The sequence below is a fragment of the Trichoplusia ni genome, chromosome 24 (genome assembly GCF_003590095.1).
Source record: "Trichoplusia ni isolate ovarian cell line Hi5 chromosome 24, tn1, whole genome shotgun sequence".
Taxonomy (NCBI): domain Eukaryota; kingdom Metazoa; phylum Arthropoda; class Insecta; order Lepidoptera; family Noctuidae; genus Trichoplusia; species Trichoplusia ni.
Genome location: NC_039501.1, coordinates 698,866 through 770,954, shown reverse-complemented (window position 1 = coordinate 770,954; position 72,089 = coordinate 698,866).

The following is a 72,089-nucleotide window of genomic DNA, read 5'->3' as shown; positions in this document are numbered from 1 at the left end:
AGCATAAAAATTAACCGTTAGAAGTGTAGTGTTGTGGGTAGGCCGGTATTTTTTATATATAAATAAATATAAATATAATATATCCTGGGACAACTCACACACGGTTATCTGATCCCAAGCTAAGCAGAGCTTGTGTTATGGTAACCAGACAACTGATAAACTTACTTATATATTTCTAAATACATACATATTATAGATAAATTACACCCAGACACCAGAACAAATGATCATGCTCATCACACAAACATTTGTCCTAAGCGGGAATAGAACCCACGACCTCCGGTATAGCAGAATATATGTATATATTACTTTCTTCGCAAAATTTATTTAAGATTTGTTCGCTGCACTCCTAGACCGTATGTCATCCAAATATCCTTAGTATTTGGATTAAATAACAGTAAAATGCTTGCCAACTGGTAATCTAAAGGGTTGCCAAGAGGCTGCGTTTGGGAGACATAATTAATGCCGAAATATGTTACCAACTCACTTACTTCTAGACTTGCTTGGTTAATTAAAAATACGTCTTACGATTTGTCGAAAGGCTTTATATTTGGCAAACCAGTTTTGAAGCTGTTTCTAGTACTGACAAAATCGTTTACCACCTAAACTTCAGTTGGTCCAAGATCTTGAATAAACGGACACTTACGAATATTAGAGTAAATAACTTAACTTTGTTCATTGGATAGACTAGTGGCAGACGAGTGGACAAACAGCGAAGCCTTAGTTAAAGGATTTCGGTTTTACCCTTTAGGTATAGGTAGTATTAGGTACCATTAAAATATAAAGGGGCGCAGATCTTCTGATCACTACACTTAGCTATAACTAGCTGTGGCCCGCGACTTCGTCCACGTGGTTAGGTTAGGTGAGCTTTTTCCACATTTTCCATTGTATCTTCGCTCCTATTAGTCGCAGCTTGATGTTATATAGCCTAAAGCCTTCCATGATAAATGGTCTATTCAACACAAAAAGAATTTTTGAAATCGAACTAGTAGTTCCTGAGATTAGCGCGTTCAAACAAACGTATAGATTTCAAACAATAAATATAAGATTTGAAACAACACTTATATAATTAGTAGTAAGTAACTTATTTTCTAAGGACTATCATCACAACGCAATAAACTCAATAACTTTAAGTTGAACTCCACAATCATGTCAAAAATGCACCAGAAAATTGTCCAAAGGCAGTAAGAAACAAATAAAGAACTTGCAATAAAATAATTGTAAATTCTTGAAAGTACTGTCTGCAAATAAAGCTGTTGTTTACGAGTCGTTCTTTCATAACGGGTTCCGTAACACTAAAAAGGTATCATTTTTCTACTTTGCTTGTTGTAAAACTAAAACTGAAGGTGGCTAAATTGGTTTGGCCTTCCTCAAATTTAAGTTGTGCTGGGCACAGGCCTCTCCCAGTATAAAGAAATGTTGAGCATTGATCACCACGCTAGCTCACTGCGGGTTGGCGATTTCAGACTTCAGTATTTAAAATCCTGGTTTCCTTATCAGTTTTCCTTTACCGATTGTCAAATTTATAACATTAATTAATTCATCATAATAAATCCTTCATAAATGATTGAAGATCTATAGACAGGATAAGAAAGCTTGAACAAATTAAACAAGAAAAATATATCACAAATGTTCGCGAACTTTATACACCCCAATATGTTGTTTCGTTGTTTCAATTCGTGAGAAACAGTCCGTTACCAAACAAAATAATAGATTGTAAAGGCATATGACACTTTAACAACAAAAAACAACACTTTTTACGAAATAATAGGTAATTAACAAAAACGTTCATCCAGTCCGAAGTTTAAAGATTAAAAACCTCCCTCTTTTTCGAATTCGGTTGTAAAGGGTCTCGTTGCCCACTCCTACGGAACCCAAATTACATAGCAAAATTCTTTAAAGTACTGACAACAAATAAAGAACGCAATAGTATAAGAGATAGAAAACAATTAAACTAGCTCAGCTCCTGGATGTGCCTGGATTATTTAATAATAAATCTGTATGTTTGTCGTATCGTAAAACTTTATTGTTCTGTTAAAGGGCGCTCTTTGTTCAAATGGATTAAATTTTAAGCCCTTCAGATTGAACAAAGGATGGCTACTGTTTTCTTGTTAGAGATAATAGGATGGAGTTACTTCTTTTAAAGATTATTTTATCTTGAAATAGTATTTTTGTTTGGGTTCAAAAATGAACTTTTAACATGATGTAACGTATCTAATAAAAATAATAAAATTGTACATCGATGTTAAGCAACGTCTATACCTACGGTATTAAATTTGAAAGGTGATAAATATTTTTGGGAACTTGTTTTTTTAGCTCATATGTACCTATGGCTTTATTTTTCTCTATCTATTGTGAATGCCTGAACCGATTTGGAAGAATGAAATTATGTATTACGATAGTCAATCGCGTGATAATTTCTAATTTATTTAGCAATATTTATAATCATGTTCACATAATTGTATACATTGTGTATTAATTATGGCTTCTATAAATACTATAGCAAAATTACAAATATGATACGAATTTGATTATTTTACTAAACATTGGTTTAATAGAAAAAAGCTCAATTTTATATTGTTTCCTTATAATTAAAAAACTATTCTCAAATGTTTTTTCCAACCATACGCAGTACTCATACAGGTGTGTTTAATAGTATGTGTCGAGGATATAACTCGATAATTTAGCGCAAGGATAGTACTTGCCTGGAACGGGTATCAAACCGTGACCACTCTCCTGTCGCCCATTCTTTTTTTACCAAGGTACCCATGTTACAAAACTATTTCTGAAGAGTTAGCGTTGACCGCATCGCTCAAATGTATGAGAAAGAAATTATCTCTTCGAAAACGTAATCTAGAATTATCAAATAAAATTGGGGTAATACAAATACTAATTAATTTAATACTTTCTCGATTTCATAAATATTCAAGTCATATGAGCAACACAAACTCCTTTAACAAGCATTAGTGAATAAAAAAGTCTTGTCTCACGCCAGGATCGAAGCCACGACTTGTCGCGCACAGGCATATTGAACTATATCACTCGGCTATCCGTTAAGAGAAAGAAAGAAAGAAACATTTATTTGTAAGAATGTAGTTGCATATTTTGTGTCCACCATCTAGTATTCACTATTCAGTGTTCAATCATCTATCCTTCCATTCCACCTATAGCTAAACTAGCTGTTGCCCGCGACTTCGTCCTCGTGGGTAGAAGATATAAGTTATGATTTATACCTGCCCTGTTTTAATCACATTTTCCATTGTATCTTAGCTCCTATTAATCGCAGCGTGATGGTTTATAGCCTAAAGCCTTCCTCGATGAATGGTCTATTCAATACAAAAAGAATTTTTTAATTTGAAAAAGTAGTTCCTGAGATTAGCGCGTTCAAACAAACAAACTCTTCAACTTTATATATTAGTGTAGATATAGATTATACAAACTCAAATCTATGTAACCTCCCATAGTATAACAATATAATCTTACCTAACGATGGTTTTAGTTTATTTCTTGGAAACCTTCCAATTAGGTTGCACCGGTCCTTATTAATTATCACGTTCACCAAGATATTGTAGCTCCGAAATTTGGGATATTGACTTATTACAGTACCAATATTTGTGAATTTAATACAGGGATAATGTAGTTATTGTTTTTTATAAGAATAGTATAATATTTAAATAGGGTATTTGACAAAAAAATATCTTTGGAGTCCGTCAGGCAGATTTCCAAACAAAGATGGTTTTTTTTATTTTATTATCTCATAAACAATAAATGAAGGAGATACGTCGATTTAAAATATCGTGTGACGTCACTAGCAACTCTAACAGCAACTTTAAGGCTTTTTATCCCTTACATTTTAATGATGTGATGAAATAAAAAAAGTATTCAATACATTTTGATAATCTGTTTGACGCACTCATTCTCTTCCGGAGTATGGTAACTAACATTTTTTTTTATAAGCCTACTTTAGATCTCACTGCTGGGCAAAGGCCTCTTCCTTTCTCTTCCACACCTCTCTATTGTTTGCAAGTAACATTGTGACAGAATAATTTTACAATAAGAGAAAGACGTCTAGAGATATTAATTTATTCATTTGAACATTCATAGTTAGAACTGATACCACTTAACAAGCAAAGATGGTTTTATTTATTCTTTTATCTCACAAACAATTAATGAAGGAGATAGCCATATATACATTTCCAAAAAAAAAACCATACTTTCCCACCGAAAATATCTTCCATCAAAACCAAAACTACTATCACACCTCTTTTTTCCCCGCCCTTTTTTCACCTCAGGTGTCAAACACCTCTTAAACACAGCTTGAGTTGTTAAGCTGCATTCAAGACAGCTAATATCAGTTCTGAAGCTCAAAGCTTCGAGTCCTCGATGCTATCAAAGTCTCAAGTAACAAATTATTACATGTATGTGTGTATGTGTGTATGGTTGTACGCAGGAGATAGTTTGTGGAGATTAGGTGGGTGTAGAGGTGGCGTTTTTGGGTGGTATTGTGCCTACGTTAAGGTCATTTAATCTTTACTGTGCCTGTCAGAGTTGGAGGCTCTCGTTGGGCGTCTAGGTCAAGGCTTTGATTCAGAGAGCGGTACTTCTTGGCACGGCGTGCATCGTGAGGAGGTTCCTCACGATGACAGTTAGACACTATTTTTTTATATTTTTAAAAAAATATTTTTTATAATAAAACAAAATTATATAAAATGTAGAAACAATATTCTAAATTTTATTTAATTTTTACCACCTGTAACTGTACCTACATTATGGATTGCAAAAAACAATTTGGATTTGATTTAGAATATTGTTTTAACAAAAAAAATGACAATGAACGCGACGTGTGAAGGGTTTTTGTGATCCGCAAATGCTTGTTCTGAGTCTGGAAGTCTGTTTGTGAAATAAACACGACACAAGTATTAAATTCCTTAAAACAGTAGTCGTTTTTTCTTTAAGATAAAATACTGAGACCAATTTGATAGAATTATAGGACAAAATACAGCTCTCATCTCAACCTATCGCCGTCCACTGCTGAACGTAGGCCTCCCCCAAAGAGCGCCAACCATCCCGGTCCTGGGCAGCCCGCATCCATCCGCTGCCAGCCACCTTCAAATCATCGGTCCATCGTGCCGCAGGGCGTCCTACACTGCGTTTGCCTAAACGTGGTCTCCACTCCAACACAAAATACAGCTATTTCATGTTAAATGAAAATAACATCATCAAAATCAGTGTGTTCAGTCCGAAGGTGACAAAGAGACAAAAACACACAAAATACAGACGAATTGAGAAACCAAATTTTGAAGTCGATTGAAAAGTTGATATTACAATAACTGTCAAATAGTGAAATGTATTGTTTTTTCTGTAAACCAAAACAGTGTTAAAAATGTGATAGCTGTTTGTTTTTACAAAGATCAGTTGATGGTGAGACATGGATGACGTGTTATTTAATACATCCTTTTTTATTTAAAATCAAACAAAGGAATTTTTTATCTTATATGAAATAAAACTGTACCTGCTTTGTCAATAAGTATGATTTAAAAACGTAGAGATTCATTAACGATTCATTAATGATATTCTTCTTCTTCTCGTTTCGCTCCTCATGTTTGTGGGTCTTATTTTAAATAAATAGTTAGTGGTAAAAATAGAAGTTGTCCCATGTTCAGACCTACCGTATATGCACACAAAACTTCATAAGAATCGGTCGAGCCGTTTCTAAGGAATTCAATTTCGTACACCATCACGGCGAAACCTAGATATTCTCACAGAAAAAAACCCGTCACATCTACTCTAATAATCTTTGGCCTGACTCTCCCTCAAACAAAACGGAATTCCGTTGCAGACGGCCGCTAGTTTAAGAGAATGGTGCATACTAGGCACAAAGGGGCGAGAATTAACCCCCACTGTTTGTGAAGCTACCTACACAGGTATATACGGCGCGTAAGTACCCCGCGTCTAGTCGGCGTGAGTATTAATTAGGTGTAGAGCGCATGTCTAATGGGATATATGATAAACTTTGTTAAATACTTGCAGTTGAAAACTGTGTGTGTAAATGGGGTGCTTGTCTAATTTTTATTTATTTATTTCATAACTAACTGTTGTCCACGACGCTGACCCCGTGGACCTCCAGGCTGTGACTCCAGTTTCCGTAGGAATGCCGAGATAAAATGTAAACTTGAAGCGTCGCGTACAAACATTTATGCGATCCACGAATGCTCCTTCTAAGTCTGCCGTTGTGCATATGACTTGAATGTTTCTATCCATATTCATCTTTATTTTGTTTCTATAATCTCTGTAACGTATCGAATTTAATAAAAAAACAATGTGTTGCAAATAAATACAAAAATTGCTTGATGTGGAGGCCATTTTTTTTTAAACAATAGTCTATTGGATAAGAATATAATTTATCTTAAAAAGTTTGAAAAATACTGAACTTAGTTTAATTACTACTTGTAAGTTAAGCGTGTATTGCGAGTGAGAATGCTTGTAGGTAGTTTAGTATTTCAGGCATGAAATAAAGTATCTTAAGACTCTTTCCCAGGTATTAAAATAAAGTTTCGTTTTGTCTGAATAGTTGAGAAGAAATGGCAAGAAAAGTTAGCCTTTTAGAATAATAACATTGCCCTATAGTTGCTTTAAAGACTTAAATAAATAAGGATGTATATGGGAATATCATTTTTTTTTAGAAAGTAGACAAGTGGTTTCTACAATAATAGTAAAAAAGCGCATTATTGAATCATGCAACGTAAAAAGAAAGTATACTTACTAAAGAAAAATCATTAATTTACGATTTACCGGTAAAGGATTTATAAGTTATGGTGATATAAAGAGACGTATCTTATAAAGACAATTATCGTGTCACACTGTTAGTTACCATACTCATCAAAAACTGCTTGAACGACTTACATAAAACACTAGCTGTTGCCCGCGACTTCGTCCGCGTGGTTAGAAGATATAAGTTGGATTTTTTGACGGAAGCCCTCAAAGATGAATAATTTTCCCTGTTTTTTCCACATTTTCCATTGTATTTTCGCTCCTATTAGTCGCAGCGTGGTATATAGCCTAAAACCTTCCTAGATGAATGGTCTATTCAACACAAAGAATTTTTCAATTTGGACCGGTGTTTCCTGAGATTAGCGCTTTCAAACAAACAAACAAACTCTTCAGCTTTATATATTAGTATAGATATAGATAAACTTCTACCATCAGTTTATCATACCTATAAGTGATATAGGCTGTAAAACCTTAAATGATTTACCTTAGTCAGTGTATTTAAAAATATAATCTTACGAAATAAATATCTATGTGTGTAAAACTTTCAACTGAAAAAACAAACAAAAAGGCAGACCCAGTAACATAAATTTATATGTATACTAATATATAAAGCTGAAGAGTTTGTTTGTTTGTTTGTTTGAACGCGCTAATCTCAGGAACTACTGGTCCAAATTGAAAAATTCATTTTGTGTTGAATAGACCATTCATCGAGAGAGGTTTTAGGCTATATATCATCACGCTGCGACTAATAGGAGCGAAGAAAAAGTCATAACTTATATCTTCTAACCACGCAGACGAAGTCGCGGGCAACAGCTAGTACTAATATATAAAGCTGAAGAGTTTGTTTGTTTGAACGCGCTAATCTCAGGAACTACTGGTCCAAAACGAAAAAATCTTTTTGTGTTGCATAGACCATTCATCGAGGAAGGCTTTAGGCTATAAACCATCACGCTGCGACTAATAGGAGCGAAGATACAATGGAAAATGTGAAAAAAACAGGTCAGTTATAAATCGTAACTTATATCTTCTACCCACGGGGACGAAGTCGCGGGCAACAGCCAGATTTAATATAAAATTAGTACCTAAATAACTACAAAAGTACACATTACATTCTTACCTAAACAGGACTAGAATCCCACACGATATCACCTAAGAATAACAGGAGTAATCTGTCGCTCGTCAACCGATCGCTAATGAGAATCGTGCTCATTAGCCGCCAACATGTCATAAGTACTTGTATACATATATGTTATATATGTAAATCCTTCACTTGTAGAGAATGGTTACATTGTAAACTATCAGCGATTTTCAATGATTTAAAACTATTTTGAGACCTTGCGAAATGATACTGTTATATTTTATTTTTAGGAGTGTAACTTTTAGAGTTTCTGGCCGGTTCTTCTCCATAACGATGACACTTTGGAACCGTGCAATTAAAGTCACTACTGTAACGTTTGCCTGGAGAACGGCCAATGGCCAATGGAAACGGAAATAAAAACTCTTTTTTTGTTTTGAATCTAGGTATTTTTGTGCTCGTGACTTGAATGTTTGCGAAAGCCCCTAGATACAAGGTTTTAAATCCTTAATGCGAGAGTAGTTTTTTTAATAATATTGAATACTGCTAGAAAAAGCCCCCGTTACAACTAGCTAACACCCTAGAAGTTCAAAATTTTGGCGTAGTGGTTAGTAAGCATGACTGCTAAACCGGAGGTCGTGGGTTCGATTCCCACACAGGACATTTATAAATTGGCATAAGTATTTGTTTTTTTTAATTTCTACTATTACTTTACAAGTTCTTTTTTTTCAATTTAATTAACCTTTTCACGACTGTGTCACCTTTTTTGTGGTTATATTAATTACTAAGTCCTAAAGAATTGAATCAAAATCTATTTAACCGCTTCATCTCCCAACATAGTCACTAACAAGTATCTAAGGGTTAATTCCAAGCCGTTTTATAGTTTATGAATAATAATTAACCGTTTAATGAGTATTCCAACTAACGCTACACACCACTAAAAGTGTTACATCGCAATATGTAGCAATTTGTATGGTAATATTACTTAGAAACTCTTAGATCTAATAAGAGGTTGAAACCTAGGCATAGGTTGAGCACACCTGCTTTTATCTAACTTGATTATAAAATACTGGGAAATATAATCTTTAGGCTGGTATTAAGTCGGACATCCTAGGAAGCGGTGGCTAGCGGCTAGACAATACTCAATACTCAATCATTTATTGCATGCCATATGTTACAGAGACTGTAGAAAATAAATAGCAGTTAGAGTTCAATATGGACCCTGTTGGGCACGCAAAAAATATAGGAGAGAGGAAGAGGGCAGAATCGAAACGCTTAGCACGAGGGCTGGTTCGATGAGGATAGAGGATCATGGAAGAAATTGGGAGAGGCTTTTAAGCTCTCTGATAAAAAATAGCAATATGGATAATTGTTGCAAAGGACGGAGAAAAATGGAAATCTTCAGACTAGGCCTATTTCGAACTTGCTAAAAATAATGACCCGTTTAGTTATAATCAGATTCAGTTAGGTTAAAATAAAGTTTTAATAGTTTACAGTTTAAATATCACACGCTGACCTCAAATAAATAAGGTATTTGTTATTATAATATTAAGCAATATTTGTTATCTCAGTTTAAAAGCTGAAAGTGTACAACTTAATTTTTCTTTCAAGTTTAATTTAAAAAGGTGAAGCAGTCAAAGGCTTGCTCAGACCAAAATAATATCTCAATTCATGTTTTGCTTATGATCACTGTCATTTTAAATTCGTTGAACAAATATTTCGAATTTAAAACAACATATATTTCTAAAAATAAACAACAATATAAACGAATAATTTATTCTTGACAAAAAAACAAAACAAATTCTTCACAAACACTACAATTTATGCAATATTTATCAAGCACCTTGCTTCTACGATGCCACCACAATCAATAAAAAACTCTATGCCGTTTACACAAAGTTCAAAATCCCTTACATAGCAACAAAGGTGCAGAGATGTGACATTTAGACCAGTTGACATGTGTTGACAATATGTCTGTCATCTGCATTCCTTGAATAATGACATTATAATATCAGCTTAATATTAACAAATTAAAATAAAAAAAGGAATTTAGGAAGTGGTATGTTGGTCTAGTGCTTAGTGGCCCTAACTGTTACACTGGAGGTCAAGGGTTCGATTCCCACCATTTAAAAAAATAGCTGACACTGAAAAATATCCCCTTCACAACTTCTAAACGGTTCGACCGATTTTATCAAACATATCTAAAAACACCGGCACATAATTCACCTTCGATACAAAACAAATTCAATAGAAATCGCTCAACCCATTCAGTAGCCATAATACCACAGCCAGACAAACACTTAAAACTTATAACACCCCGCCTTTTTGCATCATGGGCTAAAGAAACAGACATGAAAACGTAGTCTAACTACAATATCTTCAAACTAACCACTATTTTTCCCCTCAATATCGAACCTCAATCGACAATTAAAAACAACGCAAGTTAGTCCCAAATTGCATTCTCTTATCAAACATTTAACCAAGATCCCTCAGTTACTTGAAATAAATTGGATTTCTCCCATCCATTGTTACTCGCAAGTCGACCATACTTTTTTCACTTAAATTCATTTCGGACAGTATTTTTGTATGTCCTAGGCTTGTTATTTCAGGCAGGCAATTGTCGGATTTTTATGAAAAGGAAGTTAAGCATTGCTTTTAATGTATTTTTAATTTTGAGTACTTGGTAAATTGGTTTTTGAGATATTTTAAAATGAGTAGCTTTGGAGACTACGTGGTTTAGCCAAAGTCAGAGCGCTTTGCTTAAATAACTGTATAGTTTTGGTAAAAATAATAAGATTTGAGCTACCAAAATCTAAAAAAAATATCACAATTCTGATCAGCAGTGACGTGAATGTGATTTTATTTGTGTATTGCATGCTTAGGCATGCGAACGCGCAATATGAGCTGTTGGATTTTAAATATTTAAACATGTTTTTTATTAAGTCCAAGCACAAGTAATAAAACTCAAAAGACTATTGTTAGCAGGAAGATATGTAACATAAAAAACGGATTGAAAATGTATTAGTAATCGGTTTACATACCTACATAAAAAAACGAACAAATTAAGAACCTCATTTTTGAAGATAATCAAAAAGGTGTTCAAGTCGCATACATATTTCACACTTTGCCTCATTCTTACCAAAAGGCACATATTCCACTTCTATATTACATAACTAGCTGTTGCCCGCGACTTCGTCCACGTGGTTAGAATTTTTCCCGTTTTTTCTACTTTTTCCATTGTAACTTCGCTCCTATTAGTCGCAGCGTGGTGTTATATAGCCTATAGCCTTCCGTGATAAATAGTCTATTCAACACAAAAATATTTTTTCAAATCGAACCAGTAGTTCCTGAGATTAGCGCGTTCAAACAAACTCTTCAACTTTATATATTTGTATAGATGTACGGATTATATTTTTTTATAAACAAAAGCATGTTATGTACACCTTAAAAATAGTTCTAAAATTGCGAATAAACGCCACATTTTTCTCCAAAACGGCCTTGAGTTACACACCTGTAAGGACACATCGCAAGCTGATTATTATGACCCTAGTATTAAGAACACATCGCCAGCTGTCTTCTCGAAGTATTCATATCCTTCTTAATGTGATGTCCAGGTGATGTCTAGGAACTAATTACCGTTTTTGCCGCGTCTACGGTACTTTTCTTGGTGCGTAGTATGGTTTGAAATGGACGATGAAGCGGGGTACGCAATAGAGGTAGGATAATGTTTTAGTGAAAAATGTCACACAAGCTAATAAACTCAAACGTCAAAATATAATCACAATATTGAGATTTGATCACCACGCTATTTTGATTATAATAATATAGGTATTGTTTGAAATCCAGGTTATGACACGATGTTTTATTTTTCCCTTTGTGAATTTCTTAGATCAAGGAGAAAGTCCATTATATAGACTGCGGCGATAGTCGAGTGATATAATAGGTCATCATGTTACAGTCACAGCGCGTGACGTGTCGCGGGTTCGATCCCCGCGTAGTACAATTTATTTGTGAGATCCATGAATAATTGTTCTAAGTCTGGGTGTTTTTGTGCATGTGGCTCGTGTGTTTGTTAAAACACAGTCACATGGATTAAATACCATGACATACTATGAAAAAACATAGTCATGCCATTTTTACACATTTATATCCCCAAAATGGTCCAAGCAGCCATTTTGATATATTTTCTATTATACTATGGTGCTATATCGCTTAAAGCTCAAACATTGGTTGTCACACAGGCAGCTCGTTAAGATGCAGACTCCGCACGCGACCGCGACAGGTGCGCGGCGCGTGCGCACTTAAGGGGAAGCTTATCTTGCAAGATTCTTTTTATTAAAAAGTAACTTCGAGTTAAGTGGTTCATTTAAAATGATTATAAATAATCGTTGTGTTAAATTGTTGCAATGTTTTTAATATTTAGTCATTAAGATACGATAATCTTGACAGTGTCAACAGTGTTGAAAGGTAATTAATTGTAAGTTTTTGTTTATTGTAGAAATAATATTAGCGTGTACTTGTATTTTATCTAGCTAGCCTATCCTGCAGTTTTAATGCATATCTTAAGTGAACTTGCACTTTCCAGTACCTATAAAAGTATTATTTAAAGAGTTACACTTTAAAGTTTCTTGCTAATTCTTCTCTATAGAAATGGCATTTTGGAACCGCGCACTTTGAATCATTAGTTAGGTATTACAACGTTTCATAAGTGCCTATTTTATGCCGATTAGAAATAAAAAACATTTTGATTTTGATTGACTATAGATACTCAAACAGAAAATAGTTAATATTGATGTATTACTCACGCAACCATGTTAATAACTAAAAAGAGAAACCGATATAGAATGATAATACATGTTCCATGTCTGAATGAAAAAAAATAGTTTAACCAATTATTTCATCTTAATATTTTGTTGATAATTAAAATTTACCTATACTAATATATAAAGCTGAAGAGTTTGTTTGTTTCAACGCGCTAATCTCAGGAACTACTGGTCCAAATTGAAAAATTCTTTTTGTGTTGAATAGACCATTCATCGAGGAAGGCTTTAGGCTATGAACCATCATGCTGCGACTAAGCAAGGAGCAAGGAGCGAAGATACAATGGAAAATGTGAAAAAACAGAGCAGGTATAAATCATAATTTATATCTTTTACCCACGGGGACGAAGTCGCGGGCAACAGCTAGTATTAAATAAAGGTAGCTATGCCATAAACATTTATTTTTATCCAATAATCCTTAGATAAAATTCCCCTTAAGATACAGTAGTAGTGACAATTACAAAGCTCAACAGGTGATGAGAAAAGAATTAATATTTTTTATCTCTTTCACCCACCTGCCGCAAGGTGGCGCTAGCACCTGCGTCGTCATTCACGTTATTGTTCTGAATATGTGGCAAATGGGTAATGGGATGAAAAAAAATATTGTCCTATACGGTCACAATTAGCCTTGGTACTACAAAAAATTTTAGGGATAACGGAGCAAGGAGTGCACGGGTCCACGCAAATGAATCAAATAGATTCAGTTCACAAAGACACAAAGAAATTAAAAAAATAAAAATAGACAAAGTTAGTTGAATGTATTAGGAAAAAAAATCTAGATGGATTTAGTAAACCTTTGAATGGGCAATATAATGACACTCACTTCAATTCTTAGCAGAAAACTTTATGTATTGGTAGCACGGATAGCCGAATTTTCTTAACCCAGTATACGCGAAGTATTGCTCGTTCAATCCCCGAGAAGTACAAGCGATAGTATGAGTTACAAAAGATTCTTCTTAAATAAATAAATGCGCACATCACATACATTGTTCTGAACCCAAAGTAAGATGCTAAAGCACTTGTGTTATGGAATTCATACACAACGAAGGTACCACAAACACCCAGACCCGAGACAATGTAGAAAAGCGTTTTTTTTTACATTGTCCCGACCGGGGATCGAACCCGGGACCTCAGAGCTAGCGACACCTTGAAACCGGTGCGTACGCCACTCGAAAATGGAGGTCGTCAACGTTCTTAGTCTGGGTGTCTTTGTGCTTGTGACTTGAATGTTTGTGAAACTTTCGTTACTCAAGGATTAAGTTCCTTATCGCGAGAGTCAATGTTGTTAAAACGAATTTTTATAGGTATTGTAAGGGTTCCAATAATTGTAAGTTAATTTAATTTTCAACCAAATGATTCAAGCATTGTGCAGAAATGGTTTCCCAACAGTTAACTATGGTTTAACTCCCTAACTAGTTCACCCAAAACAAGTTAATTCGTAAGGAAATTGTTGTTTTGGGTTCAAACGCCTTTGAACTCAAGAAACAAACTGTGTGTCGAATTCACAATACGTTCACAGTTCGATGCCCAGGTGGTGACAATTGTCTATGGAAAGTTACAAAAGGTCGTCGTTCACGGTTTCAAAAAGTTTATTGTAATTTATGTTACGTCATGGTTTCCTGTAAGTTTTTTTTACTTGTATTTGAGGTGCGTTTAGTCTAAAACTCAAAGATAAAGCCGCTGACTGCATGGATAGCCGAGTGGTTGAGGTCACCACGCCAAACCCACTGAGCGCGACGTGTCGCAGTTTCGATCCCCGCATAGGACAAGCGTTTGTGTGATCCACGAATGCTTGTTCTGAGTCTGGTTGTCTTTGTGCATGTGATTTGCATGTTTGTGAAGCCCCCCACGACACAAGGATTAAATCCCTCAGGCTTGTTTTTTTTTTGAAGCAAAAAATATTAAAAGAATTTATATCTCAAATCTATCTTTTCTTCCCGATTCTTCTCCATCAGAATTATCATTGCCGCAGCCAATTAATGAGTCATTAATGATTGTTAGTAAATAAAATACTTTGCCTCTCTCTACGTACGATCCAATTTGACATAATTTCAAAATCAAACGCCGGACGACGCCGGACGGTAACCGGACGAGTATCGGACATATACCGGATAGCTACCGGAATGCCACAACATATCGCCGGCAGTCATTGTTACTTGGGATCACTTATTTTTATTCTTTTTTGTAAGATAATAAGGCAAATGATGAAAGAAAACATCATGAAGAAATCTGGATTCCAAATAGGTATTGGACTCTCTAATCGTCAACCCGCAGTGAGTTAAGGTGGCGATCAAAACCTACCCTACATGGGATTAGAATTAAGTATTTAAGTTTAATAAATATGTAGTTGTTAAGTGTTAAATGCATTTTTTATCTAAATTTCTAGACGAATCAGAAATAAATAGAAAAACAGACATATATAAACACGAAAACGAGTAAAAGAGACAAAAGTTATAGCCTACACTACTCTTATCCTATCTTTTAATTCAATCTGCTTTAAAAAATCTAAATGCATCTGTTAGCAACAAAATGAACAGGAAAAGTATAAAATGGCGGACTTAAACATTTGCTTTCACCTATAAAACGGTTAAACTTTGTCGAATAGTTACAATTACCAAACGAATTCATGCAATTTGTGTTTGGGATAAAACTGAAAATAGCCTATATTTTTTAAAGCAGGATTTTCGATTTTAGATGCTTTAAATTTGTATTTAATTGAGAGGCTATATTACTTCTGGTAGCTTACGCTTTTTTTCGACAACAAACAATGTTTTTAAAGTCGTATGTACTTTTCTGGTGCTCACCTTCAAAAAGTGCTACTTAGTAGCCTAATTTGAATAAATGAATTTTGATTTTGATTTTCTCAGTATTATCAGACACCTCTGACAAAGAATCAAGGAGACATAATTTTGAAACTTAGTCTTTTCCGGATTCTACTTTGTTCATTAAATTAAACTTAACTAATATTTACATTTTTAAAACTATATCAATGTAAAAAGAAAAATATTTTCCTGTCTGGTCTCAAATTAACGAACTACGGTCAAACAAGCCAACTTTGCCAATCAAGGTATCTTTGCCCCAAAAGCAATTTATAAGCAAATCCTCTAATATAAGAAACAATTTTAGTTTTATGGCAATATTTATTATTTGGGTGGAAAGTTGATTATAAATGTTACCATAAAACTAAAATTGATTCTTATGTAAGAGGATTTGTTTATAAATTGCTTTTGGGGCAAAGATACCTTGATTGGCAAAGTTGGCTTGTTTGACGGTACTCATCTATATGAAAAAGAGCTTTTCATCCTCCAGTATCTCTCCCTAATAATCTTATTTGTCAAATTCGTAATCAAAAGTTTTTATCTAAATTAGGCTGTTTTCCAGGCTCTTTTAAAAATTTACAGTATGAGTAAGATGCACGGTTACAAAACGTCATTCCTATAGAGAAGAACCGGCAAAACACCAAGTTCTTTTAAATATATCTTTACTATAGTGGAAATAAATAAATTGAATTAAATTGAAAATGAATATGCACATTATGTCCAATCATCATTCTTTATGTTTGCAAGAACAGCGTTAATATTCAATGGACTTACTACTATTAAAATCAACTTTTGGCTATCGGGACTACCCAACTAAAATTTCGTACGACTCACTGGAAACCTGCTGAAAATCATTCCGGCAGAACATTCTAGACTCGACTAAAACTCCGAAAAACTCAAAAAATCCATCGAAAACGAAAAATTTCATACATTTTCAGAGTACGTGTGTACCTATTGGACGCATAGCTGTAACTGTGGCAGTCGATCTGCCCCGGAATGCAATATCTTCGAGCGGGTTCCCCGGTTGCCCGGTATTCCAACTCGGTACCATCAGCAACAAAAACTATGAAACTAAAATCTTTACTAATGTATAAAGCTAAAGAGTTTGATTGTTTGAACGCGCTAATCTCAGGAACTACTGGATCAAATTGAAAAATTATTTTTGTATTGAATAGACCATTCATCGAGGAAGGTTTAAGGCTATACACCATGACGCTGCGACTAATATGAGCGAAGATGCAAATGAAAATGTGGAAAAAACAGGGCAGGTATAAATCATAACTTATATCTTCTAACCACGCGGACGAAGTCGCGGGCAACAGCTAGTAGTATTACAAACCGCCAAAAATACCTAAAACGTTCTTAACAAAAAAAAAATCTAAATCAATATTAGATTATTTTCAGTCCCAAATCTATTTTTTTGTTTCTTTTTTTGGATATTGTATTCTATAGCCTCGTAATTTAAAAAGTGTGCATGGAGTTTTGTTGCTGTCTGTACATAGCTGTAATCGGTTTCAACTGTTTTCAACTGTTACCGACTGTCATGGTTGCTTTGAAAGTCGCTTAACGATGGTTTGAAGGTAATTGGAATAAAGTTTTCGATAATTGTAATTGGTTAGCTGAAAACTAATTATTTTATTTATTTGTTTTGTAGTACAGATTTTTAGCCATAACAGAAACATTTTATATGGAGTTTACTTTCAATTTGTTTTAGACCCTGGTGTTCTTCTTTTTGTGTGGTCGATGTATCTATGACGACCTCCGTGGTCGAGTGGCGTACGCACCGGTTTCAAGGTGTCGCTAGCTCTGAGGTCCCGGGTTCGATCCCCGGTCGGGTCAATGTAAAAATTCACATTTCTACATTGTCTCGGGTCTGGGTGTTTGTGGTTCCTTCGTTGTATCTGAATTCCATAACACAAGTGCTTTAGCAACTTACTTTGGGTTCAGAATAATGTATGTGATGTTGTCCGCATTTATTTATAATTTATCTAGCTATCGTCTCTGGCTTCCGTGCAAAGACTGTAAAGTGTCAATAAAATTGTTCAGCCTGTTTGTGACAAAAAAATCCTAGCTACAGTACAGTATAAACTATTGCTGTTTTATAGAGCTTTATCGAAGGTCTTATTATACATTTTCTGTATTCTGTTTATTTTTAGTGTATTCAGTAACAAAATATAATTACAAAAAGGATAAAAAGCAACGGTAATTGTTTATACTAAACATTTTTAAGTGCCTATGGTATTGTACTGAATTTTCATGCACAGTTTAAACATTAAACCTAAAATTTTAAACCGAAACTGACGCACAAAGATTTTATTCCCACGTATATTATTTTATCCTTTATTTTATGAAACAGATTTTACAAAGAGCAAGGTTCATTCAGCAGCGCGTCATATTCCTCGCCAAAACACTGAATATTTGAACGCACGAAAAATAAAAGCACATTCTCACTATCGAATATTTAAAAGCGAATAAAATGTAACCGCATCGTGTATTCATAACATAATCCAACCGGAACTACGTCACGAGCACGTGACGTCACGGGAAATCCAACCGGAAGCGACGTCATAACGGCTTAAGCGTCGGTGAAAAAAATTACGCGCGTTTTTTCGTCGGGAAACTGTGACTTCCGTTTCCGGTGGCAGTGTTAAGGTGTTAAATTGTTAAGAACGACGGTTTCCGAGTTGGGTTGGGACAAACGTATGTACATATGTCATTTTGACAGTTATATTGCCATATGTATGTATGTTAAGGAGTCTTTAATTAATGTGATTTCCTCCCTTTTGGGGAAAGTGGGAGAAATTAACTCGGTGTGAGTATGAAGAATGTTATGTAGGTGTGGAGTCCTGGACTATTTGAGAGTTATAGTGTGTTGTGATATATTAATAATAGGGTAATAATTATGAGTGAACGTAATTCTAGCTAAGTATTTATTTAATTATCACACTAATTTACCATTACAGGTTACTTAACCTAATGCGGTAGCTAGGACTAAACAAAGGTCTAAGTATTTATGTGAACTAGGGTTTCAAAGATTCAATTATTATGCACATAGTTGCAGGTGTAGATTCCAGCAACTGTTTTAATATGTAATTTTCTGATAATTCTGATATGCATAGGCAATAAGTTAGCCTGATACACATGCCCATCATTGTTCCTCCTGGACCTAACTATGGGCTACTATGTTACCTAGTCATGTGGGTTAAGGAGGTCAGATAGGCTATGTAAAGTATCCGGCTGAAAAAAATTACTAAAATATATTTTTTATTATCGTATAGGCTAATAACCGATGTCCATTATAAGGTTCCGCTGTCTGTCCGACTGTAGCCAGGCTCAGTGATAGCTAGACTAGCTTGTTTTTCTTTACAGAAAATGTATTTCTGTTGTCGCTATAAAATGAAATAATAGAAAAGGGTTAAGTGACGATTTCTAAAGTTTTATTTCTCTAGCACATTTATACGGAACCCAATATCCGTGTTGAATTTTTTTATGTTTTTCTTTTATAAAACATTCTCGCACTAAGTCATTTAATCGCTCAGGATACAATTATAAAACTAAAAAAACAGGTCAAGTGAGAGTAGGACTTGTGCCAATAAGTAAAAAAAAAGATTTCGTTAGTCCCCCAATTTTTGACAGTACCAACCGTTACTTAACTTACTATATTTATTTTCTGTAAAAACTTTAACAGTCTAGCTATCACACAGACAAACAGACAGCGTAGTCTTAGTAACAGGGTTCCGTTTTTACCGTTCTGTACGGAACCCTAAAAATATTACCACTAAGTTAATCTTTAAACCCGTTCTAAGTTGTCTATTATGCAGTGGAACCCTCAAGTTAACCCCGTTCCGATTATCTTGCAACACAAGGATTGTCTTCAATTTAAACCATCTTTGATCAAAACGTTGTTTGTTTTGTACAAAATGATTACAAACTCACTTTAGTTCTGATAGAGATGCATCTATTCATAGTCTTGGTTAAGTTGTTTTATTTCTCTTTTTTTTGACGCTGCCCAGAAGGTGAATTTTATGAAATCTTTATATCCCATGTATTTCATACGAAAGAACATTATTTTTTGTTTGTGGCAATTGACCCATCCCACTAATCCCACTTCCCACTAATATTAAAAAGGCGAAAGTTTGTGAGTGTGTGTATGTTTGTTACTTCTTCACGTCAAAACGGCTGAACTGATTGTAATGAAATCTGGTATGGAGTTAGCTGATACCCTGGATTAGCACATAGGCCACGTTTTACTACGGGAAAAGTTCTATTCCCATGGGAAAATCGATGAAAATGAATTGGGGAAGTACTTGGTGTTGGATGGTAAGTACTTGGTGTTAGATGGTAAGTACTTGGTGTTAGATCGTAAGTACTTGGTGTTAGATGGTAAGTACTTGGTGGTAGGTGTTAAGTGCTTGGTGTTAGATGGTAAGTACTTGGTGTTAGATGGTAAGTTCTTGATGTTGGATGGCAAGTACTTTGTGTTAGATGGTAAGTACTTGGTGTTGGATGGCAAGTACTTGGTGTTTGATGGTAAGTACTTGGTGTTGGATGGTAAGAAGTTGCGGTCTTCATCAGATACATAATATTTTACTATAGATGCATCTACAGTGCATGCATCTGCAGTAAGAACCATGAAAGTATATGAAATTAATATTAATGTTACCCTTTGAGAACCAAACCCAAAACGCAAACACATACTTATACGTATAATTAAACTATTCTGAGAAAAATTTCATTATAATGCAGTTTATTACATACTTTTTATCAGACTATGAATAGGGTTGCACATCCTTTGCCTATAGAACCAGTTTGTACGACAGCGAAGGTTTTTGTTGAGGCTTCTAAATATACAACTAGCTTTCTTATTACATCTTACTTTACTGTAATTGTCTATGAAGGAAACTGATAAAAAGGGATTTAAATAGACAAGTTTTTCTTAAGTGTTAATTTACGAAGAAAGCTATTTATTTAACGACGGTTTGCTCGTAGTCTGGCACCCCCGATAAATACGCGTGAGTAAACCGTTACATCATTTAATAATGAATCAGTCTCACGATAGCTATTATTAAAAAAAGCACTTAATCACAGGACAAATTATTGTGCTCATCACACAAACATTTGTCCTGGGTGGGAATTGAACCCACAACCTATTTGCTTTTTATAACAACAAAAACATTTAGTCACAGGACAAGTTATTGTTCTCATCACACAAACTTTTGTCCTGGGTGGGAATCGAACCAACAACCTGCTTTATAGCAGTCAGGATCTAACCACTAGACCAACAGGCCAGTCAAAGTCAGTTATTATAAAAAAACAACTTTTGCAATAGAATCACAACCGCGACGCTTATGCAACAAAAACTCCACCATAACCCTTTAAAGCAAGTCACTCACAACACTAAGAGCGGGATAGAGCGATACACATCGTATAACTCCATCTCTTTTATACAATCATAGTAAAACAAGTAATAATTTCTAATTACTGTTAATTATTTAACGCTTACTTTAAGAAGTAATTACGCTATTTATTAATTAGCAAATCACTGTGTCACACTAAATACTGTTTTCTCGCTCTGTTGAATGCAGAAATTATTTTCTGTTGCGTTTGACTTGTTATTGCATGTTGCTCAATGATTATTGCTTTGATGGTGTTTAATTGTTTTTATGTGATTATTGATTTGTTTTTTCTTATTGTTTCTGTTATATTTATTGATTCTTTTAGTTGCTTTAATTTCAAGCATTATATGAAAACTTAGCATAAAGTCTTGTTTCTAAAAAAACTTAAGGTTTTCGTTCCTGAATATTGGACTAAATGTTTTTGAGTCTTTAAAGGAATTAAGATTGAAATGAATGAATGAATGAATGCTCGTGGCTAAGCTGTAACCGCAGGAGTGAAACGATCACAGTTTAAGCTGTTGCCGCGGTTGCTTGACGCGGTTGGTCCATAGATGGGTGACCATCTTTGTCATAACGAGTTCCTCCGTGTTTCGGAAGGCACGTTAAATTGTGGGTCCCGGCTGTTATTCTTACATCTTTGACAGTCGTTACAGGTAGTCAGTAGCTTGAAAAGTCTGACAGCCAGTCTAACCAAGGGGTATCGTGTCGCCCAGGTAACTGGGTTGAGGAGGTCAGATAGGCAGTCGCTCCTTGTAAAACACTGTTACTTAGCTGAAACCGGTTAGACTGGTAGCCGACCCCAACATAGTTGGGAAAAGGTTAGGACAATGAATGAAATGAATAGCGTTATGAAAAGAAAAATATTATTAATATATGTACATCATTTGCAAATAATTCCGTCCTTGCTAAGCTTTATACCAATAAGTAACAATTTAAAAATTGAATGATTTTTCTCCTTAAAGTAACTATTAACAATTACCTATTTAGAATGAAAAACTACAACTTTACTCCAAGCTGCAGTAATTCAAACTCCATCTTAACAAAAGAAAAGAGGTTTTTATTTATTAGTCAACAATAAAACAAGATTCTTCAGTATTATTGCGCCTTTCCCCTTTAAGAGCTAACAGGGACCTACCATCATATCTTAAAGACGTACCGAAATGTATAAGGAAGCAGGACAGCACTATACAGCGTATACCGACATCTCCCTTCCACACTCACAATGATACACTCATTTCAAGATGTGGTGGTACTTAGAGCTTTTTAACGGTGATTTTATAGTGTACTGTTTAGAATTTAGATGTGGTCAGAGGATATAAAGTTTAGTAGTCAGCTCCTGTTTTAATTTAATGTAGGTAGAGCTAATTATCTTATTTTAATGACTGTATTGTGTCTTGTATAGTCACCGTAGTGTTAACAGGGTAATTGCCAAAAATATCTGTTCAGTCATGCCTCTTGTTGGCTTTTTAACAACTGCCTAATCTTCAAAAGAGTCAGGCTATTGAGTTTGTCTCAGGATAAGTAGATAGGGTGTGTGAAGGAGTGCAACGCATGGCCATACAATGACACAAAAACGCGGATGACGTAGCACGGCGGTTCAGGTTTAGTCAGTAAGAGTCTGACACTAGCCATTTCCTCCCCCAATTGAGTGGGTGTCCAGGAGGATTCCCCCGCCTTACTTAAAAGAAAGGATAGGTCTTAAATATCGATTCGATATTTAAGATCGATATATGTATATCTTACATACAGAATAAATGATTTCATATTATTGCATCTCTCCTCTATACTAATTTATACTTGAATTATAGTAAAATTAATAAACAACTCATAACACAAGCTCTCCTTATTTTAAACTAGATGGCGCTGTCCAAAAGTTCTACAACATTAATATTATTTAAATTCAATAACATACGAAATTAAATAAACCCTTTCAAAGACAAATAAATCTTCACAGAAGTATATACAACAAAACAAATAAAATAAAGTACGTAGATTTAAGTCAAGATCAAAATGAATTCTCAGTTAGCTAAAATCTGGCCTACTTTCAAATAACCCTTGAAAGTAACAAAAGATACCCGAAAATAAAATGTAAAGGACCCTTAAATGAAGTACCTTTAGAGGTCAGTACTAATGAATAAAGTAATTAGGAGATCCCTGCCAACCGCCACTCACTAAGTATTTTGGCAGTTGTGCGAAAGAGACAGATATATGATTTGTATAGCGCTGTCCTTCTCCCACAGCGGGTGTAATGTTAATTTAAGATTGTTAAATGGTGGTAGGTGTTTTATATTTTAACTTTTGATTGTTGGATTTGCACTTGCTTTGGTTTTTAAGTTATGTTTTGTTTAAGAAAAGGTTATAATATAATTCATATTGTTACTGGTCTAGTTTAAAATAAAACTGCTGTAATTGTGAAAATCTATTCTGTATTAATCCTGGTTGTAAACTATCTGTGTTACTGTGTACTAAGTTTCGTCTATATCCGTTCAGTGGTTTTTGCGTGACAGAGGAAAACCATACGCGTTTTTTTTATATTTATAGGATAATATTAGTAGGACGAATAGGATTTATTATAACTAAAAAGTTCCATCAACATATCTACATAGAATTCGATCCTACAGCCTAAATCATACAAATCTATAGAACCCCAAGGCGACCAAGACATTTTCGAAATATATACTAGTCGAGCTCGCGACTTCGTCCGCGTGGTTAGAAGATATAAGTTATGATATATACCCGCCCTGTTTTTTCCACATTTTCCATTGTATCTTCGCTCCTATTAGCAGTAGCAGTAGCCTATAATCTTCCTCGATGAATGGTCTATTCAACACAAAAATAATTCAATATGAACCAGTAGTTCCTGAGATTAGCGAGTTCAAACAAACTCTTCAGCTTCATGTATTAGTATAGAAGTATAGATAATACAAATTCCTTATTACAATTGTTTTCCTTTTAACACCAATATCGAAACCATTTCCTTAGCCCTTACATGGTTAAAGAAAGCATCAATTCATTAAATTTCTATTGGGTATTTCTCAGTAAATGAGGCCGTATTTGGCGTTGTCAATCTGTAGCACTTTAAAAACGTTTAGAGGAACGGTACTAATTTTGTGAATGTGACAAAAGGTTTTTCTTTATATGGATGTGATTGGGCTAGGTAAGGTTTAAACTTTATTTCAAAAAAGAGGTTTTAATAAACAGTTTGTATTCAGGTTTGTTTCTCTGTTTCAAGTTGCCTACTTATGTGGTATTTGTTTCTAAAGGCACTATGTTTTTGGTTATAGATGTTGAACTGATATTATGAATTAACAGATAATTGTACTGATAATCGAGTGGTTGATGTCACCGCGCCAGGGACACTGAACGCCATGTGTCGCGGGTTCGAACCCCACATTTTTTTGTTATAGCAGCAATACATTTACATCACCTGTATAAAATTTCAATAGTCTAGCACAATTTATGTGAAACAATCTGATGCCATACAGACAGACAGCGAGATACAGCCTAGTGACGGACCGACGGACTGACTAACAAATAGCGGAACCTTAGGTACTAATAAGGTTCCGCTTTTACCCTGTATTCACGAAACTCCAAAAATTACATCAAAATCGACCCAGCCGTTTAAGAGTAACACACACTAACAAAACATCATTGCACACTTGTTACGAATTATAAAAAACAACTTTGTTTATCTAAGCCCAGTCAGGTTAAGGACTATGGTCATAGAACATATCAGAACCAGTTCCAGCTTATTGCACATCCTGCCGTCGTTATACAAAACTATACAATTACACGCATATATTAATGTTCAGTTAGACTATGTTCCCACGGTATTTGCATATTCATACATAGTTTATGTATAGTCTATGTTTGGATATGATTGTAATAAGGTATACTTTGTTGTGGATTTGTGTTCATGAGGTGCAGGTTCGATCCCAACTTTCCATGACGTTCCTCCGAGTTTTGCATGGCTCGTTAAATTGTGGGTCCTGGCGGTTTTCATGCATGTTTCTTACTACGCAAAGAAGCAAAAAATTCTGACAATCACACTGAGAGGTATCGTGATGCCAGGTACCGGTGTTGAGGAGGTCAGATAGGCAGTCGCTTGTTATTAGCTGCATACGGTTGGTAAAAGGCTAGACTGATAATGATGACACCCCATCGTCATCCCAAAGATGCGACGCAAAATTATTAAAATAGAAACATGAATTTTTGTCAGGGCTGTTGCAAATACCCTTATCGTGAAACAGCATTTGTAAATTTACAAATGATCACCTATCTACAAACCAATTGCGGCTAAGGGTTTGTTTGTTTGAACGCGCTAATCTCAGGAACTACTGGCCCAAATTGTTTTTTTTTTGTGTTGAATAGACCATTCATCGAGAAAGGTTTTAGGCTATATACCATCGCGCATAGGAGCGAGGATACAATGGAAAATGTGGAAAGAACAGGGAGTATTACACATCTTCGAGGGCTTCAGTAAAAAAAAATCTAACATATCTTTTAACCACGCGGACAAAGTCGCGGGATAGTTCTTTTATAAAGCAGTTGCTACTTGCGTACAATACTTGCTTTGCCACAAAAGTAATACTCGAGGCGCCGCGTCTTGTACTGGTGTCTAACTATCTAGCCGAGGAGTAAAACTGTAAATCAATTTAGATAACGATTTATCTTTATAAAGAGTGGCTGCTAACTCTTTTATAACGTAAGAAATAGGATTAAATTGATTTGAGGTGTCAACTTGTACGTTATGTAAATACTTGTGCATTTATTTTACAAATAAATGGTTGCTTTTTTTAAACCATTTTCAAAAAATAGAGTTTCGTAATTGCTTCTTATTTTTTATGTCTTCAGAATTTGGGACAGGATGAACCGATTTTGATTTTTCTTAACTTTTCATTTAACATGAAATAGCTGTCATTTGGTCCCATAGCATTTCATCAAGTTTAGCTCAGTAGTTTCTTAATCAGATACAATTGCATTTTTTTTTATAGAGACCACGACTCGTTGTCCAGAAGTAGACCAGAAAAAAGGGCGTATAGAAATCCTCTCCATTAAGTTACCTACACATAGTTTAAGACTGTAAAATCAAGGTGTATAAAGAAAACTTAAGACCTAAGATAGGTTCAGTCTTATTTAAAGGTAGATACAAGTTAAAATAAAGGTATCTCATTATTAGTAAAAATGTTAACAAAATAGACACACGGATAATACGACGAGGAGAAATAAAAAAATAGTTCGAAGTCGCGTCCGGTCTACGATGCACTTAGGATAGTGTCATGCGTAAGGGAAACATGAAGGGAATACATCAATAAATGTAAAAAGCAATGTATAAATTAATGTTTTTTTTAAACGGATGTTTTTTTATGTTTGATTTTACGGATTTTACTGGCCAAAATATAATGAAAATAAAAAGGTACCAACTATAAAATATACCCATCTTTTGATAAAAACAGCATTTACATTAAAAATAAAATAAAATATTGCAAGAGTTAATGTTAAGTTCCTACAGTTCAAAAAACTCACACAGCAAATTTCTAATATCTATTTAAACTATACATCACTCTGCAAATTCCTTATAAACCAAACAACAGCAGAACCACTGTAACTCGAGAATTCTTAACAAAACACTTTGAACATATTTTTTCTTTTGTCAGACAATGTTTGACAAGCGAAACTGCTTCGTCACAAGTCGGATGGCTTAGAGCTAAACAAAAACAGTAATGACTCCGATGTTAGCCCTCGAAATTGAAGGGGCGATGAATATTTTACAGTACAGTATACCGCAAAAAATAATACAAAAATCAACCTAGAAACACAACCCTAAGACTTTAAGATGAAAGTGGTTTTTATATAACACATGTCAAGATTAATTTGAGGTGGACTGTATGTATCTTTTTCGGGGTTTTACTGGAAATTTTGGTTAAGTGTGATGCTATTTTTAACAGATATTGATGTGGTTTCAATACGTTGTTTAATTAATTATTTCTGGGAAGCAGGTATTGGAAATTTGGTTTCCCTTTTCGTTGTAGAAACCTCTAAATATAGGGAAGAACGCAAATTTACTAAAAATAAAATATATACGGGTTGATTCTACACTCCAGATGACGTAAAATTTGGTTTAAAATAACATAGAGTATATGTATTGTGTTACTGCAAAGGCCTGAACAACGGGAAATATTAAACTTTTATATTAAAATCATCAGTTTTCAATATTTTTGAAAATCAAAATACAAGAGATAACGAGGTTCGTCCACTATTTAGTCATATACTACCTCTTAATTTGACTTTCTGATTCGCTGAGCCAAATTCTCAGATTAATTAGGTTAATAGTAGTAAAATCTGGCGAGTACTAAAATCTCCTAATACGGTGCTACAAAATTACGAATGCACGTTATAGCGAAAGCCCGTGTCTGCGCCGAATGTTACCGCGATATATCTTCACTGCGATACTCCATATCTTCGATGCACCTTACCTAAGGAAACTTTTAATCTTTCAATAGTTATGTTATTGATTGGTACAAAACTATAACTGAATCAAAGAACTCGTAGAGGAAAAATTGTCAAGTACTTACCATCCAACACCAAGTACTTACCATCCAACACCAAGTACTTAATATCCAAACCCAAGTACTTACAATCCAACACAAAGTACTTACCATCCGACAACAAGTACTTACCATCCAACACCAAGAACTTACCTTCCAACCACAAGTACTTACCATCCAACCGCAAGTACTTACCATCCAACCCCAAGTACTTACCATCCAACCCCAAGTACTTACTTACGTGTTTGAGCCTATTCAATACAAACATACAAAAATACAAAGGTTTCCTCTTTATAATATTAGTATAGATATTTCTTCTTGCCTCACCTAAATATACCGCATGATGCGGTCCCCGCCGGCTTGCAACCGGTTTGGTTATAAAAAGCGACAGTAACAGGTCGACAGCCGCAGGTGCAGCAAGACCGGACAGATGTGATGCGAGTCACTGGCAGATTGCGAACTCAGGTGTGTAGAGAAATGTCTGGGTTTTGAGGACAATTTGTTTTAGTTGATTTTTGATATGGGACTTAACCGCTTTTGTGACACGAATGAAAGAGTGGTAAAAGCCATTATGCCGATGTGCGCAAGGTTGGGCAGGTTTGATTCCTGTATACACGAAATCATGAATATTAAAATTTAAATCAAATTTTATAAACTGTACTGAGTCATGTGATTTCGAAAATAGTTATACGATACTTTAAGGTGTAAAGTAGCAAAAAGTGACTGAAATGAAACAATCAAAATTAAAATGTATTCACGGACTAATATTTCATTAACGTAACATAATATTATTACTTTCATATTAATATTAAGCTGTCCTACCATATTTAAATGTACAAAAAATAACCTTAACCCACATATTATGTCTAAAATACAAAAGCATCACGAAGAACAGTAACAAAACACCCAGTAACATTACTGATTGTCAGAATTCCCGTTTAACCGCAACACAAGTTAAGTTAATACGCGTTTTGAGGTACTCCGGAAGAGATGGGGATATGAGTTAAGATAAATTTGGCCGTTAATGAACAGGAAGCTGGGATCATAACCCGATTCGAAATCTCTCTTGGTTAACTATTGAATAACTTAACTGTTGTCATCAAATTTTGGTATTTGGTATTATAAACAGAGAAAAAACTTATTTTAGCGATCTTTACAGTTTTATTAAGATACTCCCGCACTAAGGGATTTGCCCCTCGTGTTGCGAGATGTAATCGTTATGTCGCGGAGGTTTCACAAATATTCAAGTCACATGCACAAAGACATCCAGACTCAGGACAAGCATTCGTGGATCACACAGACGCTTGTCCTAGTTGGGGATTGAACCCGCGATACATCGCGTGCAGTGTGTTTGGTGTGGTAACCTCGACCACTTAGCTACCCTAAGTATAAGCTACCTTCATATTAAAGTTTATCAGCTTTTCAAGCTAAAAGACATCAAACCAATTTTCGCCTTTATCATATAAATATTTGAGAAGTAACTAATTTAGCATTAACACAGCTTTTGATGAAATTGTTTTTCTATAGCATCTTCGACAAACCCTATCTACTAAGGAGTTATGGAATAAATGCCATTGCAATGATTATCAGCAAGTCATCTCTGCCTTACGGTGATAAAACTGGTTTTCTCATCTCACCATGCTTACCTATACCTAGGTAGATAGGTAAGCTAACATTGAGCTGGCTGTGTAAGCCTGGTTTTTTAGCATCAGTCTTACTTACGTTTGCATTTTCCATTTGATATAGTAGGTTTGCACGCCCAAAGGGTAAAAATAGGAACATTATTAGCAAGATTTCGCTTTCTGTTGTGTACACGTGAACGCTAGATATAAATTTAATAGAGAATGTTCTTTTTCGCTAAACAACAAATAATAAAATTAAAATTCTAGGTTAAGCAGCGTTTGTTTGACGATCATAGATTGGGTGTGCTTTGATATTTTTTGTTTTATTTGCCTATATTATGAAGAACGGCATCCTCAGTTGTCCAATTTGCACGTAACGGGTTTTATATTATAGGGAACTTTAAAGGACATTTTTTAATCATCAAAAGCCCTCAGGGATGTCATTTTAAAAGAGTTTGGGGCATCTACTCTTTAACTACTTAACATACTACCACTATGATGTCCGCAACTTGAAATCTTCCTTTTAACCGACGGCAACGTTCAAATGGAAGAAGTTCTCAATACAACTGTTCTTTCCAATAAAATGTAAAAGTCAAATGTGTCAACTCTAAAATATAGCTCCTAACTAAATAGATCTGTCAGTAACCAAAACTAAACACTAGTTCCCAATTATGCTAACTAAACTATTGAATCTAGCGGATACCGGTTGTAATCTACATTATACCAGTTCAATGCAGTTACAACCGGTTTAAAGCGGTTCCCCCGGGCGTTTTCGATAAGCGTCCATCCGGGTAAATGGTTATTAGTTGAATTATGGATTTTTAATGGGACTCCTATTAGATTTAGTTGACAATAATAATGGTTATAAATTAATTTTAACACTGCGGCCTGTTAATCCGGGATTATTATAACTGGGGGTCAATTGTGGTTGGCGGCTTTTAAGGGTTGATAAGTTTGGAGTTTTTAATGTTAATTATTGACTATGGCTTGTATGAGGAATTGAGTTAGTAAAATTATTTGGAATCGTTTCACATTTATTTATTTTTATATTCACGCAAAGGTCAGAGATGTACTTATATTTACAAAAATGTGTCTGACATGGGAAACGCGTAGTTCTTTAAATTCCAATAGCAAGATCTCATTAGTGGCGCAGGATCAAACTTGAAACTTTACGTCGCCGAATCCATTTATGGTCTACTGAGCCACAACGGGTATCCTTAGAACTGTCATCGTGAGAGGACAATTAGAATATTAATATATTCTATAGGTACAATACTGCATCAACTAATAATAATTAAATACATTAATTCATAAGACAAATACCCTTAATTAGACAGCAAGCAATCCCATCTAATACCTGCCTATCTTAAACCGGTTCGAATCAGCCGTAACCGGATCTATCTGGTTATACCCGGTATTCCTGATCATAATCTGGCTATAACTGCCTAATTATCCAGGGATAAATACTACTAAATACTGGATTAGCAGTTTAAGCTGGTTTGATCAAGATTTTGGATCGTGAGATGTGTATAGGGAACTGTTAAGTGTGTGACTAGTTGTGCCTTGCGGTTTTGTTGGTAATTTTATTATTCTTGTAAGATCTCTTCAACATTTTAAAAACAACAGTCAAGTGTGCTTTAAACACTGAGGGCTTCAAATAAAACGAAATGTGTGAGAAATAAGTGAAATGAAAACATATTTATTTTGCAAATAGGATAGACGTCATCACCTTTACACTAACTAGTGAAACAATTCAGGGTTCATCGCCTCTTTTAAAGTCTAGACAATTTAGTTGCTCACCCATCATGTATTTGACGATCACAATCGTTGCTCAAATTCGATCATTTTTATTAATATAGCGGCAACAGAAATACATTATCAACTGTTTAGCCTGGTAACGGACTGACGTAGAGACAGACGGATAGACGGACGGATAGAGGACCCTTAGCAATAGGGTACCGTTTTACCCCTTTGGATACGGAACCAAATAATGCATTTATTTAAGAATGTTTTGCATTAAAATATGAAACGGATGAAGTATAATTAATTTATATTATGTAAGTATAAATTAATAATTTCACACATAAGTTTGCACTTCATTATTAATTTCTCACTGTTTAACGACTATAACCTTTATTACGAGAGTTTAAAGCAGAACTATTACCGTGGAGGAACAGAGACACAGCTATACGCACTGTAGAGCGCTGTCTCTGTCACACACTCATACATACCTGTTTTTTAAGTTATAATATGATAAAGTGGAAATGAAACTGACCCATTTCTGTTATATCTGAGTAAGCTAAATGCTTACTGCCAGTTAAAATTGAAATTAACTATGGTTATGTCTTACGGGAATAATATTTGGAATACGTATTTCATTAAAACAGCTATACACATCAGAATTATGCTAAGGAAATTCATCATTGGCTACCAAAGTGGGTATGAATTTTATAATCTATATCTATATTTAATACATAAAGCTGGAGAGTTTGTTTGATCGCGCTAATCTCAGAAACTACTGGTCCAAAGTGAAAAATTATTTTTGTGTTGGATAGACAATTCATCGAGGAAGGCTTTAGGCTATAAACCATCACGCTGCGACTAAAAGGAGCGAAGATACAATGGGTTATGTGAAAAAAACAGGGCAGGTATAAATCATAACTTATATCTTCTACCCAAGGGGACGAAGTCGCGGGCAACAGTTAGTGATACTTAAAGTTAAAGGGATCCGTGCTCAAAGGGTAATTGCAAACCCTAATACTGAGAGTCCGCAGTTGATCCGACAGTCCATCCGTCTGTTACTCGGCTGTATCTCCTGAACTGTTTTTTTTAAAGAAGCCCGCACTCTTGACCTTTTATAGCTAATGATTAGATTTTTCAAGTGGTGTATTCTATTGCCCTTATTTCTACAAATACAATGAAAATAACCATAGAGGTTCAACAACTGTTAGTACGGCCATATATTTGATGGTTTTTTTTTTATAAATCTGTGTTTTTTTTTATTATATCTGTACGGAATTCTCAGTATCGCGTATTCAAATCGCACTTAACTGTTTTTTAACACACAATTTCTATTTTACATTTATCTTTAAGTGGAAATCAAAACCAAAATTCCTTTTCCAATGAAACCCCACGAAAAGTTTGGGAGAATGAAGTGAAAGTCGAAACCAGTCACAGACAACCAGACAAACAAACTTCATCCAATATAAAACAAGCACTTTGTAACTTTACAGAAGTTATTTGTTTACCCCCTTTAACCAAAAAGGGTGGGAATAATGAAGAATAGGATTCACAATAAGCATCTCATTCGCAGCTTTTAAATTAACACGAAGTGATTTATTATTGGGCATTGTGTTATAAGTAATGGTTATTTTCAGTATATTTTGGTTCCTTTTGTTTGTACTCAATATGTATCTAAGGATCGAAGTAATGTGTATGTCTGTCTATACGTTGCGTGTTAGTTTAGATAGTTGTGTAGTTAGATAGTTCTCTGCTGTGGAGTTGGTTTTTGGAGATTTTTTCTCTATAGATCATTTTGGAGGCGGGCGAATCTAGGGCTATCTAATGTTAAAGGAAAAGTGGTATTTAACCATCATCATCAGCGTCCTAGCCTTTTCCCAATTATTTTGGAGTCAGCTTCCATTCCATCCGCGTGCTAAGTACCATTATTTTACAAGGAGCGACTGCTTATCTGACCTCATCAACACAGTTACCTGGACAACAAGAAGCCCCTTAGACAGACTGGTTGTCAGACTTTCTAGCGTCTGACTACCCGTAACGACTGAAAAAGAAGTATAATTAACTTCCGGGGATCCACAATTTAACGACGGATTATTTCCTTATTCACGGAGTAATTCCTTATGACTTAGATGGTAATTCATCCACAGACCGAAAGTATCCAGCTTAACTTAACCAATAATATATGTCACCTTTCAACTAAACAACTGTATCCCACCTAAAACAAAAATCACCAACATAATTTGACTCCACACATCGTTTATAAGAAATAATTCAGACAATAAATTCAAACTCCCATTATCATAGGCTCATTTGTAAGCAATATAGTCAGCTCAAATTTAATGTTAGAAAAGAGATTTATGGCAACAATATGCCGTTAAAATATGGGCGAAATTGTTTGCGAAACACTGTAATTTCTTTCAACCGGAGATGCTAAGATAGTTGAGTTTGCTTTTCATTAAGCTGCGTGGTCTAAATGAAATAGGATTGTGCTTGAAGAATATTAGTTTTTTGACATTATTTTGGGTGTCTTCTTTAGAGGTTCTTGCTGAAAGGAAAATCACAGAAAAAGCTAATATTATAATAAAAAAAATACGTTACGTACCCACTTTATAAAAAGAAACCAAAATTAAGTCTATCTAAAAGAGATATTTAAGTAGCTGTGCTTTCTTATCATCTATACTAATAAATAAAGCTGAAGAGTTTGTTTGTTTGAACGCGCTAATCTCAGGAACTACTGGTCCAAATTGAAAAAATATTTTTGTGGTAAATAGACCATTCATCGAGGAAGGTTTTAGGCTATAAACCATCACGCTGCGACTAATAGGAGCGAAGATATAATAGAAAATGTGAAAAAAACAGGGCAGGTATAAATCATAACTTATATCTTCTACCCACGGGGACGAAGTCGCGGGCAACAGCTAGTCTCTAATAAAACGTATAGTCCTCGTTTATGGGATTACTAATAATTGATCACTCATAAGTATATTCAAAATACAAGGCATCAAACCACAAAGACTTACTGTTTTTAAATTATTTTTACGTCAAACAATAAGCACTTTTTCATAAGCCATGATTGAGGTCTAAAGGAGACAAAAACTCTGAGATTTTCTGTACATAAACCATACAAGAATAGAAAAAGAATAAACAAAACGTCGTCAAATCACTCGCCAGTCATTACACAAGGTTTATAAAGCACACATACTCAATTTCCTGCTAGACCAAGCAAGAAAAATCAACAGTAAAATTACAAGAAAATGCCCAATTTTTATGCTACATTTAGCTCTCGAGCCCAAAGGAAATCTTCCGAATGGCATCCATTAATTAATGACCGTCCTAATGGCAGTTTCTCAGTGTTGCCAGCTATAAATTTATTAATTAAGCCAAGTGGTCTTACGTTTTTTTGGTCAGGTAACACTGTGTGTGAATTATTTGGTAATTAGTTTCGTTCTTGCTATTTTTGGTTTGGTTTTTGCAAAATTACGGTTTAGATAAATTTGTGAATTGAAACACGTTTGAGAGTATGGAGATCTATAATGAATATAAACTGTTTATTGTGATGAACTACTCCCGCACTCAGAAATCTCATCCGTAGTTTCTCATTAACGAAATCATCATTAATTTTCATAAATCAACGTTAGTCTCGATAATGTTCGAAACGGCTGAACCAATTTGGCTAATTTCTGTCTTGAAACGTGAAAGCAAAGAGTAGCCTTGAATTGTCATAAAATATATTAAGCTTTAAGAAGTAAGTTCTTTTTGTATTTTTGATAACATTATAACCATCGACTGTGGGGAAGTATATTTTTGTACATAGTACATATTACTGTACTATTTACAATTGCGGTTTAATTTACATGAAAATAAAAAGAACAGTAAAATTAGATAAACCATAAACGCACATTATTAATTACAAAACTAGGTATGTTTAACAGGTGGTATGTTTGCCATGCGCCATTTTATTCTATTCCTGACCACTTTGTAATGTATTGCAGTCGGCCATTTTTTTATTACAAGTGACAGATGTTCGGTTTTATTAATAGAGTGTACACGTGGCTAAAATGTTTTTTTTAAATAAAAAAAATAGTCTTTTGGAAGGCACATTAAATATTGGGTCCCGACTGTTATTCATATATCGTTATCAGTCGTTACAGGTAGTCAGAAGCTTGAAAGTCTGACGACCAGTCTAACCAAGGGGTATCGTGTTGCCCAGATAACTGGGTTGAGGCGGTCCGATAAGCAGTCGCTCCTTGTAAAACACTGGTACTTAGCTGAATCTGATTGGACTTTAAGCCAACCCCAACATAGTTGCAAAAAGGCTAGGATAATGATGATGATGACAAGTTTTGGTGGATGTAGGTACTTGAAATTTTGTTTACTTTTCGAGGAGGTTATAGTGACAATTACAAACCTACTTATCAAAACTAGGTCCTTTTGTAACCTATACCTACTATACCTAGCTATACAATAAACAGATTTGATTTGATTAGATATTATTTCAGAAAAGATTATTTTTTAAATGACGCTGTCAGTTTGACATTTTTATTTTTTCCCCACGTTTTTATACACTCGCTTTTATACACTCTTGGTTGTTTGTTTCACAATTTTGAGGTAGCTAGCATACTGAAATGTTCGAGGCTCCGAATCCGATGTCAAGGCAATTTACAACTATAAAACCGGCTGAACCGATTTTGATAATTTAAATGGAGTTTCATTAAAAAACGTTTGTATTTAGAATTTTTTTAATCTATTTATTTTTATAACTTTTTAAGGTCTCATCTCGACCCGAGTTTAGTTTTTCGTTGTTTGAACCAAACTTTTGATTAGTACCAATTTTTAATTACTGAAGGGCCTCAAAATGACGTGTAACAATTATAATTATATCATATCGGTCTAGTTAGTGAACAATTGAACACAATCTCATGTGAATGGGACGCGAACACTGCCCGGTGTCTTGAGGTTTTATGTACAGGCTGTTGTTTTTTTTTTGACGAGTTTTTAAAGTGTGTTTTTTGAAGTGTTTTGTAGGGTTGAGTTGTTGATAATTTTGTTTGCGTGGAATATGTTTTATATTTGCAGTCCAGTGGTTTTTTTTTATATAAAATTTGTCTTAATAGTTTTGGTTTGAAACATTCTACCAAACGTTATGTTTTAAGTATGATAAAAAAATGTATAGATAGAAAGCTACTTCAAAAAGGTAAAGTATTATTTCTTGCCTTTGAAACTATAAAGTCAACAAAAAGAAATAAGATTATTCAATTACGAACTAAGCACTTAACAATATTAACAAACTAGACTAAATATTTAAATCAAAAACTTAGAAAAAAATTACCTTAACGAACAAATATACTAAAATCCGAAGACGGGTCACTTGTACCCCAACCTGTAGACTATCGGCGAGCTATCTCGGTAACCCTACGCGGTCACAGTCCGCGGCCCACTGTGGGACGGTCCCACGGACCGGCTGTTTTAATCACCGGGTTACAGGTTACAGATTAATGACCAGGGTTAAGAAATTGTATGCTTTAAATAGATTATGGGTGCTATGAGTTTGATTGAAAAAGTTAAGAAGGTATAAAAGGATTATAGAAGGCTATATTCATATATTTAACTAGCTGTTGCCCGCGACTTCGTCCCCGTGGGTAGAAGAGATAAGTTATGATTTACATATACCTGCCCTGTTTTTTTTTCACATTTCCCATTGTATCTTCGCTCCTATTAGTCGCAGCGTGATGTTATATAGCCTAAAGCCTTCCTCGTTGAATGGTCTATTCAACACAAAAAGATTTTTTCAATTTGAAACAAGCAGACTCTTCAGCTTTATATATTAGTTTAGATATAGACTTCTTTGGCAATTTATGAGAAAAATTCCAATGTGACAAGCATTGTACCTGTAAGGATGCTGTTGCACAAAGACCAACCGTTAACACAACCGTAACCATTCCGCTTTCTAGACGGCTCATTAAATGAATTTGTTATTGATTGTCTTTAAGAACTTAAGCCAATCAGCCAGATCATGTTAATTATGAGATTCGACGGACAATTTACTAATTGTAACGTTTGTTAGATCCACAACTGCTTGTCTTGAGTCTGAGTGCATATGAATTGAATGATTGTGAAACCCCCGCAACAGAAGAATTAAAACCCTTAATGCAAGAATCACATAAAAAACTACTCATAATTATAACGAACATAGAAAACATGCATATACATGAAAATTTAACATTGAATAGTTAAATAATAAAATATTTTCAACCCAACTCCAAAACCAACAACACGGTATAAGAGAAGAAAACTAAAACTTTAATACAGAATAAGTTCGCTTCAAATATGTCCAAACTCAAGTCTGAAGCTAACATAAATAAAGTTAAATAAATAACAGCTTATAAACAAAGGCAACGGTTTAGTTAAAGCAGCCGGCGACGCAGGTGCCGACAATAGCAAGACGTGACTCACGTATACTGCGGGACAGGATAACTGACGCAGCTAATAAATGAAGGGGTGTGATAAGAAGAGGTATTAATCTAAATACACTGGCATCAAATTACTGTTCAATTTATTTTTCTTTTTATTTCATGGGATAACTTTGAAATGGACTGAATCCATTAATAGTAAAATCAAGATCACCACTAGAAAAAAATTTAAAAAATATATATTGACGAAGGTTTTTTTCAAAAGATGATTTGGACAAATAATCTTTTGTAGGATTGCAAAAACTGAACTGGCATTATTAATATTGTCACTTGACAATCGTTGTTCCATATCATTCGGACATTCGGATATTCTTCTCCTCTTTCACTTCCCACAACTTTTAAACGCCTCAACAGATTTTTTTTCAAACATGTAAAAACACTCGCACCTAATTTACCTTTATTACAAAACAAACTACTTAAATTGAAATCGTTCAGTCCATTCGTGAGCTACGATGCCACAGACAGACCCTTCAAACTTATACCAATATCATTTCTTTTTTGCATCGGGATCAAATACAGTAACATAGCCATTTGCCTTTGTGACGTCTCAGATTTGACCCCCAGTACAGTGATGGTCTATAAGATCGGTGTGATTGAACTATTTAGAGCGATGTCTGAAAGAGATTTGTTGCTACATGAAAACTGTATTGAAGCTGAGTCTGGAGATAAGACTGAAATCCAGTGTTTGTTTTATTATACAATAGAAATTGATAAAGGTATGTGTATATGGGTGTGATAAGAATTTGTTTGCCTGGAAACTCAAATTGAATTGAATGGTTTTATTTCGATATTTTAAGTAAATAAAAAGCAAAAATACTCGATAACTCGTAAACTTCGTTTGAAGTGGATTAGGTAGAGGCCTTTTTACAGGAGAATGTCACTATATCGAGAGGGGAATAGCTTAGCAGCAGCTTAGCTTATAGGATTTCGTAGAAAAAACTCAGTCCCTACAGAAATGAAATTCTTCTAATGTTGTCTTGTCATGTCACATCTCTTTCATTGGGCTCTATGTTGATTCAATTACAATAATTAAGAAGTAATATACCAAGTTTACTGAACATCGTATTTTACACTGACGGACTGACTACTTGAACACTTCAACCCATACTTTACATGCATATATGTATACCTTCAGTAAATAATAATATAATGTACACTAGAAGAATATAAAAGGCATGTTAAAACAAATTAACGTAAATAAAACAGAAGAGATTAAAGAAAATTCCTTAATTTGCTTTCGTGATTAAAATTCCCATCAAAAAATATTTTGATCGAATTCCATTTGAATGTAAATCAGAAGCCATTTGTTCTTTGTATTATATATTAATGAACATATTAATTCTGAGTACGCTAACCTTTTTGCCAATTAATCAAATTCACACAACGCTGAATTAATTCGTTTTTAATTTTTATTGTTCGCGACAGTCTCGCGCGAGTTTCGTTTTACCTTTTTTTTTAATCTCGCCCTGAAATAGAAAGGGTTGGACACCATTTAAAAAACATGTCACATGATTTTTGGATATGAAAATATGGTGGTAATGAAAATGTTGACGATAAATAAAAGATTTTTGCTTTTTGTTTCGGTGCTTTGAAGTTTATTATATGACTTTTAATATATTTTTGAAGGGTGTATATATTTTAGTGGTTATTTTTTGTCAGAATTACAAAATAAATTTGAGATGAGAATGACAAACAACTAAAGGGATGATGACATGTTTTTTCAGTGTTCATCTTGTAGTTTAAGCCTATGTTATGGATACGTAGATATATTTTATTTTTTCGCGCAAGCATAAATTATTCAAATAGCAGTTCACAGAACTAAAGTGGAACTTTCATTTTTTAATTGTGTGAGGGACTAAATATTTTTTTGCCTTTCATACTCAGTTATCATCCCTGCTATGAAAAAAACACGTAAACCTTACAATAAAAGCGAATCAAAATACAAACTTCCTTAAAACAATATCAAAAATAAAATATTTATCTATGTTCCCATTATTCTGGCCAGCAGTGTACAACGCCACCTGTTCCTTCGGGTGTTTCGACAACGTCTGCGTTCCATCGACGTTCCCCTAAACTTATGATACATTGCTTCTACAACTAGAACGTGAAACAATACATTGCACTGTAACTACGCAATGGATGACAACTTTTGTAATGTCTTCAAAGTTTTGTAGGGGTAAAGGTCAGTGCTGGTGTTTTTTAAGTTTCGAAAACTGTTCGAGGGATGGTTAAGGATATATTGTTAGAGAAAGTGTCTTTATTTTGTTATTTTATTTTATGTTATGATGGTCTAAGACGCCATTGATTTGAAAAGAAGAGGAAATTAAAGGTGTATGCTCGGTAATCTTGCCAGCATAACAAAATAAAAATATTTTATAAAACATTTTAAATTTATTTTCCGATAGAATTCCTAAAGGATGAAGACAAGTACTAACCACTTTTCACGTCTACATTATCGCTAACTACTAAATCACTCAACCGATTTTGATACATTCTTACTAACAGAAGATTTCTGAGTATAGCTCACATATCATATTATTTTGAAACACTATAACAATAACAAATTACGAAATGGTCGCAAATGATCTTACAAGAAGTAAGTCAAATGCAAGGTGCACTTAATTTAACTCGGAAAGGAAGTTAACTACTTATTATAATAATTTTAACTAGTTAAAGAATATAGGTAAAAACGTCATCGTAAAGGTCAAAATGCAATGTGAAACCATAGTTAAAAGTATTATACGTAAAGTTAAAGCAATTAATATCGTGAATATTGATGAACGGAATTAATTATTAATGCAAAATATTGTTATTTTAATTTTGAAACGGTTTTGGTTTTAATATGGTGTAAATTATATGGTTAACTGGTTGTAGTTTATCGCTATTAATTATTATGAATGGAACAATTCGTACTAATGTTAATGAAATAAGTAAGTAGTAAAATAAGTTCCGTACATTTTTTTTGAATATTTTTATTAAAATGAATCTCGCAATAAACATTGACCTCAGACGCAATTGGTTGAAAGAAACGATTTCTGTCTACCCTCATTGATATCAAATCTATCGATTTCAGATCTATAATTTGGAACAAATAGACTCGAACCCCAATACCGCAGTGTATGAGGTCTTAACGACAGTTTGAACTAGAGGGGTACCCACAATCGATCATGCACAAAGTTATATGAAAAAACTTTTGACATTAATAAGATTTATGAAGGTAGACTGAAATAAATTAAAGTGAAAGATTTGATTTTATGACTGTATTATGTCTGGCTAGGTTTTCAAGGGCTGATCAACTTTAAGTATACGAATAGCCGAGTGGTTAAGGTCACCACGCCAAAACTACTGTGCGCGACGCTTCGCAGGTTTCATCCCAAAACGGAAAAGCATTTGTGTGATCCACGAATACTTGTCCTAAGTCTGGGTGTCTTAGTGCATGTGACTTGAATATTTGTGAATTTTGATAAGTCACTATCTTTGAACCGATGACCGGTTCAAAGATAGTGACTCCTCACTCCAGCCATTTGACAGTTTTCTATTGGCATTAACAATTTTATGAATATCATTAGGCTGAACGGATTTAGACGAAACTTGGTTCACCGATAGTTTATAATCAGGATTAATATATAGGATAAGTTTCATCCCGATTTATGATCCTGTCTGATAATTTCCAGTTTGTACCGGACAGGGTCGCGGTCTACTTCTAATTAATATTAAAATGCTGAACTATAATTCAAGAACAAATTGTGTATAAGGTACAATGACTCAAGATAAGTACCGGTCGACTAAATACATTTATCTAGACTTCAATACCGCATTCCAAGGCAACGGATGTACGATAATAAGCATTTGGACTAGACTTTATTTCCCAGGATAGGCTGAAATGCCTTCGATATTAAACTGTGATTCTATAGTTTTATGGACATGATGGATACACTGTAATCTATACCGTATGTCAATGGTATAAAGAAGGTTTTTGTGTAATGTTGAAATGATATGCGTTTGGATTTAGACGTTATGTGGTTAGTTTAAGAAAAATATATTGTTATTAAAATTATTATTGTTTTGCTGTTTTTTTTTTTATTTATTGAACCGCTTAACTATTTTATTTCAACGATATGTTATGAAAATGGCCATCTTGATCAGAAAGGGGACAAAATACCTACGTATTACTTTTAAACCTAGTAAAATACACAAAAAAAATATATTTTACGGCATTAAATAAATAAAAAAACTCAAAATGAACCAAAACACTCTTTTTTAAAACCTTGCTCTTGCGGCTTGGTCCGTGCAAACATTATTATTCTACATATTTGAAACACAAACTTAACCAAAACGGTCCAGCAATTTCCTAGCATTAACAGCACAAGCATACCAGAAATACATTTTTATATTACCACAACCGTTTCTTAGTATTACTAACACAATAAGTACGGCATTCTAAGCTAATAGCCCTAGATTTGATTCCCGGCATGACAGATGGTAAGCATGCATCAGTCATTGGATATAGTGAAGCCTCTTTGGTTTAGGGATCAATGAACTTTGTGTCTAAATCAATATCCTAAGTGTAGACTAGATTTTAACACAAATAACACTGGATGGGTATTTCTTGTTTTGGCCCATAAATTGATCAAGATCAGTCCATGGAACTTACACATGACGTCACTTTTGTGTTTTTACAACCCTTTTTTTCAGTCCAAATATTGGACCATATCCTTTCGAAGGCTCTAGATTTTCTGTAAGTAGGTATGCCAAATTTCATTGCAATCGGTTCGTTAATTTTTGCGTGAAAGCGAGACAGGCAGACAGATATACTTTCACATTTACACTGTGCCGATCTAAACTGATATAACATATTTATTGTGCAAATATTAATGTCTGTACTCTGTTTTGTGTGCTTGAAAAAAAACCTATTTATTGAATGAAAGCTTCATAATAAAACTCATTAAACCTACAATTAATTACGCACTAAAGATAGAAAAATACGCATAACGTACACCGTGGGAGAAACCCATATTTTCTTTTCTATTATTTTCTCACAATATCTAGAAATAGTCTTCATTAAAACCAATAAAAAGGTATTTCTTCAGAAGCCATTGAGCCGTAAACAGCTCGCGCTTGACTGCCTAAAGGTGCGAATTATTAAAAAAATAACAACAAACATTAATATAAAAATGCAAAGTATATGTAAATGGAGATATGTAGATTAGTTACTTTTATGGGAAAATGTTCTTAATTGTGTTGTATTGTGGAAAAGAGAAAGCACGCTTGATGCAGTGTATTGCCGTCTCTTTTCTGCAACTGCGAGAGAATTGCTTCACCTCACATTGCCCCGCACCAGCCAAAACGCGGGAGACGTTGCACAGCGGTTCAGGTTTAGCCAGTTGAGGAGGTAGGTACCCTAAGGCATCCCCTACCTTACTTAGGAAGCGGTGAAGACCTTCGAAAAATGCTATTTAGTAGACTTATTGGAAGAAATGAGTTTTGATTTTCACTTACCAATAACAGAAATGGTCCTTTGAAGGCAATTTTGACATACTTCTCAATTCAAATCACTTACAACTCATCAGATTCTAAAGCAAATTTTCCGTTCAAGTACCAAAATAGCATGCACAAAATGCTCCTCTTCAAAGTACCATACAGGGGTGAACCCTGTAGCTATAGTTTCTTTAAGTAAAACACCCTTCGTATTTGCTTCTTGACGTTTTCTTGATCGTTTACGGTGACTCCTGAACCGTGTCGCAGTGACTCAGTGCATGGGTCAGTGCCTCCACGACTGCCGTGGGAGACGGTTTTTATTGCCTTTTGTTAACCAAGATCAGGTGGGTTGTGGCTCATTTGGAGCGAATTTTGGTAGTTTTAAATGTATATGAAAGTATGGAGCTGTAATTCGTTGAGGTAATTGTGCACTACCGCTAGCCGTTCAAGAAGTACTGGAGCTTTGGAAACAAGATGGCCGAGTAAAACTGATGTGTCGGATTTTCATTCGGAGTTGTGGCAATATTATGTTCTGAATAATTGTAACCGCAATAGAAAACTCAAACTATATAATGTTCCATGTTACAAGAAAGCTCGATCCGCCTTCCCCCTCGATCCACTTTCCCCATACATGTTGATGTTCCTCGAAAGGATCGTGGAGACCAATCCAGGTTTTGGATCTGTTTGCTGTTGAATGAAAAACGACAATTTTAGAATCCTTGCGATGTAGTGAACTTGCTGAATAACAGGATTCTTGTTCTTTATGCTTTTATATTATGTCTTCTTCATAATTTAATGAAAATGGCTAATTTTCTGCAATATTGTTTGTAACAAAAAAAATAACTGGCAGACTGATAGGTTTGATTGAACTTCATTTTTATTTTTTATTCAAGTCATTTTTTTCAATTTTACAATAATATACTTCTGCATAAAAATCAGGTCTAGCTCTCGTGATAGATTATTTATAAACTGCAAACATTGTCACTACTAATATTATTTATGTCTTGCCTAAGGGACCAATACCAACTTTTTAATTTAGTTTTTGGTGAGAGAGACACCGTTATACGCCTTATATTGCACCGTCTAGCTTACACATCTGTTATAATATACCGTAGCAGGTGCTGCAAGCCCCTTTATTATCGCTAATAGCGATGATGACTGGGTATAAAAAGAAAAAAAATCATTAGTCCCTCAGTTATATAATTGAAAAGTATGAGACACGTGTTTTTCCTTTTTCAGAATAACTAGAATTGACAAATATTAATTGCTTTAAAGTTTAGGAGAGGGGGCTTGTGACGTAACGATATGGTAAAATTTATACTCAATCGTGACGTCACGCCTAAGTTTCATTCACTGTAATTTGGTCAATTTACGTTTGCGGGACAAATTAAAAAATACGTATCCATTATTAAACAAAAAACTACAAGGCGGACACTGCAAAAAAAATTGTCATCATCCCTTTTATGGAAACTTTAAAATGGTATTCATCGGGTAAACGCATATTTCGTAATACATGTAAAAGTCTATTTCGTGATTCTTTTGTTTTTCTTCTGACCTCAGATCCAACTTGTTAAGAAAATATGACAATTAAATAAACATTTTTAATAACCTATAGTTTTTTAGTAATCTGAGTGCTACTACTAACATAGTTTTTAAGTTTGTCTTGATTACTAACACGCTATAGGCTAGGATTTTTATTTTATTATTTCCTTTATTCAATTTAAATACATATAAATTACATTTTTAAATATATATATATTAAAAAAACAACATATACTTAAAATATGAAAAATAGTGTCCAACCGGCAACGGGAACAGGGCCCAAGCTGCCGGTGGTCAGGGCTCCAGAGAGAGGAACCTCCTCACGATGCGCGCCGTGTCCAGAAGTACCGCTCTCTGAATCAAACTCCTGACCCAGACGCCCAACGAGAGCCGCATAAGGTGTTGGTTGAGGCTCTTGGCTATCAAGCCATTGACACTTACGACTATCGGGACAATAATTCCCGAGTCCACCTCCCGCAAGTCGATAACCTCGTGAGCTAAATCCATTTATTTATTCTAATAAAAGTAATATTTGTTGTCTGTTTAAAGTTTTTGCTTTGTTCTCACAAATTGTACGAGTTGCAGTAAATATTGAAAAGGTCGCGACGACGCATGCGTGAACGACCTCTGACCTATGGCCTATTGCTCAATATAAAGGTTGGTAACACATCTCTTGAATTGTTACTATTGTTTACATTGTACATGTTTTTTGTTTAAAAAGGAATTTCAAATGAAGGAATTGATTTTATTGTTATTACATAATCTCAGGCAATTAAAAATCGATCACCGAAATACAAAGGATTGAAATATCATAATTAAACTGACGGCACGAATAGATGAGTGGTTGAGTTCACCACGTTAACCCCACTGCCGACGTGTCGCGGGTTCGATTAGCGTTAGACAAGCATTAATGTGATCCTCGAAGTCAACGTTTTAGAAGTCGTTATTTTAATTATAATATAATTAATTTCGATCTGAAGGAAGTCCAGATTTTTTAAAACTAGTTACAAAATAGTAGATTGTTTATCTGATTGACTTAGGAATATACATATTTTTTGTAGTTAGTATAATTAATTTGCTATGGTATTCCCGCTATTAGGTATGACTCTCATACCATAAGTCCCATCCATGCCTTTACGGGCATCACAGGATTATTTACACTGTAACAAGTTCTCTGCAGACATTAAGAAACCTGTCCCGCCGTGACATCGAATCCTGGACAGTAAAGTTTACGACCAGAACATTGTAACCGATGAGTCACCGCGATACGGTTCATGTCATCGAATAAGTGTAAAGCAAAAAATTATTGTGAATGACGAGTGGATCTTTTGAAGAATTGTGTAAGTATTGCTATTATCATTGTTAAGGACAAGAGGAAAAATATGTACATTGAGGAAATTTGGACTTAGGTAATAAGATTTCGTATGCTATACAAAAACTTGTTTTTTGGTAACTTTTGGACTTTTTAATTGCTTTACTGTTTAGTTAACGAGTATGGATTTTTTTATAATTTGATGGTAACTATCGTGACAATTATTAATTATTTAATTATTCAACACTATTCGAAACTAGTTGGTCAAGCATGGCTGTGCAAAAAGGTTTACATCAAGGCCCTAGGATTTATCAATGCTGTTCCCTAAAATCTTTCGTTTTTTGATTTCAGATTAAAATATTGATGTCCAAGTTTCCTTACTCAAATAAGGCCTTACAGTAATTGGAAAATCATTTAAAAAAACTTTAATATCTAACTCTAACAAATTTGAGACAAACTTCGAAGCTGCTACCTTTTACACACTAAACCGTCTACCACGCTCCTGAGCCATACCCCTTTAAAAACACTTACTTGTAACACATTATCCCATACAAGTATCTCAAAGTTTACAAGCATTAGAACTATAATAAACAAACGCCGTGTCTCAAAACAAGCACATAGTTAACAAATATTGAACCTGTCAAAAACTAATCGATTTCGTTCTCATACGCTGAAAATATAACAAATAAATTAATAATGCATGTCTTGTTATCGATTAATTAACTTATAATAATATGGGGAAGAATCCCACAGCTGGGAAAATGCTTCTTCTCATGAACTGCGGTTTGACATGTCCGGATTTTGAAATTTTGATATTGAGATTTTTTTTTAGGTCTAGATTTATTTTGAATGCATTACGTGAGAAAGGTTGGTGTTCTCTGATAAGTTTCTTAGGGAAGTGAATAATGATCAAGAAAGTTGTTCAAGTAATAAGAGCGAGAGTTTTGAAAATCCTCAGCACACACATCCACATGCGGTTATAACAAGCAAAAATCATTTTAATCCGTCAAACAGATACTTACAAAATATAAGATGTACTATTGCTTTTATTTAAAGCAAAATTGTTTTTTTTTATTTAGCAGCAAAAAATCTCAAAAATAAACCGCTTTAAAGTTTCAGACAGGGGACTTGTGACGTAACGACTTCGTAAATTTGTATACACAGAAGTGACGTCACGATTATTCATTCGAAGTTCTGTTCACTATAAATTGATCCACTTAATATGTGTTTGGGGAAAAAGAAGCGAAAAAATGTATCAATTATTATTCATTAAACTACAAGACAGACATAAAAAAATGTCTTTAGTCAGCAAGTTATTTAAACCTTTAGTTCTACTAACCTTAGTTCCAGTCTTAATGGTAGGTACTTACGATTACCGACGTCATTTCCTCCGCAACCGGATGTCTTATAAACACAAGCTTTATCTGAATCGAGATGAAATTAAGGCGGGAACAGGTTTAACTGTAAGTATGGCTCTGGTTATTAAGTACATATAATAGTTTATGTTTAATTAAAGACGTAATTGCGTTTTCTGAAAGAACAAAATTTTATTAATATTTCATTACAAAAGTTACTACAAAAACATACAATATTTATTACAGAATAACTTACCTGAAAGAACAAAAAACAACATTTATAGCCTTTACTTCTAAGAAATGATAATATTATATTATAATGTATATTCTTTATATTATATAAGAAATATTTTACTAAAAAGACAAACTGACTCTTCTTCTTAAAATTCAAAAATGTCATTGACAAAAAAAAACAAATAAGTAAAAGAGGTGGAATAACACTGTCGTGGCCAGTGATATTCCTTACATCTCCCACCCTCGGAGAGAACATCATTACAATGATGGTTCGGTCAAGAGCTACTCCTCACTGGCGTTAACTTTGTTATATGATAGAAGTTCGACTCCGCCTTCTTATGTCCGACATCAACTTCATAGATGGAATTTGAAATCTTCCTTATTATTTTACATGGGCCAATCCTTAACTCATCCATTTTCTTCCTATTAAGCCGGTTCCCATTTTCTACATATACTCTATCACCCACTTTAAATGTATATTCTTCTCTTTTTAGATCGTATTTTTTTTTATTATAGTTGTGAGACTTTATTGTATTTTCAAATGCTAGTTCTCTGTCTTCCTTGAGATCTTCTACTATGCATCTTTTTTTTAATTCCAGTGGCAAAATATCCATTTTCTCTCCTTCTAAAAGATATTTTGGGGCAAACTTAGTAACTGTATGCTCTGTTTCGTTATATTTTTCCACACATTTTTGTGCAATAGTTGTCCATGCTATTTTCTTGTCCCCTTCATTTATTTTACATCTTATTCTATTGATTAAAGTTTGGTTCAGCCTTTCATTAAGACCATTTGAAAATGGCGCGTCCACAGCAGTAAATACAATTATTATGTTTTCTTTTTTCAAGTAATCTTTAAATTCTTTGGAATTTATTCCAGGATATTGGTCTGTTAGTAACATATTTACAGTATAGTTTTGTGTCACTTTTTCCATCAACTTGATAAAATCATTAGAGTTCTGACTTTTTGATGTCAAAATGAATGCATACCGTGTAAAATGATCAACCAAGAGATGTAAATATTTTTTCGTAGACCTTGATCCTCCAAAACCTCCAATTGTGTCAATGGATACAATTTCAAAAGGGCGTGTTGCGGGACCCAAATGGGACATCAAACCAAATTTTGGATTCCTTCTTGATTTGTTTTTAATACAAATATCACATTCATCACAGAGTTTCTTAATATTTGTGATGATATTCTTTGCTGTATAGAAAGGAGTTATTTTATTTATCATTTGGGTTCTACCAATGTGGCAATACATATTATGGACATTTTTAATTAGAGTTTTGCTAAATGCTTCTGATAGTATTATTTTCTTTCTTCTTTTATTCGTTTTGTAATAAATGTTATTTTCCAGTATAAACTTTGATTTTTCGTCTTGTAAATTTAGATTTGTGTCTTGGTCCTTTTTTATATCTTGCATGGTTATTAGGTTTACAACTTTAAAAAAATCTTCAGTATTGTCATTAGGTTCTAAGACTGGATTTCTACTTAAACAATCAGCTTCTTGATTCGATTGTCCCGGATTATATTTTACCTTAAAATTGTATTGGGATAGGTAATATATCAAATCGCCCAGTTCCTCATCAGTTCTAGACTTAATGTTAAGATTTTCTAGTGGTTTATGATCTGAATATACGATAAATTCTTTATTCATTAGCCAGTGTTGCCAATATTTTAAAGCTTCCTTAATTGCCAAGCATTCCAAATATATTGCTTTTTTTTTCTTTTCGGTGTCGGTCAATTTCTTTGAGAAATAAGCTACAGGTTTATTTATACCATTTTCATCTTCCTGTTTTAACACAGCTCCCACTCCTTGAATGCTAGCATCAGTGTATATTTTTATTGGTTGTTCTGGGTCAAATATTTTTAGAATTGGTTTCGAGCATAGTAAATCTTTTATTTTATCAAACGATTTTTGGCATTCTTTGGTCCATAAAAATTTAACATCTTTCCGTAACAGATTGTGTAATGGTTCCAAGATAATTGCAATGTGTGGTATAAATTTATGATAAAAATTCACTTTTCCTAGGAACTGGCGTATATTTTTCTTTGTTTCTGGAATAGGAAAGTTCCTGACAGCTGTTAAATAATCCTTGAGAGGTGTAACTGAATTCTTTCTTATTATATGTCCCAAATACTTTGCATGATTATTTGCAAAAGTGCATTTCGAAAATTTTAGTCTAAATCCTTCTGATATTATTGCGTCAAGTAGTTTTGATATATGTATTATGTGTTCCTCGAAATTTTTAGAAAAAACCAAGATATCATCTATGAAATTCATTGCAAAATCTGAGAGATTATATTTTCTTATTATATTTCTCAATATTCTTTGGAAAATAGCTGGAGCCGTCTTTAAACCAAATGGGAGGCATGTCCACTGAAAATGACCTTCTTGCGTGACGAAAGCTGTCTTATATCTATCTTGAATTCTCAATGGAATGGACCAAAATGCTGAATTTATATCAAAGGTAGAAAAATATTCACAGTCAACAGTCTTTACAATCAAGTCTTCAATCAACGGGAACGGCTGTGACTGTGGAACAACTATTTTATTTAGTTCCCGGAAATCAATACATAGTCTTGATCTTTTCCCATCTTCTTTCTTGTACGCTAAGGTGACCGGAGCAGCAAAAGGACTATATGACTCTTCAATTAAGTTTTTCTTCAATAGTTTTGATATTTGATTTTCAATTTCCTTTCTATCTTCAGCTGTGCATCTGTATGGGCGCTTGTAGCAGTATTGATCTACTGTCAAGTCTATGTGAGCCTCATAGCCTCGTACTGTACCAACGTCGTATTTGTCTTTGGCGAAGACTGATTTGTATTTGTCTATTAATTTATCAATTTCAGTTTGTTTACTTAAGTCTAAGTTGTTTACTGAAATTTCAAATTCTTTTAAATTAATATGTTCATTGAAGTTTATTTCACATTCATTTAAACAGTTAATTTCTTGTTCATTTTTGTCACCCAGTACATCGGGAATTTTGACATTCATAATATTTTCACAGTATTTATTTCTGTTATCCTCTTCATTTTGTTTTTTTTCTTCTGTCTCTGAATTATGACATTGTATGATATTTAATTTTTCATCTTGTTTTAATCTAAATTCTTTGATACAATCCAAACCAATGAGAAAATCATAGTGAAAATTTTCATTATCTATCACAAAAATATTCATTTCTTTTTCAATATCATATATTTTTATTTTTAATGTTACCATACCTTTTGTTTTTTTATCACCATTAATAGTTTTTAAGTTTGCTGTTTGTTTATTAATTGTATCTTCTTCGTTTTTCCGTATTTTCAATAACTTTGCATTAATTAACGACACATTTGAACCAGAGTCATATATTGCGGTAACTTTTAAAGTGTCATTTAATAATAACTTTAGTTTTATTAATGGTGATACTTCTAGTTTTTTGGATTCTCTTCATTAAGTTCAACTTCTAATTCAGAATTATTCACACTTTTCACGGCATATTTTTGATTCTTCGCATTAAACCAGCAGTTTTCCTCAGGATGAAATCGTTTTCCTTTTTTCTCATTGACACAAATTGGGCACGGTTTTTTTTCTTCATTTCTTTTTGTTTTTATGTCAGAGTACAAGTGGTTCTTTTTTTCATTTTTGTTCCTCCCAACCAGATGTTCTAATTTGCCTATCTCATTGTAGAGATCTTCAGTTTGATGCAATGTCTCTCTGTCAATTTTGTCACTCAGATAATTAGGCAGGCCTACGGATATGAGGTCAATAAGAGTACCTGTATCAATCGTCTTCCTAACTTCTAATAACAATTTTTCTTTTTTTAGTGCATACTCAAGCAATGAGCCTGTTTGATATTTAAATCCCAGAGCATATCTGATCGGCGACCAACCTTTGTTTCCGAATGTTTCACAGAAGTTCTTTTCCCATTTCATCCACTCTGATTCTATTGTAAATTTCATTAACATACAGCTGTACCAGTTTACACTTGGATACTCTAAAAATTGTTTTAAAATTTCGATTTTTTTCTGATCTTCATCAATATGAAAACGCTCACATTCTTTGTTGAATTCCTTAATCCATTGATGAGCATTTGAGTTTTTGCCGGTAAATTTTTCAAGCACAAAGTCTTTTGCAATTTTTCCTAAATTTCGAGTTTCGTTTTTTTTTTGCTTATCATCGAGTAATGTTTCTAAAAGTTTTTCCAGTGTTTTATTTGAGCTTTCAATGAATGGTTTTGGGTCATTTGTGTTCTCATCAATCTCTTCGAGGTAAAAATCCTTAAACTGCATATTTTGTTCCTCGTCTAAATATACTCTTGATATTTCATTAGTCAAAGTTATCCAAATTTTCCTTTTTTGATGTCTTTTATTCAAGGTTTTTTTTATCTTAGCATAGTAAGATGTATTTGTTATGACTTGGTGTAAATTAGCAGGTTGATATTCGTCCGGTATACCAAAAGTTAGACCACCTGGTGTTCCTATCGAGGTAATGCAAATGATGTTAGATTTTCCATCGGCTGCTGTTTTCACACAAAAATCAAATCTTAATTTCTCCATATTTATTTGTTGTAAGTATTTGTATTGCGAAAATGTTGTTTTATAATAGTTTATGTTTAATTAAAGACGTAATTGCGTTTTCTGAAAGAACAAAATTTTATTAATATTTCATTACAAAAGTTACTACAAAAACATACAATATTTATTACAGAATAACTTACCTGAAAGAACAAAAAACAACATTTATAGCCTTTACTTCTAAGAAATGATAATATTATATTATAATGTATATTCTTTATATTATATAAGAAATATTTTACTAAAAAGACAAACTGACTCTTCTTCTTAAAATTCAAAAATGTCATTGACAAAAAAAAACAAATAAGTAAAAGAGGTGGAATAACACTGTCGTGGCCAGTGATATTCCTTACATACATACATGGAATATGGATATAGCAAACAAGGCAAAATCGTGACTTTGCTATTTTGTAATGATATACAATGTTAAGTACCAAAAAAAAAATTACAAAAAAAGCTGCAATTTTAATCCAAGTTTATGTGATTAATATCCGAAAAGCGTGTAAACATTGTAAATTCGTATCCGAAAATATCTTTAACATCCCTAATACACTTAGCGTAGAAAATCCCACGAAAAATTCAAGGCCTATGTCCAACAGTGGGTGGAAAGCTACTACGACTAGACGACTACCTATTTTTTTTTTTTTTTCTCTAGCCCACTGTGTCCCACTGCTGGGCAAAGGCCTCCCCCAAATCCTTCCACGACTCTCTATTCTGACGACTACCTATATCTAGTAAAAAAAACTATAAAAGTAAAAAATACAAAATTTAATTTTAATTCGTGATTTTCAATGTCATCCAAACAAATCTGACCTCGTTGTTTTTACAAGCCTATTAAATATTCTACTGTAATCATTTAACCAAAAACACTGAATAAACCTAGAAATAAACTTATCTTTATTCATAGACCATTATTTTGAAAACAAAAGCTTGGACGCTTGCATGTTACTATCGCCACAATTCTCACGCGGAAAAAAAAAACAAAAAAAAACATGGCTGATTCTAGTTCACATACTCCCGCGCAAAGAGCGAAAGAGATCGACCTATGTATGTTCGAAAGCGTGTGAGAGGGTTAGATATATGTCTGTTATTTCGTTTACCGGATCTTGAAATGAATGAATGAAACAGGTTCTGTACATTTGTTAATGACGAGATACGTTTGTGATATTGGTTTTATGAAGATATTGATGTGTCCGATAACGTTATTCTGGTATAGTGTAACAAATATGTGTAAATAATAACATTAAAACAGGTTTTATTTTACAGTTCACCAAGTTGTACCTGGGTTTTGAGTTAAGTTATAAGTGTAGAAAAAATATCTACATACAATTTATCCATTACACAATATAAAAAGTTAAACTATTCATTAGTTAAAGTAATTACTAAAAACAACTTAGTGTCAATTTCAAATCTATACTAGGAAAAAATAGACATAAAATTCGAAAAAATTACATTCTTATGAGACTAAACACACACAAAGTTCTTTTAAGAACATTTCAATTTCAATACGGAATCTTAAATTATATTACCTACCTAAAGAACAAAAACGTACAACCGACTTCAAATGAAAACTACTACTAAAAATTTAACTAACTTTTTATGGGACGAATGACGATTCAATCATTTCACATAAATGATAAAATAATTAACAAAATCAGTTCATACAGTCCTAAGTTTAAGCTAATAACATCATTCAGTATTCACTTATTATGCATATTAAAATGAAATGAACATAATTCAATTTGAAACATCACAAAAGTTAAGCCACAACTTACTATTGAGCCATGTGCCCTACTACGCATGCGCGGGCGGCCATGACACCCGTCTTGACAGATGACAGGTGCACCCCTAATGCACCTTTGTGAGACGTTCGGACAAAAAATATAGAAATGCTATCCAATTACGAATAATTAGATACGAGGATCGGTTTTATGGGAATTATTATTTAGATAGGATGTTTTAGTTTTTGTGTGCTTAATTTTAAGCTAAACATGATAACACCTATGTTATAAAATATACATGTTAGTATGTAAAGTATATGTCTATGAGCCTATGCACCTAGAGTCAATATCGTAACGTTTTTAAAGTGTCTGGAAAACGGTCTACTTGAAATAAAAACTTTTGATTTTGTTTTTGCCTTTTTAGTCTGAGAATAAGTGATTTATATATGAATATATTTTTATATTGTCTATCGTCTCATGAATATTCGGCATAAACGTCTAACTATCAATAATTAAACCCAGTTCACCACATTTTCCGTCACGGACCAACAATAACTAAACCAGTTAGTCACCTAATCAAGTTTAAACGGATACTGTCATGTCGTCAAGTTCCGTTAACCTCATATTTAACTAATATAGTTGGTTATAACAATGTACTATATTCAGTAGCCTTGGTTTAGCAAACACCTGTGGTGCACGCAACGAACGTATCGATCTGAAGTGAATGTAAAGTTTTTGTCAGAAGTACAGAATAACAGCTGATTATATGAACACTGTCGTTGAATACTCTGTTCGTCCTAACAAGAATCTTTTGATAGGTCTTAAAACTTGGTCACAAAACCGGTCAAGTGCCAGATCGATTCATCAAATGAAATAATTTTGTGGCAAGAAAAGTTATGCCACAAAATGTTTAACCATACCGACTGTTTGTTGACTTCGATTTCACAGGAAAAAGAAAGATGGAAATCATTACAGCGGCATACGTCCACCACTTCAATTTTGATAATGTGATATAGCCTGGTTATAGATGAACGGGCATTTGATATACTGTATTATCACCTGGGGGATGCATATAGATCCCAGATATGGCCAATAGGGGTGAGCTTCTTGCACCCATCCCTTGATGAGGGTCCAAAGGAGAAGGGCCAGCCAGAGTCATGAGCGAGCGATCTCGTGACTCTGGCTAAAGCAGAAGAAGGGGCCCGGGGTGTTTTTAGTCGGTGGAAGTCCGATATATACCCACGTTGTGCTCTCGACGTGGGTTGAAGTCATTAGCGTTTGAACGACAAAAAGATCAAAAATGTTTTGCAGATACCTGGGCCCCTTTTCCACTATTCTTCCACTACAATATTTGGAAATTCAGTAGGTAAGGGCCGATACACTGATGTATATTATAAATACCTACCTAATATATGATACCTATATATACAAACCTGATTACTTAGATTATATTGTACTGACATTTCTGCGTTACTATATGAGACTCAACCGGAGTCCACAGTCAAACTGTTCAAAACAGTTTTGTAGACCAATGTATTAACGTAAGTTTTATATTTCCTGTATTTAATAATTATAAATAAATAATAATAAATGGTCAATAATGAATTTCCAATTATTATGTTGACATAATGCTTAGGAGAATAATAATAGTGTCAAATTTAATCCTGATAATCCTAATAACCGGCTTTTATAAATAGTGGCTTTTGGGACCTTAGACTTTTGCAGTATTTCTATACTTCACATGAACGGATGACATTTCAATAGATCGTAGAGAGAGAACGTTCGCGTCCTTGGAATATACCTTTTACTGTTTGTTTGTCAATAGATCTGTATTACGCACGAGAGCATATCATTATATTGTAGTTATTGAGGATTTGCATCAAGATAAATGTTGGTAAAGTGATATATGATAATGTCATGTAATTTGTTTATTTTATATCATGCCTATTGAAATGAAAAGAGGTTTTTTTAGGTTTTACGAAAATTGGTAAATTTGTACGAAATTTACATCTTCGAGTCGATGGATAAAAAAATTCAATGTTTTTTTGGTAATTTTGTTTTATTTATCTACATGTAAGTTTTGTACTATTTTTGCGGGATCTTTCGTACTAATTATTTTATCTCATTAAGATTTAACTAGATGAATATTTCATAAAAAAATACCCTACGACATTTTGGCATCTTCAATGCAATTTGCCATTTTAAAATTTGTAATTACTTTTAAATTAAAACAGTTTTAAACCGTTTTAGCAAAATACCATTGTTTTCTTTTTACATAAATCCACAATATTTGAAAATCTACTCATGTACAATAGTAATCACATATGATTACGAATTAAGGACAGTCACCTTTACCCGACCATCTAATACAGACCTCTTTATTTTAAGAAAAGGTTCCAGCCTGAGATCATTATAAATTAGCTACACATAAACCAGTGCAATAAGACCTACATTTGCCAATGATTTGTAAATACATAGAGGTCTTGTTTTTATGGTAATTTTGTGTGTAGGAGTGCGTGTATAAATTTTGTTGTTAATTGTAAATTTGGGCGAGTATTAATGGGAATTTTATTGTATACTGATCTTAATCTGTATGTTTATGTATAACTCTGTGTTAAAACTAAACTGTTTTGGTGTAAAAGAGATAAAAAGCAGAATTGAATGTAAAAAATATTTTAAAATTTAATTAAAAATTGAATGTAAAAAATATTTTTAAATTTAATTAAAAATTGAATGTGAAAATGTAAAAATTCACATTTCTACATTGTCTCGGGTCTGGGTGTTTGTAGTACCTTCGTTGTATCTGAATTCCATAACACAAGTGCTTTAGCAACTTACTTTGGGTTCAGAACAATGTATGTGATGTTGTCCGCATTTATTTATTTATTATTTTATTAATTACAGTCCGATTTTTAATTCGAGGCAGTAAAATGACATTTCCAGTGTGGCAGGTTTTTAATTCCAAATAAATAGTGATGTGTTAGAATCGACTTATTACAATCAAAAGTTAGTCGAGCTTACATTTTTTTATTCAGATATCAAATTAGCTCTGTATAAAAAAAATATATTTACGACAATTAATCAAAAGACATGCACGGTGACTGTTTTTAAATGTAAAAAAATAATAATATAATTTAAATTTATAAAATTAAAGCCAAATGCAGTGTTGGTATAAGATGAAGCACCTTACCATGCAAGAAAAGTCGAGCGCATCCAACTCCAAACTGGATGAATTCTGACATTATGCAGTGGTTGGATGAAAAACAAATTTAATATCAACTTACAATTATAAAAGCTCAATTAATAGAAATAGTAAATTTTTGATACATAATAAAATAAAGCATGACTAAATGTCATCGTCGTAGTAAGATTTCCAAACATCACTATTGTAGCGGGTCACCCTTTTTTGTATAAATGACAGTTGCAATTGTCATTTTACTGCCTCGAATTAAAAATCGGACTATAGATGATAACTTTATAATTCTTCAGAGAGATTTGTAATCCCTACTAATATTATAAATGCGAAAGTAACTCTGTCTCAGTGGCGTGCAGTCCATAGAGACAAAAAGACACTGCCTACCCTGAGAAATTCAGATATTATAGGTACATAATTACTATCCATAAAATAAACAATTTTCGTAAAACACGTATCAGCGCCATCTATCTATTACACGTTGTAACATAATCTATCAAGGGAGGATTATCAATATTTCAAAATTAGTACACTTTTTTGCCGAAGTGCGTCACCGCTGGCACCGTTTTCCCGTTGGAAAGACACTTCAACTCGATGTCTCAGTGACGTAGGTACTTTAAGCATGTGTGCGTGTGACAGACTCGTAGTCATGACAATGTGTCTATGTCTGTTTTCCTATACATATTTGTCACACAATGTCAAAATAGTCTGCGTTTTGTTAGTGTGTGTGATAAAATAGACACTGCCTTTGCACGACAAAGACAGCGGATGACATGAGCGGTTATCTGTGGTTATGTTTTGACAGTGATTATCGTAAAGTGAGCCGCAATATTTTTCGATGCATTTTTGTTTTCATTTGTCATAATTCGTTTTCTGGGTCGTTGGTTTTTAAGTTATTTGATATAAGTCGATAAAAGAGTGAAAAATTGATTAATAATTGTGAACTTTCAAACGGCGTGTGCTCATAGCACAAAAAGTGCGATTTTAAAACTATTTTTCTGTGATAAAAACAAGTGTTTGAAATAGATAAAACTACGCAAGACATCTAATAAATTAAGAAAGGTGAGTCAATCGTTCAAAACAATACGTAGAAAACATAATGATTTAAATCTAACGAGTTGCTCGTAGATACAGAGAAATCGCTTGTTCTGTTTCCCTATCCATTTATTTTAAACTATACTTAAATTTACTTCACTTATCTAAACTTATTTACAAAAAAAACTGAAATATATCTATTTAGTACCTTTGACACGATTTATTGGTAAGATTCCCGCTTGGTGCCTACTTCAACGAAAAGGTTATTTTCGTGTTTACGTACGTGGTTACAATATTACGATAGGTATGTTGTCAATAGAAAAAAGTTTAAAGAAATGTATACGTTATTGACTACCTGCGATTCAATGATAAATGATCTGACGAAGAGATAGCTGTAAAAGTTTAATATTCAAATACGTAGGCTAGGTACACTAGGTAGGTAACTACAAAGTTTACCGCACAACATTTTAAATCCGGCTGGCCTTCTGTCCGTCTGTCTTTCGGCTGTAGGCATGAACGTTGATAGTTATTTAGAGAGTAAACAGTTTCATAGATCACCGAGAAATCGAGGTTAAGCATCATTTGTTACGGTCGTGAATTTGATGGGTAACCTTTTTTACATTTTGTACCAACTGTGAGAGTCGCGAATCAGAATCGCACTTGGCTCGCTCTTTGCCTACCCTGACTAAAATCTCTGTGCACGCCACTGCTCTGTCTGTCTGTCTGTTACGCTTTCACGTCTAAACCACTGAACTGATTTTAATGCAATTTGGTACAGAAATAGAGTTGACCTTGAGAAGGAACATAGGATAGTTTTTATTCCGGACTTTTGAAGAGTTTTCTTGGAAACGCGATATAACCGACCTCGACGCGGGCGAAGCCGTGGGCGAAAAGCTAGTAACTAATTCTTCAGAGAGATTTGTAACTATCTAATGTATGTTGTAATTATAAGCCCATGTAGTCCCACGGCTGGGCAAAAGCTTCCTTCTTCTCTTTCAAGGGCTTGAGTTACCCATTCCTTAATTTATGTATCCCCTTGCGGTATCTTCTGAGTGTACCACTGATGATGATGCTGATGAAATCATTAGTCAGTATGCCTTCAGATTGATAAGTTTAACATATTGGCCATGTAATTCTCTTTCTTCGTGTAATGAAATACTTACAATAATTCTAATAACTTTCGTGAGGCGAATTCATAATTGTTTATTGAATAATGGTTTAATCACGCGTATTTATTGAGATAGGCCGACTAGTGATTTCGACTCTTTTGCCCGCGTCAGCTCATGATTAAGGACTCCGGTTGGGCCTAAAATTAGTCGTTCCATAGGATATCCAGATTAATAAGCGTGGGTAAACAGTAATTAAGAAAATAATTAAAAATACTTTAATATTCTCCAATTTGAACTTTAAATTTTGCTAATTTTGAAATGAAATTGTAACTTCATTCTTCTTACTTTATTTACTAGCTTAAGCTGTATGGTTTTTCGTTAAACTCTAATTCGCTTTGTCTATTTACTTGCATATTGACGAACTAAAAACAGATTATTCCCAATATTGTTGTAGTGTGTGATTGATAGACCAAAGGCTATTCGACTAAATCCCACCAACATTATAAACGCGAAATTTTGTATGTATGGATGTCTGTCGCTCTCGTTACGTGGTACACAGATAGTTTATAACGAGGATTAATACATAGGATAGTTTTTTATCCTGGTTTTATGTGCCCGTGGGATCATTTTTGATCTGTAGCAGGTACGCCTGCGGTCAACAACTAGTCCGTCAGACAGTTCACCAGAAACTGGTACGAACTAGTGTATTTTTCCTTTTATCTCGTAAAAAATTAAGGCTGTATGTATTGATAATATTACAGTTTACCCTATTATGAAAAAAAATAACGTGTCTACCCACAAAATTAAATCTGAAATTTTAAGTAGAAAATCAAACCCAGACACTAAATAAAAAGTAACACAAAATAAAAACTAATTTCATTTGTAAAAAGTTTTAAATTTAATTACATGTATTTTTTGTTTCTAAAGCAAAATAGATTTCAATGAAACATGCTCCAGTGAGATACAAATTTAGATTGATAGCCAAAAGTTTAATATCATTTTGTTTATGAAAATTTCTTTTAATATCAACAAGCTTGTATTTTAAATATGGGTTAGCAGAGACTGGGCTTTCGTATTTAATATTATAATAAAATGTAACTCACCCTTAAGCATTGTTTTCGTTTCTTTAACAGTTTGTCAATGGTGTCTCACGATAATTACGAATGAATGTTTCAAAAACCTTGCTTATTTAAAAATAGGCGTACATAAAAATTATCATCAATTCTGTAACAAGCTTTTCTGCTTTTAGGGCCAACTGGAAATAAGACCTGGTCAAACGCCTGTCAGACTCGCGACGCAGGGGTTTGAACGCAATGCTATAGCAGCAACAGAAATCTATCAAAACTATCACGATTTATGAGACATACCCAGTGACAGACGGACGAAGGGACGAATGGATGGATAGATGGACGGACAGTGGAGCCTCCGTATAGGGGGTCCGTTTTAAGTCCCTATAAACTATCAGTAAAACGAATATGGATATCAACTTTGAATAAAAAATATAAATGATGACAGTCAAACCGCAACATTGCCATATGGGATCCCAGTTTTTATCCAATTCTGCCTCGAATATACCAACCATAATATTGCAGGGTCATTATAAGTTGTTAATTTTTTACCAAGTTTTTTGCTAACATCCCTTCTAAGAAAATGGGAAATTCCGAATACTTTATCAGTACTTCAAAACAGATCTCTTATCATGACACCCTATTATCAAAGAGGGTAGACAGTGATCGAAAGTGCAGAAAAAAATGGATGAAGAATGATACTTAAAATAAGATAAAGATGTTTTCATAGTAACTATCGTGAGAATGATTCATTATTAAATATTGCAATTGTTTACTCGCGCGTATTGATCGAGATTATCCGACTAGTTTCGGACCCAACCGGAGTCCTTAATCATGAGCTAACGCGGTAGGATCTCAAATCGAATTGGCAATCCCGACAAATACGCGTGAAATGTTGCATCATTTAATAAAGATTAAGCGTGACGATAAGGTGAGACGACGACTGGCGAAAGACTGCAGGCGGATGCTGGTAAGCCGAAGACAGGGCGCTATGGCGCACATTGGGGGAGGCCTATGTCCAGCAGTGGACTACTAGAGGCTGATGATGATGATGATGATGATGATGAAGATTAAGCGCAAGAGAGAAAACCATTTGGGAGATCCATGAATCCTTCTTCTGAGTCTGTGTGTCTTGTGCCTGTGACTAAAATGTATTTGATTAAAATCCTTAGTCCAGGAGTAGTATTTTTTCGATATCTTTTTTAATTTCAGATTTTTCTCAAAGTTTTTCTAGTAATATTTTTTTTAAGACTTCGATAATATATTATGATATTAGACTAGATACACTCATTCATCATATTTTCAAGATGTATAAGAATAACTAAGAAAGTACATGACATTGAAGAAGTCACATTGGTCAATTGAACCCGCGACCTTTTATACAAAAGTCTATTCAGTAATCTTTTGTGTCATTACTGTTTTAGTAAAAAGTAAATAGTTTTTAAGTGTTTTTAGATTCGTACGCAAAGGGTAAAAATTAAGCCGTTTGTCACGTTGTTTGTATCTCAGGATCGAAGAGTGATATAGCTACCACTCTTCGATCCTGAGATACCAAAAATCTTAATTGTCTAGCGACAATTAAGATTTTTAAAGATGTTGTATCTCTAAGAAAATAATAATCTAGGCTAAGCAACAACTGGTACTGTCACAACTTTTTCGATTCAATTTTTTCAATTTGTTTTTCTTCATTCTATTTATTTTGATTTATACGGAGCCCTCAGTCTTGAGAGTCCGACTCGCACTTGATCTGCTTTTATTTAATGTTTTATCGTGATTTTCAATTCCAATTATCATGGATTATAGTCAAAAGTTGAATAAAAGGAATTTATTGGGACCATGTTTTGTCTCTTTCTTTATTAATAAACATTGTTGCATGCTAGGATTCGAACCTGCGAAAACTTGCAAGCAAATCGTCATACCACTTAGCTGTCACTACACCTACTACCAACCAAATATAAAACAAAAAAGTATCAATTTACTTTAACATTTTTCTTGATCCAAGAATTAAACCCGAACTCACACAAAACTTACCTTACAAAGATGCTACCAATCCCAAAACCCAGCCCCACAAATCAGATCTTATTATATAAGTACAAGACACAGTAAGGATATTATTACTGCCGCTGCTCGATAGGACACCTGTTCATTAAACAAGGTATTAAAAAACAAAAAAGTCAAACTAAAATACCACTTGACATCAAACGGATACAAAAACCAATTTACCCACATAGCAAAGGAACAAAAAATCACGGGAAATTCAACCATAGTACGTTGTAATACGAATTTCGATATTCAAAGGAAGTGTTCCAGTAATTTGGTTCTCGATAAGAAAAAAAAACGGCTATCGAAAAACCGAAACGGGTTGTGTGTGAACAAAAAGTTGGAGTGAGATGCTACCATTTTTTCTTCATAAATTGTTTATCACCTGTTTTCGTAAATAAATCTGTTTTGATACCAATTTGTTTATGTTTCGTTCATTTATTGTTATGATAATGAGTTTTTTTTTAAACAAATCCCGTACTGAGTATTTTAATCTGTGAATCGCGGATGATTTCACAAACATTCAAGTCACATGCACAACGATACACAGACAAAAACATTTGCGTATAGGACAAATACTGGTTCTAGGCGGGGATCGAACTTGGTACACGTTGCGAACAGTGGGTTTGGCGTAGTGACCGCAACCACTCGACCATTCGAACAATCTTAGCAAGTTTTGTATGATGAACTCTTAAACAAGTCTGTCGCATAGGGGATGGCACATAAATAATAAATGCGGACAACATCACATACCTACATTGTTCTGAACCCAAAGCAAGCTTGCTAAAGCACTTGTGTTAAGAAATTCAGATACAACGAAGGTACCACAAAGACCCAGACCCGGGAAAATGTAGAAATGTGAATTTTTACATTGACCCGACCGGGGATCGAACCCGGGACCTCAGAGCTAGCGACACCTTGAAACCGGTGCGTACGCCACTCGACCACGGAGGTCGTCATTAAACTGCATATAGCAATATGACTTGAATGTTTGTGAAACTCCCTGCGATACAGGGATTAAATCGCCTAGTGCTGGAATCTTTAAAAAAAAAACCTGGACATAAAACCGCACGTACCTCAAACGCTTGAGATCTAAAATGCAATTTAATTATGAAATACAGATTCAAAATTAACAAGTAAACTAAAGGTTAACTGCTAATCATAATTTATACAAAATAAATCAAATCCATCACAATTAATAAAGACGGACGCAATACAAATTACATTATCTATTAATTCAAACTATTGATGAAAATGTGGTGAATTAATCTTTAATTTAAGTAAACTTGCTAAGAGCCACGGATTTAAAGATTTCGGTCTTGAATATAGGTCGTATCTTTTACTTTTACACATCCGAAGCACAAAGGAACTCGTCACACACATGGTACCCATCCATTGACCGACCGCATCAAGCATAGCTTAACCTGTGATCGATCGACGTGGTAGTTATAGCCTAGCCACGAGCTCCTCTTTGGTGTGCATTTTATTCAAAAATATTACTATATGTATTAAATAAATAAACGACAAATTTATTTGACGACCTCCGTGGTCGAGTGGCGTACACACCGGTTTCAAGGTGTCGCTAGTTGGTGCTCTGAGGTCCCGGGGTCGATCCCCGGTCGGGTCAATGTAAAAATTCACATTTCTACATTGTCTCGGGTCTGGGTGTTTGTGTTACCTTCGTTGTATCTGAATTCCATAACGCATGTGCACTTTGGGTTCAGAACAATGTATGTGATGTTGTCCGCATTTATTTATTTTATTTCTTAGGTAATCTTTCGTGTAGTTTTGAAGCTGAATTTTTAGACAAAAGTACGAAATTAAGTAGGTTTTACTTCTCTCTAAAAATAATTTCATTAATACACAAAAAGGTTTGAATAAAATGTACGTATTTACTATTTCCCTCCATATTTTAAAATCGTTGATAAAATATTCTGAAAAGGAGTTTTATTCTATCTGCATATTTATGATAATCGGGAATGGCTGAATAAACTCAGATACAGTTGGTTAGAATGTTCATATTTTTGTAGGTGTGAGAAAATTAACATATGTACTCACTTACGTTTTAAACTTTTTGCTTATTTTCCAAGGTTTTCATGTTTTAGATTTTTCATAATTTAGTTTTTGGTTTTCATATTATAGATCCAAAAAAGATTGTCCGTGGCCTGGAATTATTTTACCGACATCTGATGATATAAATTGATAAATATTTTTGCTTTCTCTTACCGAACTGGTGGGTCGATACTGTGGGTTCGATTTCCGCCCAAGACATTTTTTTGTGTGATGACCACGATCATTATATCCTAGATAATCCGGGATGGGAATCGAACCCATGTCCTCTGTTATAGCTGTCAGGGTCAGTAACCACTAGACCAACAAGCCAGTTTAACAATTGTAACAGTTTTTATTTGAGTTTGGAATGGAAATGAGTTGTGTGAACGAGACAACGAGCTACACAATGTAGAGCGCTATCTCTTTCTAGATAACTACAACAATCTTTGAAAGAGGAGGGATAGACTTCCAGTGTATTTAACTTGTCTTTCAGCTGTTTTTTAACTTGGTAAGAAAAATAAGATACATTTAACCCGTTATTCCGAGTGTTAAGTCAAGTAAACTGTGTTTATGTGAACTGAAGGTGTTTGTTAACAGAAATTATACTGTCATTGGTAAACAGTAGTTATTTGTTAAACTAACCATTATTTAGAGAAATGGTTTAGCTGGTTAAGTTAGTGTTTTTGAGGTTATCCGAAGCGGTATTTCGTAGTATAAGTGAAGTTTCATGAAATTATATCAAAGGCAAAGTATGCACAGTGATTGCTGTCATAACATACTACATATTTAAACGTTATCTATATACTAATACGTGCTGTAACCCGCGACTTCGTCCCCGTGGGTAGAAGATATAAGTTATGATTTATATCTACCCTGTTTTTTTTCACATTTTCCATCGTATCTTCGCTCCTATTAGTCGCAGCGTGATGGTTTATAGCCTAAGGGCATAAACTGCGTTAAGCGTGCCTCTCGCGTGTCCATACAAAAACGACCCGCGCGTGCCCATGCGCGTGCACACGCTCGTGAGCCCGTCGCGTGATACTTCCGTGCAATGGGGCACGCATGCACGCGACGTGATCACGCATCACGTTGGACGGGTCCACGCGCGAAGCCCGCTAGCGGGTGCACGCGCGTGCTTGTTCAGTTGACAGCGCTATCTCGAACCGACCGCACGCGCGTGCCCGGCCCATAACAAAAAATTACAAATTTTGATACAGAAAGGGTAATTGTTGAAGTTCAGTGTCGTCCTGCCATATCGGACCAATCAAGCGAAATAATCGTCGTCGCCGTCGTCTTGATAAATAATACAACATTAATTTATCCATAATTACTCGACTGTACACCTCCAACGTCAAAATTGTACTGAGAAAACTGCGTTACGCGGATGCACGCGCCCGATGCCCGCGCATAAGCACGCGAACGTGCTCACGTGCGTGCACCAGAAGCGTGGCCCGCGACGTGCTCACGTGCGTACACACGCGTAACGCAGTTTATGCCCTAAAGCTTTCCTCACGGACCACGCGGACGAAGTCGCGGGCAACAGCTACTAGTGTATATGACTTAAATAAAACTAATTTCTTCTCTAGATAATGTTTCTCCCATATTATTTAATTAAAAAAAATCGAAGATAAATCGCATCAAAATGTATGCAAATGGGGACTAATAACGTCACTTGTTTTAAAAAAGTTTACTGATAACTGACGTCACACGAAATTTCAACAGTCTGTATCATCTTTATTGTTTGTTTGATAACAGAAAAAAATCGTATTTGATATTTTTTGGGAATTTATCTGATGGATGGCAGATCAATCTAATGAGCAACTTATTGATGAATAGCTTCGCTAAGATTAAATATGTTTAAAACTTTGATAATCCGCTGTTATTTAAAGCAGTGACTGTCAATTGCAAAATGAGCAGGCATGGAGGAGCTCGTGGCTAAGATACAACCGCATAAGTGATTCGATCACAGGTTAAGCTATGCTTGACGCGGTTGGTCCGTAGATGGGTGACCATCTTTGTCATAACGAGTTCCTTCGTGTTTCGGAAGGCACGTAAAATTGTGGGTCCCGGCTGTTATTCCTACATCTTTGACAGTCGTTACAGGTAGTTAGAAGCTTGAAAAAGTCTGACAGCCAGTCTAACCAAGGGGTATCGTGTTGCCCAGGTAACTGGGTTGAGGAGGTCAGATAGGCAGTCGCTCCTTGTAAAACACTGGTACTTATCTGAAACCGGTTAGACTGGAAGCCGACCCGAACTTAGTTGGGAAAAGGCTAGGTAAATGATGATGATAAAACGAATGACACTTATACCGTATGTTTCATGAATCGTTTTAGCCACACAGTTGTCATTTTCACGAAAATGATGTTAAGATAACAAGTATGGCGGAAATCCGATTCAAATTTGACCGCTTTTTACCAGGTGCTAAGTACGCACAACTCTTCTAAATGTAGATACTATGATATAATAACATGTTACAAATAAGTAATGCAATATAATATCGAATACATAATATATACTCGAGTAATGTAATAGTAACGGCTTTCTATGTCACTTTAATGATTCGATCGCGAGAACTAACGGTTGACACGAGAAATGTATCAAGATAACTTTACCTTGGGTAAATAACTAGTAAGGCGTAACAGATTTGTAAGGAAAACATATTATTTTTGATATTGTTGAAAGAAAATAATGTCAACTGCTAAAAGAATTTGTGTGAAAGAAAGAAATTGATATACCCAGTAAAATTCTCATTTTTGAGATTAATATAATGGCGTCTCACTAGACAAAATCGAATAAACGCGTGTCAAAGAAATTTACATGACGTGCATTCGACAAATATAACCCCTTTTTCTGGCGTATTCGAGTAAAAATAACCGATACAACATTTAAAAGTGACAGGTACATCTCTAATATTCATATTTGAAATTCGAACGACGAATATCCATGCACACGAAATTCAAATGCATGGAGTTCTGTATTTAAATAGTTTGTATACGATCCTCTTTTTGTATGTTGATATTACGTTTTTTTTTGTTTGAGCGCTAAATAACTGATTTCAGTTTTGTTTTTTGTGAAACCTGAAATCGTTAACGACGTTTACGCAGTACACGCGTGATCAATGCTGGTATCCTTGTATAGGGCACACCTTACGTTGTGTTCTAAGGAAAGATTTTAGCTTGTTGTTATTAAAAAACGTCGGCACTGTTTCTCATTATTTATAATCTAAAATCAGTACGCAGTTCACCCCGAATTATCAGTATGCAACAAAAAACGCCCTAACGTAGCAACGTCGGGCTGAGCACGCAGGCTCTATTCCCCGGGACGCTGTAGTGATCACCCCCCGCCCCCCGGCCCGCGCCGCCCGCAGCGCGCACGCCCGGCCAAACGGCAACGGACGCCCGTCGCGACCGCACGTACGCTCCCCCGCGCTCGCACCTGTGGCGCCGACAGTGTTTACGGATTACAGTGAAAAATTGTGCCGAAGTGTGTGTTAAAACCAGTGTTTTTATGAATGAATGAATGAAAATCAACGTGCATAAGCCGGCGGATGCTTTGAGACCGGTTCCGATTTCCGCCGATACGTGTTTCGTGGGAGTAAGCCTATGTTTTATGCCTTTTTGCTTGAAACTGGATTTCGATAGTATCTTTAATTAATTTTATAAGAGTGGATTACGATGTGTTGTCTTTGTTCTGTTTGTCTTTGATGGGTGACGCAATTCGAAATTTTAAAAACGGCGCGCTCGTCTATCGTGTTCGATTTTGTTTGAAATGGAAATTAAAAACAAACAAATACAAAATGTCGGTGAAAAAAAAAAGAAAAGCGTTTATTGGGATGCGTGTTGTATGTCACAAAATTAATTTTATGCGTATTAAATGAGGTGTGAAACTCGGGTTTAGAAATAATACGGAAAATGTATCCTTACGTAGCTTTCGTCCTGTCAATACATCAATACATCCTATTGTTTTTATGACACCCACATTTTTGGAATCGTCGAGAAGAATAGCTATAAACATACACAAATAGACATACATGTTATACACAAGACGTAGGTACACTTATAAGGAATAATCAGGAGCGGAACAATAATTTGAAGTCAGAGTTCTTGTTAAGATAAGGGGAAAATAGACGCAATTATCATTTCTCGAGTTTTCCCAAGGTACCCATGTGTTACTGTAAGGTCGGTCTAGGAAAACCTTTTGTAATCTATAACTTACATATAACATAATACATTGTAGTAGTGTGGTGGTAAAATTAGTATATTACACTTAGCGCCAGTTTCACAATCACTGATTAGTCGGTATTTGGCAAATAAATTGAAAAATTTGCCACTTTTTGTATGAAAATATCTGTCAAGTAATTTAACGGGAACGTATATGGCGGTGAAACAGGCCCTTAGACTTTGAAAATTGTAAAAGATCAATGCTTATTCTGTGTCTGTTTTTTCAAAATGAAAAGTTTTAATGAAAATAATAAACCTCCTTATGCAAGAAGATTCTTATTAGTCTCACTTTTTGCTAATATTATACGGAAAGGACGGGATGATACGCATACAATACCCATATACATTTTACCTCATAAGCTACTTATGGGATTTCGATGCAACTTTGCAATAATATTGACTTAAGTTGAGATGAGTTAATGGGTGAATAGCGCGATTACTACTACGTATTTTTTGCGTACATTATACAGTAATTTGTCTGATTCTTATATTGATGGCAATCGAAATTGTATCCTTCAATAATTCTGTAGTAATTACTCGTCTGTTTGTTTGTGTTAAATGCTGAACTAGTGTACCTATTCTACAATAACTTAGTAAGTACAATGACTGCAGTAGCAGGAGTAAGCCAACATTGTAAAGAAAACCAGTATGCAGTCCAGTTTAATATTATAAACTTGACTCAGTGACATTTAAAAAAAAAAACGGTTTCCGTTAACGAAATTTAATATAAAAATGAACGCAGCTTTTCTTGTGACTAATAAAACTATTAGTAATTGAGGTATTCGGAAATGTTTTCGTTATTTTTAAGGTTATTTGATGTGCAATTGATTCAGAAATATCATCTTAGTTATTTGCGAGAAACTGCGTCAACCAGTTATATGGGCTGCGGGACAGATAGACGGTTGTTTTCAGTATATTATTTAGCTGAATCTAGTCCGATTGGTAGTTGATACCAACATAGCTTGGAGAAAGATAATGTAGATTTGTTGTGTATATGTTTAACGGGGTGTCTGTGTAAATCTGGGTGCTGTCCAATGTATGTAGAACTTCAATAAGTGCTATTTTGTAGCCTAGTTTGGACAAACAATTCTTGATTTTGTTTTATAGGAGAAATGAGTTTTGGGAAGATTCGATTTCAGTTTTAAATTTCCTGCCCGTCCTAACTACTGATGAATTTCTGTAGAATCTTGCTGTCAAGAACAAAATGTGTTACTTACTAGTTTTATGTTCTCATCGGCCTGTTACTGTAGAATTTGTAGAAAACCTTTATTTTGTGTAGGCTAATTAAATAATATGAACATTACACGATTTGATCATGAAAATTGCGTGATTACAGTCGTTTTGTTTTCTATTATTTTTACATATCACGATAGTTAGAGGTTACTTACCTACTAAAATACTTAAAACAAGTAGGTTATGCAAAAAATAAAAACTCCAATATAATCTGAAAATTGGAATTAGTGTACTATATACCTACCTACAATTTATTTGCAAAATATTGACTATGTTACTCGGTATAACGCAAGGATTCTAAAGATACAACATACATCAAAATCGGGTTAGGCATTTGGAAGATATCGCGGAACAAACTTTTTTGGATAATCGTTTAAAAAGGAACATAATTCCAAAATGGTTTGGCTTCGATTCATCATTTACATATGAAATCATTAATTTAAGGGGCGTATTGTGTTCTGTTTTACATCAATATAATTGATAAGGTTAGTCAGAATATTAATTATCGAAATACGTGAGATTACGGTCCATATGTTTTAAACAGACCATTAAAATCAAATGGGAGGCCAAAAAATTTGATGCATCGAATGACAGCTCATAGTAGACATAGAAAAGTAGACTTGCTCTTTCCTGGTTATTCCGCGTGCTGCGTTATTCCAAGGTGCCATCTACTTCCATAACAAATTTCATCAAAATCGGTCCAGGCGTTAGGGCGTTAGCAAGTAACAAACGTACGACACCATTCACATAGCTAGTTTCGTATTTATTGTATATGTGTGAATTATCGTTCATATTTGTTTTATGAACCAAAATATATTTTCGAAGCGTTGATTAAAATTCTACGTAATAGTAATATTGAAAAACATTTGTGAAAATATTTTTTTTAAATCATATTTCTAGAAAAAATACCTATTGTTTATTTAAAAGATTATCAATTACACAATACTGGGAAAACTTTAAAACCAGTTTCCAGTTTTTAATGAAAACAATCGGAGCTTTTTTTATGTAAAAAACTTTTCAGTATTATATGAGCTATGTATTAAAAAACTTTACATTTCATCATTGTGAAGAGGAATATAATAGTATATGTAACAATAAATAACATAAAATCCGTTTAAATAAGATATTATGAATGATATTGTGTCAAAATTACAATTAGAAAATATATTACGACAGCAAAAATTAAAACGCAACTAATGCGAAAGTTATAACACCTAAAGATGTCACGATTACCTCTATATCTATACTAATCTATACTTCTATACTAATATATAAAGCTGAAGAGTTTGTTTGTTTGTTTGGACCAGTAGTTCCTGTAATCTCAGGAACTACTGGTCCAAATTGAAAAAATATTTTTGTGTTGAATAGACCATTCATCGAGGAAGGCTTTAGGCTATGAACCATCACGCTGCGACTAATAGGAGCTAAGATATGAAGGAAAATGTGAAAAAAACCGGGCAGGTATACCTAAATCATAACTTATATCTTCTACCCACGGGGACGAAGTCGTGGGCAACAGCGAGTATTAATATATTATTACGAATTCCGTCAATAATTATTTTTAATTGACAACACAATAAAACCTTTATTTTCAACCGACTTAGAATTTCGGACTTGATAAACCGATTTTGTTGATTTTTCATTATAATTATGTAAAATAAAATATCTGTCATTTGGTCCCAAATAAAATATAAACTTTGGCTTAGTAGTTTTTACGTTTTCGTTGTAAAAATAATATTCTTAATCAAACTCTGAGAAGGTTCATTAAAACACATTATTCGCAATAAACTTCAATTCAACTTAAAAATTAAGACTATCATTTAAAAAGCAATAAATGCACATCCTGTCGAACGGAGTCGCGCGTCTCGCTGGGAATCGAACCGGCTGCGCACCGGACGCGAAACCCGTACGGCTTCGGAACAGGTTCGCGACGTCCATTGACCAAGCTCAGTTTATTTTTAAATTATACTAGTTTGTTGCTTTTAATTGTGTACGTAGATCAGTACCTCTACCATGAGTTGCTATCGAAAACGTCAATGACTTTACTACAGTCGATAGCGTATAAACGCGAATCGAATAGTTTTCGATTGGACTCATACCATGAGTTTAAAAAACCTTGACGCGCTCGCTATCGAGAGCTCGATTGTTATTGTAGTATTCGTGTTGTCATACTTGTCATGTTGTCGAACGTGCCTAACTTCACGCCTAATGTAGTTGTTTCTTTCTAACGTTGCTTAAAAGACAGAGTAAGATATATATTCCCGAAAAAGCTTCAAATCTACATTAATAATTTCATGCAGGACTACGGTAAACTCGATCGAAACCTTATATGAATAACAAAACATAAAAATATATTGATTTTGAGTCGACAACATATATCCGCAGATTTCGGATTATGGAGAATTTCGTTAAATTCCGATGGCAAAAAACAAACCGTTCAAGTCGCCATCTTTACCGTTGAAGTTTCGCAAAGTTTTTTTTTTAAATTATGCGGTTGATGTAGATATACGAACTCTTTTGATATCACAAATAGATGGACACTTTTCTTCTTGCTCTTTTGGGTTTTAGTAATTTTTCATTATTAAATTGAAAGCGGTGTCGTGGGTACCTAGGAATGGTTATGTGGCGAAACTTTGGGGAGTACCTATGTCTTGCGATTGACCGCGATAGTTTTATTGA